This window comes from Cololabis saira, chromosome 23 (assembly GCF_033807715.1).
Source record: "Cololabis saira isolate AMF1-May2022 chromosome 23, fColSai1.1, whole genome shotgun sequence".
NCBI classification, from domain to species: domain Eukaryota; kingdom Metazoa; phylum Chordata; class Actinopteri; order Beloniformes; family Belonidae; genus Cololabis; species Cololabis saira.
In genome coordinates, this window is record NC_084609.1 from 2,560,683 (window position 1) to 2,612,940 (window position 52,258).

Consider the following 52,258-nt stretch of genomic DNA (forward strand, 5'->3'; position numbering starts at 1 on the left):
CTTCTACCTTCTACCGGTCCACCATAGAGAGCTGCTGACCTTCTACCTTCTACCTCCACCATGGAGAGCTGCTGACCTTCTACCTTCTACCTCCACCATAGAGAGCTGCTGACCTTTGTTGTGGAATTTATCAAAAACCAGTTCAGAAGTCCGCTCGTGGTATAGAGAGGTTTTAATCAGTTAAGCCGGCGTTCGACATGACCAACTCAGATCGAGTCTGTATTTGGTGTGTCGACCTCGAATGGTTTGTAACAAGCTTTTTTATACAAGAACAAACAACAGAATTAAACAAGTCAGTGTGACAGTCAGAGGCGTGGCCTTGCGGGGGGCTGGAAGTCTCTGCACTCCCCTGGGACTCGAGTGACGTTGTAACCAGATTCTATTACAAGGAGTTTAACAAATGCAGGAATACACGAATCAGGCAAGAGACAAAAAGTAATTTACAGTCGGATGTGAATCGGGCCAAATGTCATTATCAGACATTTGGCATGACTGACACAGACCTCCAAATCACCCCATGGGGTGCTCTCTTGATTCCTGTCTGTTTGAACCAACTTCCAGGTGTCGGGATCTGCCCGGGGGGTAGGAAGTTGGGTAGGAAGTTGGAGCTACCTCAAAAGGTCTTGAGTCCAGTTCAAAGCCCTGCAGGAGGTAGGACTGGGGCAACCTCCCCCTGCAGGGGGCCAAGCTGTCAAAATTCTTCATCACCTTCTACCTTCTACCTTCTAACAGTCCACCATGGAGAGCTGCTGACCTTCTACCTTCTACCAGTCCACCATAGAGAGCTGCTGACCTTCTACCTTCTACCTCCACCATAGAGAGCTGCTGACCTTCTACCTTCTACCTCCACCATAGAGAGCTGCTGACCTTCTACCTTCTACCTCCACCATAGAGAGCTGCTGACCTTCTACCTTCTACCGCTCCACCATAGAGAGCTGCTGACCTTCTACCTTCTACCTCCACCATCGAGAGCTGCTGACCTTCTACCTTCTACCGGTCCACCATAGAGAGCTGCTGACCTTCTACCTTCTACCTCCACCATGGAGAGCTGCTGACCTTCTACCTTCTACCTCCACCATAGAGAGCTGCTGACCTTCTACCTTCTACCGGTCCACCATGGAGAGCTGCTGACCTTCTACCTTCTACCTCCACCATAGAGAGCTGCTGACCTTCTACCTTCTACCTCCACCATAGAGAGCTGCTGACCTTCTACCTTCTACCTCCACCATAGAGAGCTGCTGACCTTCTACCTTCTACCTCCACCATAGAGAGCTGCTGACCTTCTACCTTCTACCGGTCCACCATAGAGAGCTGCTGACCTTCTACCTTCTACCTCCACCATAGAGAGCTGCTGACCTTCTACCTTCTACCTCCACCATAGAGAGCTGCTGACCTTTGTTGTGGAATTTATCAAAAACCAGTTCAGAAGTCCGCTCGTGGTATAGAGAGGTTTTAATCAGTTAAGCCGGCGTTCGACATGACCAACTCAGATCGAGTCTGTATTTGGTGTGTCGACCTCGAATGGTTTGTAACAAGCTTTTTTATACAAGAACAAACAACAGAATTAAACAAGTCAGTGTGACAGTCAGAGGCGTGGCCTTGCGGGGGGCTGGAATGACAATGCCTAGGGACATTGAATGAGACAATGCGTTGCCGGCAAGGTGTCGTGCCGGCAAGGTGTCGTACCGGCAGGGGTCCTTAGCAACTGGAATTGCATGTCAATGAGCTGAGGGGGATATGAGTTCAGGAGCCGTCCGCAGGGCGGCGTCGTGTCCCCGCAGGGGGTCTGCAGGGGGCCTCATCACCTTCTACCTTCTACCGGTCCACCATCCAGAGCCTGCTGACCTTCTACCTTCTACCAGTCCACCATAGAGAGCTGCTGACCTTCTACCTTCTACCTCCACCATAGAGAGCTGCTGACCTTCTACCTTCTACCTCCACCATAGAGAGCTGCTGACCTTCTACCTTCTACCAGTCCACCATGGAGAGCTGCTGACCTTCTACCTTCTACCTCCACCATAGAGAGCTGCTGACCTTCTACCTTCTACCTCCACCATAGAGAGCTGCTGACCTTCTACCTTCTACCTCCACCATAGAGAGCTGCTGACCTTCTACCTTCTACCGGTCCACCATAGAGAGCTGCTGACCTTCTACCTTCTACCTCCACCATAGAGAGCTGCTGACCTTCTACCTTCTACCTCCACCATAGAGAGCTGCTGACCTTCTACCTTCTACCTCCACCATAGAGAGCTGCTGACCTTCTACCTTCTACCTCCACCATAGAGAGCTGCTGACCTTCTACCTTCTACCTCCACCATAGAGAGCTGCTGACCTTCTACCTTCTACCGGTCCACCATAGAGAGCTGCTGACCTTCTACCTTCTACCAGTCCACCATAGAGAGCTGCTGACCTTCTACCTTCTACCTCCACCATAGAGAGCTGCTGACCTTCTACCTTCTACCGGTCCACCATAGAGAGCTGCTGACCTTCTACCTTCTACCGGTCCACCATAGAGAGCTGCTGACCTTCTACCTTCTACCAGTCCACCATGGAGAGCTGCTGACCTTCTACCTTCTACCTCCACCATAGAGAGCTGCTGACCTTCTACCTTCTACCTCCACCATAGAGAGCTGCTGACCTTCTACCTTCTACCTCCACCATAGAGAGCTGCTGACCTTCTACCTTCTACCTCCACCATAGAGAACTGCTGACCTTCTACCTTCTACCTCCACCATAGAGAGCTGCTGACCTTCTACCTTCTACCTCCACCATAGAGAGCTGCTGACCTTCTACCTTCTACCTCCACCATAGAGAGCTGCTGACCTTCTACCTTCTACCTCCACCATAGAGAGCTGCTGACCTTCTACCTTCTACCTCCACCATAGAGAGCTGCTGACCTTCTACCTTCTACCTCCACCATAGAGAGCTGCTGACCTTCTACCTTCTACCTCCACCATAGAGAGCTGCTGACCTTCTACCTTCTACCGGTCCACCATAGAGAGCTGCTGACCTTCTACCTTCTACCTCCACCATAGAGAGCTGCTGACCTTCTACCTTCTACCTCCACCATGGAGAGCTGCTGACCTTCTACCTTCTACCTCCACCATAGAGAGCTGCTGACCTTCTACCTTCTACCTCCACCATAGAGAGCTGCTGACCTTCTACCTTCTACCGGTCCACCATAGAGAGCTGCTGACCTTCTACCTTCTACCAGTCCACCATGGAGAGCTGCTGACCTTCTACCTTCTACCTCCACCATAGAGAGCTGCTGACCTTCTACCTTCTACCTCCACCATAGAGAGCTGCTGACCTTCTACCTTCTACCTCCACCATAGAGAGCTGCTGACCTTCTACCTTCTACCTCCACCATAGAGAGCTGCTGACCTTCTACCTTCTACCTCCACCATGGAGAGCTGCTGACCTTTGTTGTGGAATTTATCAAAAACCAGTTCAGAAGTCCGCTCGTGGTATAGAGAGGTTTTAATCAGTTAAGCCGGCGTTCGACATGACCAACTCAGATCGAGTCTGTATTTGGTGTGTCGACCTCGAATGGTTTGTAACAAGCTTTTTTATACAAGAACAAACAACAGAATTAAACAAGTCAGTGTGACAATCAGAGGCGTGGCCTTGCGGGGGGCTGGAATGACAATGCCTAGGGACATTGAATGAGACAATGCGTTGCCGGCAAGGTGTCGTACCGGCAGGGGTCCTTAGCAACTGGAATTGCATGTCAATGAGCTGAGGGGGATATGAGTTCAGGAGCCGTCCGCAGGGCGGCGTCGTGTCCCCGCAGGGGGTCTGCAGGGGGCCTCATCACCTTCTACCTTGTACCGGTCCACCATAGAGAGCTGCTGACCTTCTACCTTCTACCTCCACCATAGAGAGCTGCTGACCTTCTACCTTCTACCTCCACCATAGAGAGCTGCTGACCTTCTACCTTCTACCTCCACCATGGAGAGCTGCTGACCTTCTACCTTCTACCTCCACCATAGAGAGCTGCTGACCTTCTACCTTCTACCTCCACCATAGAGAGCTGCTGACCTTCTACCTCCACCATAGAGAGCTGCTGACCTTCTACCTTCTACCTCCACCATAGAGAGCTGCTGACCTTCTACCTTCTACCTCCACCATGGAGAGCTGCTGACCTTCTACCTTCTACCTCCACCATAGAGAGCTGCTGACCTTCTACCTTCTACCTCCACCATAGAGAGCTGCTGACCTTCTACCTTCTACCTCCACCATAGAGAGCTGCTGACCTTCTACCTTCTACCGGTCCACCATAGAGAGCTGCTGACCTTCTACCTTCTACCGGTCCACCATAGAGAGCTGCTGACCTTCTACCTTCTACCTCCACCATAGAGAGCTGCTGACCTTCTACCTTCTACCGCTCCACCATAGAGAGCTGCTGACCTTCTACCTTCTACCTCCACCATAGAGAGCTGCTGACCTTCTACCTTCTACCTCCACCATAGAGAGCTGCTGACCTTCTACCTTCTACCTCCACCATGGAGAGCTGCTGACCTTCTACCTTCTACCGGTCCACCATAGAGAGCTGCTGACCTTCTACCTTCTACCTCCACCATAGAGAGCTGCTGACCTTCTACCTTCTACCTCCACCATAGAGAGCTGCTGACCTTCTACCTTCTACCTCCACCATAGAGAGCTGCTGACCTTCTACCTTCTACCTCCACCATAGAGAGCTGCTGACCTTCTACCTTCTACCGTTCCACCATGGAGAGCTGCTGACCTTCTACCTTCTACCGTTCCACCATGGAGAGCTGCTGACCTTTTACCTTCTACCAGTCCACCATGGAGAGCCTGCTGACCCAGAGCCGTCTGGGAGATTTGCGAGGCCCTGTGCGAAATGGCTTGGGGGGGGCCCTCGCGAAATTTTTGGGTTTTTTGGGTCGGATCGGGTGTCTATATGCGCAATTTTAACTCTCCAATGATCAAAATACTGGACACCTTCCCCTGCCTCATCATCATTTGACTTGCCTCGACGGGGGGGCCCCACGGCTGCTTGAGACCCGGTTGGATCGGTGATTTTTGTAACAAATTTATCAAACGAGCCTTTCAGAGAGGCATTAAACTCTTCCATTTTCTTTAGTTTTTTTCTTTTTTCATCCCCTGATGGAAATTTCCTGAATCTGTCTTGTTCTCTCGACATTTTGTGACAGTTTGTTCCAACTCCACCCGTCTGGATCAGAGCAGCTTGTGTCTGCGCTTGGTCTGATCAGTTGTATTGAACAACATATATGTGCATCATTGCACATATATTTTATTGATATGCACAGACTAGTACACATTTAGGTCTGTAATGGAATGTGACTGTTGATATTTATAAGGGAGAAAACGAAAACAAAAAACGGAAAAAAAAAAAAAATAAAATTTTTTCAAAAATGGCCCATAGCGCGAGGCCCCTTGGGGCGCGAGGCCCCGTGCGGTCGCACGGTTCGCACACCCCTTGCGGCGGCTCTGTGCTGACCCATGCCGTGACAGTGTGGCACTCCAGCTGCACGGAGGCAGACAGGAAGAGGCTGCAGAGGGAGGCAAACACAGCACAGAAGATAATCGGCTGCCCTCTGCCCTCTCTGCCCTCCCTGTCTGACATCTACAGCTCCCGCTGCCTCAACAGGGCCAGGAACATTGTAAAGGACAACACCCACCCCGGTTTCCACCTTTTCCACCTGTTGCCCTCTGGGAGGCGCTTCAGGTCCTTACGAACCCGTACAAAAAGATTCAGGGACAGCTTCTTCCCCAAAGCTGTGAACTTTCTCAACCAATAAGCTACCTCATATTTTCTGTGCAATATTTTCTACCTTCTATCCACAATGTCCCAATATTTTACTATCTATGTGCAATACTCCCATCTTTTTATTGTACTATCTATGTGCAATACTCCCATCCTTTTATTCTACTATCTATGTGCAATACTCCCATCCTTTCAAGGGCAATATTATTCTTCCATCCATTTAAGTGCAATATCCCCCCACCCATCCATGTACATTTTTATCCTCCCATTCACTCTTGTTTATAGTGTGTGTGTATATATATATATATATATATATATATATATATATATATATATATATATATATATATATATATATATATATATATATATATATATATACATTTATGCTTCCTTGCTTACATAGGGTAAATCGACAAAAGGATTGCGCGGCTTTTGCGGCCGCTAAACCGGTGCAAATGAGACAAAAAGAGAGCGTCTAATTCACAAAGAACCCACAAAGGGAGAATTGCATCACAAACTGCGCTGCCAAGCAAATAGTGGCATTGTGCGCCTGTGCCATTTGCATGCATGTAAATTAGGTAATATTCATACATTCGGCGCAAAATTGCCCCCTTTCTATGCAAATAAGCCTCATTGCAAAAACCGTCTAATTCACAAAGGCCAGCGCTATTTGCCACACGCAAAAATAGTGGAGCAAATACCGTCTTTTGGAAGCGTGTATTAACTGCTGCAAACTCACTCCTCACTCCCCGTCTGTCTCTGTTTCTCTCTCTCTTCAATATCATTCAAGCCTGTGTGATACTGAATGATATTAAGGGTGAAATCTACAGTCAGACATGACTGTAAACAGTCAGATCAAGTGGGGTTGTGGACTTATCTCTGATTTAAAAATAAAAATAACAGGACGGAGCTCAGGATTCATCCATACATAAGGGGTTGCTTTATTACAAACAATTCCACCATATAAACATATAAATCTAGAATGTGTGTGTTTAACAGCTTAATAATGTCATCACACATCACAACATCTATCAGACTCATAATAAAATAGCGCTAATCGTGTCCCTGTGAAGCTCAGCGTCAGTCAGGACTCTCAGCTGCTGCTGGAGATGCAGCCGCGGGGAGTGGGCTGCCACCCGTCCCTTGAAATACGGAATTGTTACGTAATTGGGAATTAGAATTCATATAAAACAGTTATTTCCGTATTTCACAATCGTCCCATGCACGTCTGTCACATACGCACACACTAGTTAAGCCTAATTATGCCTAAATAATGGTCCGCGTTACATCGACGCAGAGCCTACACCGTAGGGTACGCGGCGACGCGCACTGTACGGTGCGCCAGCCGCGTAACCTTTAACCTTTGCGTCGATTTAACGCGGAACCATAAATCATCCTTGAGCAGCACTGAGGGAGGAGGGAGGAGGGGGAGCGGGTTCCCGTCCCGTCTTCGCACAGTGTCCTGATGATTTGTAATACAGGCTGAGCCTACCGTCAGTTCTTAAACTGTAAAAAAGCTTGGGGGGGGGGACTAAAGCATGAGTTTGAAAAGTGGGGGGACATGCCCCCCCTGTTCCCAGTGGAAATTGCGCCCTTGCGCCTCACAGAGTTTTATTTTCACTCGCTTTACTTTTTATTTCTGCAGTTTTCATTATGGACCAATGTGTGTGCAGAAATATGGAGAACACTGGAAACAGCTCCGCTCACTTACTGAGACAAGGGCAAATTGCATCAGCTCCAAAACTTTATGGGCGTGTTTGCTCCGGTATATCATTAGAGCAAAATCTTTTGTGAATAGGACCTTAAAGCGGGGCAAATTGCGGGCGCAAATGCGGCGCAATTCACAGCACTATTTGCGGACGCGATCTGTTCTTTGTGGATTTACCCCTTAGTCTTTGCATGTGTGCACTTTGACGGAGCTGCTCCTAATCCCACTGTACATGTACAATGATAATAAAGGCTTTCTATTTCTATTTCTATTCTATTCTTTCTATTCTCCTCCACGCTGGTGTCGTCAGATTTATGGTCAGCAGATCTTATTGATCAGGTTGGGCAGGAGCCCAGTTGGTGAACCGGGTCAGAGTCACCGAGACCTGCAGGAGTCAACACCCGGTTACTGAGTAACCTGGAAACCTGGAAACTCCTGGAAACTCCTGGAAACACGACAACCGACCTGGAAACACCGACACTCGGCTGGTGAACAGAGAACTGAGAAGTAGAAACGAACCAGACCTTCCTGGACTCTACTGGTTTCTGTTCCTGGTCCTGGTTTCTTGTTCCTGGCAGCATGTGGAGGTTTTTGCTCCTGTTAGTCTGGACCTGGACCTGGTCCTGGACCAGACCCGAGCTGGTCAGGTAAGAACTAAAACCTGGTCCTGGTTTCTGTTCCTGGTCCTGGTTTCTGATCCAGGATTCAACTTCAGGGTCCTGAGTGGAGTCAGAACTTTGGGATTCTTCTAGACCTGGGATCAGCAACCCGCGGCTCTAGAGCCGCATGCGGCTCTTTAGCGCCGCCCTAGTGGCTCCTGGAGCTTTTTCAAAAATGTTTCACCTTTTTTTTTTCCTTTTTTTCTTCATTTTTTCTTTTTTTTTCTTTTTTTCCTTTATTTCTCTTTTTTCTTTCTTCTTTTTAATCTCGACATTTCGACTTTTTAACTTTTTTCTCGAAATTTTGACTTTTTTCTTGACATTTCGACTTTTTTCTCAAGATTGTACTTCAAAATTAATCTTCACATTTCGCCTTTTTTCTCGACATTTCGACTTTTTTCTCGAAGTGCATAATGAAAAAAAAAATCTTCCCCAAGTTATAACTAGAAAAATGCAGCATGTGTTTCTTCATTCTAAGGCTGATACAAGACTTTTCATTTTTCATTCATTGCGGCTCCAGACATATTAGTTTTTTGTGTTTTTGGTCCAATATGGCTCTTTCAACATTTTGGGTTGCCGACCCCGGTTCTAGACCTGCTGGGACCCGGCGTGGTTGCCGTGGAGACGGCTGGGACCCGGCGTGGTTGCCATGGAGACGGCTGCTCCAGGAAACACCACCAGAGTCTTTCTGGGTGGAGAAACCAGAGAAAAAAGATTGGATGAAGTCGTCTAGTATTCTAGCCGGGGGGACGGCCAATGGGAATTAGCCAATAAGCTACATTTTGGTGCATCTGCTTTTATTTTGTAAAATGCATAATGATGTGCACTGCCCCTCCTTACCAAATAAAATAAATTGAAATTGAAATTGAAATTGAGGATTTTTAATTTCCAGTTTTTACAATTTGAGACTGAATCACCGTGAGAGCCGTCGCCACGGCAACCGAAGCTGCAAAACCTGAAACACAAACATTGGAATCTTATCAAGGTTTTTACCAGAAGCCTCGGTAGCTGCTGCTTCCTCCCCCGGTGTTTTTACCCATGATTCCTTCTGTTTTCCCAGGTGTTTTTCCCCATGATTCCTCTTGTTTTTACCCATGATTCCTCCTGTTTTTACCCATGATTCCTCCTGTTTTTACCCATGATTCCTCTTGTTTTTACCCATGATTCCTCCTGTTTTTACCCATGATTCCTCTTGTTTTTACCCATGATTCCTCCTGTTTTTACCCATGATTCCTCCTGTTTTTACCCATGATTCCTCTTGTTTTTACCCATGATTCCTCCTGTTTTACCCATGATTCCTCTTGTTTTTACCCATGATTCCTCCTGTTTTACCCATGATTCCTCTTGTTTTTACCCATGATTCCTCCTGTTTTACCCATGATTCCTCTTGTTTCCTCTCATGATTCCTCCTGTTTTACCCATGATTCCTCTTGTTTTTACCCATGATTCCTCTTGTTTTTACCCATGATTCCTCCTGTTTTACCCATGATTCCTCCTGTTTTTACCCATGATTCCTCTTGTTTTTACCCATGATTCCTCTTGTTTTTACGCATGATTCCTTTTGTTTTTACCCATGATTCATCTTGTTTTTACCCATGATTCCTCTTGTTTTTACCCATGATTCCTCTTGTTTTTACGCATGATTCCTTTTGTTTTTACCCATGATTCCTCCTGTTTTTACCCATGATTCCTCCTGTTTTTACCCATGATTCCTCCTGTTTTTACCCATGATTCCTCCTGTTTTTACCCATCATTCCTCCTGTTTTTACCCATGATTCCTCCTGTTTTTACCCATCATTCCTCCTGTTTTTACCCATGATTCCTCTTGTTTTTACCCATGATTCCTCCTGTTTTTACCCATCATTCCTCCTGTTTTTACCCATGATTCCTCTTGTTTTTACGCATGATTCCTTTTGTTTTTACCCATGATTCATCTTGTTTTTACCCATGATTCCTCTTGTTTTTACCCATGATTCCTTTTGTTTTTACCCATGATTCCTCTTGTTTTTACCCATGATTCCTCCTGTTTTTACCCATGATTCCTCCTGTTTTTACCCATGATTCCTCCAGTTTTACCCATGATTCCTCCAGTTTTACCCATGATTCCTCCTGTTTTCCCAGAATCCCCCTGCGGCGTTCCGCCTCCATCCGGTCCCAGCTCCGGGCCGACGGGCTCCTGGATCAGTTCCTGAAGGATCACCGACCCGACAACTTCAACCGCCGCTTCGCCCAGTGTTTCCCTCCGGGAACGCCGTCGCTGCGGCTCGGCCGCTCGGCGGAGCGGATCTACAACTACATGGATGTAAGTTTACTTCCTGTTTACTTCCTGGTTACTTCCTGTTACTTCCTGGTTACTTCCTGACTCCTCCTTCTTTCCACCCTGACTCCTCCCCCTATTTCCTCCCTCAAGTAGATCAGTTTGAATCTGATGATGAGAATAAATATCCATGAAAAACCCAAGGCTGTTAAAACAAGTGAAAACATTTTCAAAATAAAATTGACCTTAAACTGGAAACTTCCTGTCAGAATAAAAGAGTCAAAGAGAAATAATTCACTCGGCAGCATTTCCTCTGATTTAAGACGTAAAACAAAACGAAAGAGTAACTGCTGTGGTCGTGTTGACCGCCGTGCATTGTGGGATTCCAGTGGTGCATTGTGGGATTCCTGTGGTACATTGTGGGATTGCTGTGGTGCATTGTGGGATTGCTGTGGTGCATTGTGGGATTGCTGTTGTGCATTGTGGGATTGCTGTTGTGCATTGTGGGATTGCTGTGGTGCATTGTGGGATTGCTGTGGTGCATTGTGGGATTGCTGTTGTGCATTGTGGGATTCCAGTGGTGCATTGTGGGATTCCTGTGGTACATTGTGGGATTGCTGTGGTGCATTGTGGGATTGCTGTGGTGCATTGTGGGATTGCTGTGGTGCATTGTGGGATTGCTGTGGTGCATTGTGGCAGCAAACTCCAGTTTGGACAGGCTGGCTTTATGCCCCTGTTCAGCCAAAATGGGTCAACAGAGCCAGAGTAGCTTTAACGCATTCGTCTGGTGATAGTACGTGACTTCACGACAGACAAAATAAATAAAAATGATTGATATGTTTCACCCCTGTTTCACAATCAACACAATCATACACAGCTCATACTCGCAATGGCAAGAACCACATTTCCATACAATCCGGGTCAAATACAGTATTACAAAAGTAATTTGCAACCATTCGAATGGTGAATCAACCCAATTTGACAATTCTACGTCACCATGTCTCCATTCAGGGCTTAAAAAAAATCTCCCTCGTCAGACACAAACCACACCATCTAAAGAAGCCAGTTATTTGTATCATTTTAACAAAAATGTCAACAGAAAGGAAAATGAAATAACACCTCCCTCTCAGGATTCACCAAACCTCATCCACGCAGCTTCATCTGAACCAGACAGACAACATGGAGCACTCACACACACACACACACACACACACACACACACACACACACACACACACACGCACACGCACACGCACACGCACACGCACACGCACGCACACACACATGCACGCACGCACGCGCGCGCACACACGCGCATGTGTGTGTATTAATGTGTATTTTGTGTGTATTTCATGCCCAGTACTTCAGTATTGTGTATTTTGTGTGTATTTCAGGCCCAGTACTTCGGTGTGTGTGTATTAATGTGTATTTTGTGTGTATTTCAGGCCCAGTACTTCGGTGTGTGTGTATTAATGTGTATTTTGTGTGTATTTCAGGCCCAGTACTTCAGTATTGTGTATTTTGTGTGTATTTCAGCCCCAGTACTTCAGTATTGTGTATTTTGTGTGTATTCCAGGCCCAGTACTTCAGTATTGTGTATTTTGTGTGTATTAATGTGTATTTTGTGTGTATTTTGTGTGTACTTCAGGCCCAGTACTTCAGTATTGTGTATTTTGTGTGTATTTGGGGCGGCAGTAGCTCAGGTGGTAGAGCGGGTCGTCCAATGATCGGAAGGTCGGCGGTTCGAATCCCGCTCTATCCCAGTTTGCTGTCGTAGTGTCCTTGGGCAAGACACCTTACCCACCTTGCCTCGTGTGAATGTGTTTGAATGTGTATGAATGTTGGTGGTGGTCGGAGGGGCCGTTAGGCGCGATATGGCAGCCACGCTTCCGTCAGTCTGCCCCAGGGCAGCTGTGGCTACAATGTAGCTTACCACCACCAGAGAGAATGTGTATGAATGAATAATGATTTCTGTAAAGCGCTCTGGGTGCCTTGAAGGGCGCTATATAAATCCAATCATTATTATTATTATTATTATTATTATTTCAGCCCCAGTACTTCAGTATTGTGTATTTTGTGTGTATTCCAGGCCCAGTACTTCAGTATTGTGTATTTTGTGTGTATTAATGTGTATTTTGTGTGTATTTTGTGTGTACTTCAGGCCCAGTACTTCAGTATTGTGTATTTAGTGTGTATTTTCTGTGTATTTCCAGGCCCAGTACTTCAGTATTGTGTATTTTGTGTGTATTAATGTGTATTTTGTGTGTATTTCAGCCCCAGTACTTCACTAGTGTGTATTTTGTGTGTATTAATGTGTATTTTGTGTGTATTTCAGCCCCAGTACTTCACTAGTGTGTATTTTGTGTGTATTTTCAGGCCCAGTACTTCGGTGTGTGTGTATTAATGTGTATTAATGTGTATTTCCAGGCCCAGTACTTCAGTATTGTGTATTTTGTGTGTATTAATGTGTATTTTGTGTGTACTTCAGGCCCAGTACTTCGGGGACATCAGTCTGGGTTCTCCTCAACAGAACTTTACTGTCGTGTTTGATACGGGATCGTCGGACCTGTGGGTTCCATCGTCGTACTGCATCAGCCAGGCCTGTGGTACAAATACACACTAGTACACACATATATATACACAAATACACACACACCTGCATCAGCCAGGCCTGTGGTACAAATACACACTCTAATACACACTAGTACACACTCATATACACACATATACACACACACCGTCGTACTGCATCAGCCAGGCCTGTGGTGTGTACAAATACACACTAGTACACACTCATATACACACATATACACACACACCTGCATCAGCCAGGCCTGTGGTACAAATACACACTCTAATACACACTATAATACACACTACTACACACTAATACACACTAATACACACATATATACACACACCTGCATCAGCCAGGCCTGTGGTGTGTAAAAATACACACTACTACACACTAATACACACTCATATACACACACCATCGTCCTACTGCATCAGCCAGGCCTGCGGTACACACTCATATACACATATATACATGTACACACACTGATGATGATGATGATGGAGTGTGTGTGTATGTGTGTGTGTGTGTGTGTGTGTGTGTGTGTGTGTGTGTGTGTGTGTGTGTGTGTGTGTGTGCGTGCGTGCGTGCGTGCGTGCGTGCGTGCGTGCGTGCGTGCGTGCGTGCGTGCGTGCGTGCGTGCGTGCGTGCGTGCGTGCGTGCGTGTGTGTGTGTGTGTTTATGTCTGTGTTTATGCAGCGTTCCACCGCAGGTTCAAGGCGTTCCTCTCCTCCTCGTTCCAACACGACGGTCAGACGTTTGGGATCCACTACGGGTCAGGACACCTGCTGGGAGTGATGGGGAGAGACACGCTACAGGTAAACAACAACAACCACAACAATAACAACAACAACAACCACAACAACAACTGTAAACAACAACAACCACAACAACAACAATAATAACCCTAAACCTAACCCACACACTACACACTCTGATCCATTACGGGTCAGGACACCTGCTGGGAGTGATGGGGAGAGACACGCTACAGGTAAACAACAACAACCACAACAATAACAACAACAACAACCACAACAACAACTGTAAACAACAACAACCACAACAACAACAATAATAACCCTAAACCTAACCCACACACTACACACTCTGATCCATTACGGGTCAGGACACCTGCTGGGAGTGATGGGGAGAGACACGCTACAGGTAAACAACAACAACCACAACAACAATAATCACAACAACCACAACAATAATAACCCTAACCCACACACTACAAACTACACACTACACACAGGGATCCACAGATGTTCCTGAGAGGGGAGGGCTAGTGGGGGCAGAGCCACCTTGTTTAGCTCTGAAAGAGCCAGAACAGCTGTCGATGACTTACGCGTTTGTCGGTAGACCAGGAATCCCCCTCCTCCGATTAGGAGAAATCCTGCTATCATAAATCCAATTATGAAGCATCTTCAACATCCTCGACAGACAGAATCACCAAACACAACGGTTTCCAATGTTTCCAGGAATCCATTGTGTCCGTCCGTCCGTCCGTCCGTCCGTCCGTCCGTCCGTTCGTTCGTTCATTCAGGCATATAGCAGACATAGGCAGTGGGATGATCAGAGGGGAGGACTGCAGGTGGAAGCAGTTGGGAGTTCTGACGGCTCTGGTTTCTGTTCCAGTTCGGGGGTCTGACGGTTCTGAACCAGGAGTTCGGGGAGTCGGTGTACGAACCCGGGTCGGCGTTTGTGACGGCCCGGTTCGACGGGGTTCTGGGTCTGGCGTACCCGTCTCTGGCCGACATCCTGGGGAAACCCGTGTTTGACAACATCCTGGACCAGAAGACCCTGGACCAGCCCGTGTTCTCCTTCTACCTGAGCAGGTGATCTATGTGCTCCAGATCTATGTTCTACCTGAGCAGGTGATCTATGTGCTCCAGATCTATGTTCTACCTGAGCAGGTGATCTATGAGGTCCAGATCTATGTTCTACCTGAGCAGGTTTTGTCTGGATATATATTAATAATTAATACCAAGGTCTGTCCCAATCCTCCCACTACTCCTACTTTCAGCACCACCCCTACATTTTGCTGCTCCGTCACTGCGTGGTTTACGTTCGGGTACGTAAGCGACTGCGTAGTTACGTTTGCACAAACGTCACACCATATCAGGAAGCCCAGAGATAAAAGCTGTTTTAATTTCAGCTGTAGTGCTGTTAATATGCCACTTTATTAAGTTTTAATATGTTTTCAGGCGTAAAAGTAACCGTTAAGATCCCCAACCTGGACTCAGTTTATCCAAATAACGCCTGGTAACAAATTTGCTACAATGTTTTCGAGATGAGAACAGCCTGCCGGCTCGGGAGCTGATTTATGGTTCCGCGATAAATCGACGCAGAGCCTACGGCGTAGGGTACGGCGTACGGTGTGCGTCGCCGCGTAACCTACGCCGTAGGCTCTGCGTTGGTGTAACGCGGAACCATAAATCAGCCTTTATTCTGGCGTGATCTTTGCAACAACCAACAAACGAGTGATTATATACATTCACTGAGTGAATATTATGAAAGTAAAATATATATTTCTCGCTAGAAATGTAATCAAAACGCATTTTTATGCAGAAACCAACTCAAAATATTGATTTTATTCACTAAAAAATAAGAAATGTCCACCATGTTTTTTTTTTTGATTCAGTCTGCAAATGACGACGAAAAGCTGGGAAATTTTTCTAGCCCTCGGTCAGCTAGTCAGCATGTGAAATCCCTCGCTCTGAAGGGCCAGATTCATACCCCCTAACCATTGTTATGGCCACTAGCCCTAGGTGAAAAGAGGAATTGGGAACCACTACCCTCACGGGAACGTGCAACATTTACGGGTAGGGATGAGAAGTAGGACTAGGGGGGGATTGGGACTGGGCCGAAGACCCGGTTTTAGGCTCCCTGTGTGTTAGTAGACTTGCAAGGAGAGGTCTGGTTTTGGACTTCAGACATATCTGGCGCCATCTAGTGGTGAGATGGTTTAACGTCTAGACCCGAATGGAAGACGACCCCCACTTTTTTAGTCTGATTTCTGCAGAAACCCTGTCAGATATTCAGGCCGATACGGGATTCATAGTCCTGATCTCAAACTGACTCCAGTAAAATCCTCTCTGGTTCTCCAGTCGACAGACTCTTCTTTCAAACAATAAAAACACCAACGTCATCGTTCCTCAGAACACTCTGCAGAGAGAAGGAACTTCCAAACTGCAGACTGACTAGTCTTTGGTCTCAACAGAGACATCAACGCCAAAGAAAACCCTCTCAGACTGATTTAATCCCCTCTTTGCTTATTTCCTGCAGAGTTCAGATGTTAGCAGTCGTAGTTCCTGATGTTAGCAGTCGTAGTTCCTGATGTTAGCAGTCGTAGTTCCTGATGTTAGCAGTCGTAGTTCCTGATGTTAGCAGTCGTAGTTCCTGGTGTTAGCAGTTGTAGTTCCTGGTGTTAGCAGTCGTAGTTCCTGATGTTAGCAGTCGTAGTTCCTGATGTTAGCAGTCGTAGTTCCTGATGTTAGCAGTCGTAGTTCCTGATGTTAGCAGTCGTAGTTCCTGATGTTAGCAGTCGTAGTTCCTGATGTTAGCAGTCGTAGTTCCTGATGTTAGCAGTTGTAGTTCCTGATGTTAGCAGTCGTAGTTCCTGATGTTAGCAGTCGTAGTTCCTGATGTTAGCAGTCGTGGTTCCTGATGTTAGCAGTCGTAGTTCCTGATGTTAGCAGTCGTAGTTCCTGATGTTAGCAGTCGTAGTTCCTGATGTTAGCAGTCGTAGTTCCTGATGTTAGCAGTCGTGGTTCCTGATGTTAGCAGTCGTAGTTCCTGATGTTAGCAGTCGTGGTTCCTGATGTTAGCAGTTGTAGTTCCTGATGTTAGCAGTCGTAGTTCCTGATGTTAGCAGTCGTGGTTCCTGATGTTAGCAGTTGTAGTTCCTGATGTTAGCAGTCGTGGTTCCTGATGTTAGCAGTCGTAGTTCCTGATGTTAGCAGTCGTAGTTCCTGGTGTTAGCAGTCGTAGTTCCTGATGTTAGCAGTCGTAGTTCCTGATGTTAGCAGTCGTAGTTCCTGGTGTTAGCAGTCGTAGTTCCTGGTGTTAGCAGTCGTAGTTCCTGGTATTAGCAGTCGTAGTTCCTGGTGTTAGCAGTCGTAGTTCCTGGTGTTAGCAGTCGTAGTTCCTGATGTTAGCAGTCGTGGTTCCTGATGTTAGCAGTCGTAGTTCCTGATGTTAGCAGTCGTGGTTCCTGATGTTAGCAGTCGTAGTTCCTGATGTTAGCAGTCGTAGTTCCTGGTGTTAGCAGTCGTAGTTCCTGGTGTTAGCAGTCGTGGTTCCTGATGTTAGCAGTCGTAGTTCCTGATGTTAGCAGTCGTAGTTCCTGGTGTTAGCAGTCGTAGTTCCTGATGTTAGCAGTCGTGGTTCCTGATGTTAGCAGTCGTAGTTCCTGATGTTAGCAGTCGTAGTTCCTAATGTTAGCAGTCGTAGTTCCTGATGTTAGCAGTCGTAGTTCCTGGTGTTAGCAGTCGTAGTTCCTGATGTTAGCAGTTGTAGTTCCTGATGTTAGCAGTCGTGGTTCCTGATGTTAGCAGTTGTAGTTCCTGATGTTAGCAGTCGTAGTTCCTGATGTTAGCAGTCGTAGTTCCTGATGTTAGCAGTCGTAGTTCCTGGTGTTAGCAGTCGTAGTTCCTGATGTTAGCAGTCGTAGTTCCTGATGTTAGCAGTCGTAGTTCCTGGTGTTAGCAGTCGTAGTTCCTGATGTTAGCAGTCGTAGTTCCTGATGTTAGCAGTCGTAGTTCCTGGTGTTAGCAGTCGTAGTTCCTGATAGGTGAATCGTTATTCTTAGTTTAGTTAACGTGTAACTAAGTCCTGATCTATTTGGGATCGATGTTGGTCTTTCAATATCGAACGATCCAAAACTGCATAGCAGAAGAAACTGATGACCAAGTACACACCGTTAGTCTGATTAAAACTTAAATTCCCCAGGACCAAGCCCACCCCGGTCCCCAAGAAGAAAAATAGAAATAGCGGTAAGAAAGAAAAGAGAACAAAATAAGAGAAGAGCTAACATAAAATGTAGAAACATAGTTTCTCCAATCTGGAGAAAAGTGTGTGGAAGATCGGCAGGTGAACCGGCAGCTGAGGAGAAGTTATGATGCAAACTTCAACATAATGATTTAATGAGGCAAAATAACAGGCTTTTTCTCTCCAATATATTGTAATAATCATTTGTTTCAGATGTACTGTCATTATTTTCTGTATAAAAATTGAATTTGGTGTTCAAAAAGTCTTTTTTCAAACTTGAGTCTTTAAAAAGAGGGTCGTCTTATATTCAGGGTCGTCTTATATTCGGGCCGATACGGTAATGATAAATGCTAACCCTAACCTGATGATTAATGCTAACTATGCTAACCCTAACCTGCTGATTAATGCTAACCCTAACCTGACATGCTAATGCTAACCTGCTATCCCCCCCACCACCACCAGGGGCACCAACACCAGCAGCCCCGAGGGAGAACTGCTGCTGGGAGGAACCGACCCGGACCGGTACCAGGAACCGATCCACTGGCTACCGGTCACCGCTAAAGGCTACTGGCAGGTGAAGATGGACAGGTGAGCTGGAGGGTTAGCAGCTAAAGGCTACTGGCAGGTGAAGATGGACAGGTGAGCTGGAGGGTTAGCAGCTAAAGGCTACTGGCAGGTGAAGATGGACAGGTGAGCGTTAGCAGCTAAAGGCTACTAGCAGGTGAAGATGGACAGGTGAGCTGGAGGGTTAGCAGGTCTAAACTTTGAACGAGTAAGTGAAAGAATCTGTTAAACTTCAAGAGGAAACAGGTTAGATTTGAGATTTTAAATCTCAAACGGATGTGAATGAGTTAATAAATCTAGCCCACTAACAAACATTTAGTAGTAGCTAGCTGAACTAGCATGGCAGTGAACTAATGAGGATGTATGTTTATTAAACACTAACCAGGGGTTTACTAACACTAACTAGCCTGTGTGTTGCAGGGTGTTGGTTCAGGGCTCCAAACAGTTTTTTCCTAAGATGTCAACTTTTTCAAGATATGAGCACTCAAGCGAGGACTGGAAATCACTTTTTCGTCAAATCTAGAGTGCGGGTGTTGGTTGCTAGAGTGTGAGAAACAGTAAAAAAATAAACTGAATTTTTATTTGTAACTCGAGCTCACGGCCAAACCGTGAAAAGGAGAAAAATGATTTTTGGTCAGAATGTAGACATGGGTGTTGGGATTCATAAAATGTGACTTTGACAGATGGGGTATGCACAAATATGTGCAAATGGGGTATGCCGGGTTCTGTGTCTCTCACGATGTCTTTGTTTTTCTGCTACGAGCTACGGTTTTCTCACAAATCGGAGTTATTTGAGATCTTGTCAGAAGCCAAAATCTGGGTTTTTCTCACAGCCAAACCGGAAGGTTCTGAAGTGGAGGTTCTTGTTGCCGGGGCAACCAGAAGTCAGCTGCTGAATCATTCAGCCAGAACTGGTCACATGACTCAGTCAGTACAGACTTCATATACTTTAACCAGGAAAATGGAGAAAACTGACCCCTGACCTTTGACCTTAGCCGATCCCCAGTCCTGCAGCCTCAGCTGGGTTCATGGTATATATATATATACTATATATATATATATATATATATATATATATATAGAGAGAGAGAGAGAGATATTAAATACCCCCCTCACACATACACACACACACACACACACACACACACACACACACACACACACACACACACACACACACACACACACACACACACACTCTCACTCTCTTGGCGCCATGGCCAAAACCGAACAGGAAGTCGGCCATTTTCAATTAATCGTGTAATGTTTGCGCAATTTATGCCATTCTTTCGGCAGTTAATTCAGCCCGAACCGTATCGTGAACCCAGATGTGTTATACATCAAAATGTGCGTCTCCATCCTGCGACTACACGCATTACTTTTCTCTTTCAAAAGTGTTACCGTGGCGACGCTAGACGCCAACAAGCGCGCCCCCCCTTCATCTGATTGGTCCATATTTGATAGTCACCCAATTTTGCATGCAAGCCAGGCCTGGCGATAAATTTGATATTTCATGGTTTGCATTAATGGGCGTGGCCTAACGGCTCAACAGCGCCCCCTAGAATACTTTTCTCTGCCATAACTTTGGAATGGTTTGACATAAAGAGTCGTGGGTGGTGTCATGGGACTCAGTATTGAGTCCTTGACCATAATTGGTGAAAATTAGCCCCGCCCCTTCTTCTGATTGGTTGATATTTGATAGTTTCTATTTTCTGCTATAACTTTTGAATGGTTTGACATAGGAAGTCGTGGGTGGTGTCATTTCTGATATGCTTATGGGGGACGGTGGCCGTGAGTGCGAGGGCCCGTTCATCGCTGCTTGCAGCTTTAATTATTATTATTAATATTATGTTTGTTCCAGGGTACTGGTTCAAGGCTCCACCTCCTTCTGTCCCAACGGTTGCCCGGCGATCGTTGACACGGGAACTTCCCTCATCGCTGGACCTGCTGATGACATCATCAGATTACAACAGCTGATCGGAGCGCGACCCACGAACATCGGAGAGGTAAAATATTAAAATAAAGATGTAACTACGAACATCGGAGAGGTAAAATATTAAAATAAAGATGTAACTACGAACATCGGAGAGGTAAAATATTAAAATAAAGATGTAACTACGAACATCGGAGAGGTAGGAATATTAAAATAAAGATGTAACTACGAACATCGGAGAGGTAGGAATATTAAAATAAAGATATAAATCCAACATCAGAGAGGTTGAAATATTAAAATAAAGATATAAATCCAACATCGGAGAGGTAAAATATTAAAATAAAGATATAAATCCAACATCGGAGAGGTAAAATATTAAAATAAAGATGTAAAATGCAACATAGGACAGGTAAAAATGTTTAAATAAAGATGTAAAATCCAACATAGGAGAGGTAGAAATATTAAAATAAAGATGTAAAATCCAGCTGGATGGATGGAAAGATAATGTTGTGCTAACTGCTGGTTTTTACTGGTTTTCCTCCAGTTCCACCTGGACTGCTCCAGACTGTCCAGTTTACCTACGGTGACGTTTGTTCTGGGAGGAACCGAGTTCACGCTGCCGTCCCAGCGCTACGTCAGGAAGGTGAGCATTACTTGTGGCGTCCCCCAGGGCTCTGTTCTGGGACCAAAACTATTCTGGGACCAAAACTGTTCAATGTTTGTATTAATGACATATTCAATCTCAGTCGCTAAAACTAATACTGTTTGCAGACGACACCAACATATTCTTCAGGAGTAATAATTGTAATGAACTTGTAAATGAGGAATTAAATAAACTGAAGAAGTGAATGGACATTAATAAATTATCATTATATTTAAATAATTAAACCTCTCCCCCCAGGAAACCTACAACAACCGCCACCTCTGCATCAGCGGGTTCCAGGCCGTCGACATCCCGTCCCCCGACGGCCCGATCTGGATCCTGGGAGACGTGTTTCTGACCCAGTTCTACAGCGTCTTTGACCGGGGACAGGACCGGGTCGGCCTGGCCCGGTCCAGGGACTAGAGGACCGGGACCGGGTCGGCCTGGCCCGGTCCAGAGACTAGAGGACCGGGTCCGGGTCGGCCTGGCCCGGTCCAGATACTAGGACCAGGACCGGGTCGGCCTGGCCCGGTCCAGATACTAGGACCAGGACCGGGTCGGCCTGGCCCGGTCCAGAGACTAGAACCAGGACCGGGTCGGCCTGGCCCGGTCCAGAGACTAGAACCAGGACCGGGTCCGGGTCGGCCTGGCCCGGTCCAGGGGCTAGGAGGCTAGGAGGCTAGGAGGCTAGGAGGCTAGGAGGCTAGGAGGCTAGGAGGCTAGGACCAGGACCGGGTCAAAACCGGCATTGGACTGTGACTCGGTAAATCGGCTGATCAATCCAATCAATAAATGTTTTCCCCCACAAAGCGCCGTGTGATCCTTGTCCCCCAGGACCGTCTGAAGCTGAAGACGTAACGTATAAACGTATAAACCTGCTGGAACATTGCACGGGTAAAAAAGGCCGTACCATGAAGGGGAGTTTGTCAAAACATGCCTAATATAAATTAAATTTTAATATTTAAACATGCCTAATATGAATTAAATAAGATAAGATAAGATATTCCTTTATTAGTCCCACAGTGGGGAAATTTGCATAAAATATGAATATTTAAGCAATACATCCCGACAGTGCTTACCCATGTCTACACCGTGTGTGTGTGTGTGTATGTGTGTGTGTGTGTGTGTGTGTGTAACGTGGGTGAATTGTCGTGTGTATGTGTCTGCCTGTGTGTGTGCAGGGAGGGGGCAGGGCATTAATACGTTTTATGTTTGTATTTGTTTTATCTAAAGCACTTTGTGCTGCATTCTATGCATGAAAGCTGCTCTAGAAATAAAGTTTGATTTGATTGAAAGGCCATGGTATACGCTCATTATATCAGCTGAGCGGCGTCTCCAGCCCGACGCCAAGTGATGCTTTCATAAAACGGTTACCAATAATGTAAATATGATTCATTCTAGCGAATTGGAAACAAAAGTCCAGTTTATGTATCAACCACTTTAGGAATCTTTTATCAGATCATATTAGTAGTGAGATAATGTCTGCCTCCACTGAACAACATTCGGCTGAATTGCACTCTCTGTGGTCCCCGATTATTGGCTTCGTTACCTAGTGGGGGCGGGGGGGTGGTGATCTTGTAGCCCTTGGGGTTGGGGGTCGGCTTGGGGGGTCTGGGGCGCGGGCCTCTGGTGGCCCCTGGGGGGCGGTGGGGGGGGCCGTGGGGCCCTGTCCCTGGCCGGTGGGTGCCTTGGGGGCCTATGGGGGGGTTACCTCATGGCACGGGGGGGGTGGCTGGGGGGGGGCTCGGGCGGGGGGCTGTGGCTAGGGCGTCTCCGGTTTTCCTGCTGGACCATTTCCCCCTCTGTCTGGGGGCTCCGGCGGCGCCGGGGGCGCCCGTACGGTGGGGCCCTGGCCCGGCTCAGAGGGCCGGCCCCCGTCCACTGGATGGCCGGTGGGGGAGCGTGGGCGTCGTTCCAGGGCCGGCTCCGCTGGTCCTGCCTCCTGGCTTCGGCCTCCGCACACGCAACGACATGTATCCCCCTCACAAAAATAAGAAAAGTAGAGAAACATATTTTATCTTCAACAAAGCATATTTTACATAAACATATTTTAAAATTTTCAAGTAACAAAATAACATATTTGAAACTTTTTTCTGATTTTTTCAGTTATTTTATTAAAATATAAAATTTATAAAAATGGTTCAAATATGTTTTGTTATTTGAAAAATGTAAAATATGTTTTGTTGATGACAAAATATGTTTCTCTATTTTTCTTATTTTTGTGAGGGGGGATAAATATTGTTTTTCGGCACTACCTTGTTCTCTATAGCTGTAGATATAACATTAATTACTCCTATGTGGGATCAATAAAGTTCTTATTTTTGCCATCTGAGAAAGTTAAATATATTATATTTGGTGTCTAACTGTTTCCCAAGTATATTAGTGCGTGTGTGAATGAATAAATGAGACGTAAAACGTACATTTCTTTGTAGAAAGACGCTTTATGAAAATAAGTCCATTTACTTGTATCAGTTTACAGCGCAGTCTTGAACATCCAATATGGCGGCGACGTTGACGTACGGCTCAGCGCTGGATGGGGCGGATACGGATACATGTCTATGGTTTAGGAGGTCGGCGCGGAGATAAACAACAACAACAACAGTCTTTTTACTTCATGCCATATTTATTCAACATAAAGCCAAGAACAAATAACAGCAGCTTTGAGGTCGTAGCACCTTTAGCGTCTACAGGTTAATCAGTAAAAGCAGGTCTCTTTTTTGTCTTAACACAACGCCACGATGGAGCGACATCAGCTGAGGTCTTGGAGAATCCACATGTATCAGACTCTTCCTGTCGACCTGGACTTCAGGGTTTTGCAATCAGAGATTATTCTCTTTTTTTGTAATTAATGCAATAAAAACAGGGAGGGGGAGTTCAGGGTATCATGCTGACAATGATCCCCCCCCCTCCAGAACTGAGTATCCTTGTTAAATGTATTTATTAAGTGTTGAATGTGCAGTGTCTACTTTGCTGTTAAAACTGTGAGGCGGGGAGTGCCGGGCCACGCGGGACAATGCCCCCCAAGACCCGGACCCCCCGCCCCTTCAGAACCCCCCACGACCCGGACCCCCCGCCCCTTCAGAACCCCCCACGACCCGGACCCCCCGCCCCTTCGCCTATGTGCGTATGAATCGTGTAGGGGGGGAAGGAGGGGGAGCAGAGGCCGAAGCAAGGAGGCAGGACCAGCGGAGCCGGCCCTGGAAAGACGCCCACGCTCCCCCACCGGCCATCCAGTAGACGGGGGCCGGCCCTCCGAGCCGGGCCAGGACCCCACCGTACCTCCACGGGCGCCCCCGGCGCCGCCGGAGCCCCCAGACGGAGGGGGAAATGGTCCAACATCCCCCCATTCATACTGACAACATAAGACATAGACACCTGGGAATGGTGCCACCCCGCCGCCGCGCCCGCCCGTGCACCCCCCCGGCCAGGGGAACCGGAGGAGGTGGAGGGACGGACTTCCCCCCCTGTTGGAGGAAACACACTCATCAGCGCTGTGAAGCACGGTGGTGGAGGGTCTGGGACAGAAGTGCCGACATCCACTTGTAGGACTCAATAAACGTGTGCATTGGTCTTAATCCGTCAGTATATAATACGCGTGACAATAAAGCAGAACGAGGAGCCGTTTTTCATCCACCAACTTAAGTTCTAGTGTTGGTTCTTAAAATACAAACAAGAAAAGCAGAGTGTAATGATGCACTAACGCTGCCCATAAACATTCACAAACCCTTACAATCATAATTAAAACCAAAACTCTTCAGGGAACGCAACACCAAGCAAAGAACAGCATTACCCATAATGCAATGCAGCTTAAATCAGAAGAAATTCCCCCAAATAAATTATTTCTTCCATGCCTCAACTTCTGACAGAACTGTCTCCAGTTCACAGCCGATGTTTTTAGGGACCGAGCAGCAGCAAGGCTTGTGTGAAGCCCTATTGAAATCGGAAAGATTATTATTATTCTTTTATCCGAAAACAATTGCGTTTTTGAGGCGCATAACTTACTCGAAAAGTTATGAAACTTGGAACGCACGTCCCATGTGGCGAAAAATTACGTATTCTAATAGTGTCAAAAAAGGGCGTGGCCTAACGGCTCAACAGCGCCCCCTTGAAAACTTTGTTCCTCAAGCCCCATAATACGGTTTGACGTACATGCACGAAAATCGGTACACACCTGTATCATGTCACAACTAAAAGAAAAGTCTCTTGGAGCCATGGCCCAAACCCAACAGGAAGTCATGGCCCAAACCCAACAGGAAGTCAGCCATTTTCAATTAATCGTGTCATTTTGGTGCAATTTATGCTATTTTCACGTGTGGTACTTTAATGAACTCCTCCTAGCAGGATTGTCCGTTCCACAAAAGACGTTAACCGTGAAAAGTTATCAAAATCGTGAGTTTTCATGAAATGGCATGGCCGTGGCGCCGCGTCTAACTTCAACGCTAAAACAGGAATTGATACTAGTAGCTGATTGGTCAATATGTGATTCTGCCATAACTTTTGAATGGTTTGAAATAGAGAGTCGTGGGTGGTGTCATCGGACTCGGTATTGAGTCCTTGACCATAATTGGTGAGAATTGCATGCGCGAGGTCCCGTTCATCGCTGCTTGTTAGCTTTAATTTTAATTTGTTTTACTTGTTTTTGCAAGTTCCTTGTTAAGATGAGCAGTTTTTAATGGATAATTATCTTCATCATCATATTCAAATGTATGTATTTGAGGGAGGAGACAGGGCGGAGTGTTTTAAGTGCTCCTAGTGTGTCCTAGAGTGTCCTAGTGTGTCCTAGAGTGTCCTAGTGTGTCCTAGTGTGTCCTAGTGTGTCCTAGTGTTTGGGGCTTTGGGCTCATGATCCGAAGGTCGTGGGTTCGATTCCCGGCACTGGCGTCACTTTGTGCTTATCCTTGGGAAAGATGTTTTACTCTGGGCTTTCCTCACGTCACCCAGGTGCATGATGGGTAACCTAGCTTTGCTAGGGAAAGTATCCAGCGATAGACTAGCGTCCTATCCTGGGGGTGGTTACCACGGTTACCATGGTTACCACCTGTTACCGCTACAGAAACCGGAGGCGAACACCGACTCTATGGACCACAAGGCTCGAAAAGGACACACATACATTTAGGCTCAAATCCACGCTGATCGTGACGTGGATTTGGGCGAACGCAGTTTTGAACGTCTGAATTTCTTTTGTGTACGCAAAAATTACACACACGGATTCACGTGGAAATCCACGCACTCTTTTACACGAGGACCCAGACCCAGCAGGATTCCCCTGCAGGGATCCGGTCCAGACTGGTCCAGACTGGTCCAGACCGGTTCTGACCCCCGAACGCAGCCGTGGTGGACGCGGGTTCTGGTCTCTGGTCCAGTTATTTCTTCTCCGAACTTAAGGACCTAGCGTCATCGTCCTCGCTGAGGTCACGACCTTCGCTGAGGTCGCGACCTTCGCTGAGGTCACGACCTTCGCTGAGGTCACGACCTTCGCTGAGGTCACGACCTTCCCTCCGCTCGTCCTCGCTGCCCGCGGTTCCCTGGAAGTCCTGGTCGGAGTCCTGGTCCTGGTCCTGGGTGTAGTCCGGTTCCGGCAGGTTCAGGGTGTCGGGCGTGGGCCCGGGCGACCGCCGGGACCCGAGCCGGCCCAGAACTCGTCTCCGGCGGCCCAGAGCCTTCGGGCTCGGCAGGCTCCGTACCGACGCCTGGGAGTTCTGCCGGGAGAACTGCAGCGAGAACTGGCGGCCCCTGGGGCGGCCCGGTCTCAGGTCCGGTCTCAGGTCCGGCCTCAGGTCCGGTCTCAGGTCCGGGGGCAGCCAGCGGAACTGTTTAGGTCCCAGCTGGGTCGGAGAGCAGCAGCTGGAGCCGGAACCGGGCCTGAAACACAAACAACAACCAGATCAGGCCGTGGTATACGCTCATTATATCAGCTGAGGATCATTCTTCTTCCGGCTCTCGACGAAGGCGGACGCTTCTCTGCTCCTCTCCCTCCCTATCTGTCCTGCTACTGCTTTTGTTTGTCTCGTCTTCAGAGTCTCTTCTTTTCACTCCTCCCAAACTCTACAATCATGAATTGATTAACTGGTCTCTCAGCACAATCAGAAGTCAGGGGGTAAGGGAGCCCTCCTGCCCCCATGGGACATGTTTTGCTGGATACACAATGGATTCTTGGAAACATTGGAAACCGTTGTGTTTGGTGATTCTGTCTGTCGAGGACGTTGAAGATGCTTCATAATTGGATTTATGATAGCAGGATTTCTCTTGATCGGAGGGGGGGGATTCCTGGTCTACCGACAAACGCGTAAGTCGTCGACAGCTGTTCTGGCTCTTTCAGAGCTGCCGGACGTGGCTGAAGGATCAAGCAAGGTGATCAACACTCAGACTTTAACGCTGGGGGAGCAAAGCCGTAAGCTGGATGTGATTCTTGAACAGAATCTCAGGCTGGCGGCGTCTTTGAGCTCATTGGTAAGATGGATAAGACCTTGGAGAAGTTGGAAGCTCGGCTTGGCGGGAATTGATCACAAATTGGTCTGTTTGGAGTCGCCATTGATGAACCAGGGACTGAAGGCAGACGGAAAATTACTGAGTCTGTCTGTTTGCAATATAATTGTTGATTCTATAATCTGGCCTTGACAGGGCGGTTTGGCCGATCGCTCCAGTCACAATCTCCCTGGTGGAATGTAAACAAGGGACTCCCCTAAACCTTCCCATCTTTATACCACAGTTAACAACCAATCAGATCATTATACCACAGTTAACAACCAATCAGATCATTATACCACAGTTAACAACCAATCAGATCATTATACCACAGTTAACAACCAATCAGATCATTACACCACAGTTAACAACCAATCAGATTGCAGGATTTCACCTAAACTTGAAGCAGGAATGGAGCGTCACCTTGTTTCCAGGTGCGGAGCGTCGTGATTGGCCGCCGGATTCAGGCCGTTGTGGTGCATGCTGGGAGCGGCGTCGCCTAGCAACGGCGGGCTGACGACCAGCTGGGGGAAAACGATGGAGGAGCAGCTGTCGGGGGACGGTGGAGCGCTGCTGTCCTCCCTCAGGGTGGACAAGGTGTCCAGGGAGGGGGGCGGGGCCACGGCCACGTGGGTGGGCGGGGCCACGGTCACGTGGGTGGGCGTGGCCATCTCCGGGGGAACCGCTCTGACCCTGGGAGGAGGAGAGTGTTATTAAATAATTTATCTTCTTATTAAATTACCGTATTGTCCCGAATATAAGACGACCCCGATTATAAGACGACCCCCTCTTTTTCAAGACTCAAGTTTGAAGAAAGACTTTTTGAAGACCAAATTCAATTTTTAGACAGAAAATAATTACAATACATCTGAAACAAATGATTATAACAATATATTCAAGAGAAAAAGCCTGTTATTTTGCCTCATTAAACCATCATGTTGAAGTTTATATCATAACTTCTCCTCAGCTGCCGGTTCACCTGCCGAACTTCCACCCACTTTTCTCCAGATTGTCACTACGTTTCTCCACTTTCTGTTATCTCTTCTCTTATTTTCTTCTCTTTTCTTTCTTATACTATTTTTTATTTTTCTTCATCGTGACAGGGTTTCCTTTGGCCTGGGGAGTTTAGTTCAGCATTCGCTTTAAAGATAAAGGCGCCATCTAGCGTTGTAAATGGGTATAACGTCTATACCCCAAATGTAAGACGACCCGCACTTTTTCAGTCTGATTTCAATGTAAAAAACACCGTCTTATATTCAGGACAATACGGTATGTCTAATTCTCAAATTATGTGTAACTCTAAAACTATCTGTGAATGTTTATGTACCAAAACCTGATGTATTATTATTACAACAATATCTTTGTATCTAGGAAATCTGAGCATCTCAGGGTTTTTTTTAGGTAATAAGGTTATTATATGTATCTGTGTAATTTATAGTTGCATAAGCTACAGTAGCGTCCCGGACGAGCCCCCAATATGTTCTGGTCCAGCTCTGAGACGGAAGCACACGTAGAGGATTCAATAAAAACAAATTCATTTTTAACAAAGGTTAGATCCCTTTAACAAATGTTTGCAGATAATGAGTCGAACAAATGAAACTGGCAGAAAAACAAACTACCAGGACAATCCCAACCAAACTACACAGAAACTCAAAGAGAACTCCAAACAGAATGCTTTACAAACTCAATTGATTGTTATCTGTATTTGTGTTTTTAAATTATTTGTGAATAAACTCTGAGGCTGAGGTTGCTGGTTCAGGTCCAGCTGGTTCTGGTTCTGGTTCTGGTACCTGAAGTGCTGGTTCTGGTTCTGGTACCTGAAGTTCTGGTTCTGGTTCTGGTTCTGGTTCTGGTACCTGAAGTGCTAGTTCTGGTTCTGGTTCTGGTACCTGAAGTGCTAGTTCTGGTTCTGGTTCTGGTACCTGAAGTGCTGGTTCTGGTTCTGGTACCTGAAGTGCTGGTTCTGGTTCTGGTTCTGGTTCTGGTACCTGAAGTGCTGGTTCTGGTTCTGGTTCTGGTTCTGGTTCTGGTTCTGGTTCTGGTTCTGGTTCTGGTACCTGAAGTGCTGGTTCTGGTACCTGAAGTGCTGGTTCTGGTTCTGGTTCTGGTTCTGGTTCTGGTTCTGGTTCTGGTTCCTGAAGTGCTGGTTCTGGTTCTGGTTCTGGTTCAGGTTCTGGTACCTGAAGTTCTGGTTCTGGTTCTGGTTCTGGTACCTGAAGTGCTGGTTCTGGTTCTGGTTCTGGTTCTGGTACCTGAAGTGCTGGTTCTGGTTCTGGTTCTGGTTCTGGTTCTGGTACCTGAAGTTCTGGTTCTGGTTCTGGTTCTGGTACCTGAAGTTCTGGTTCTGGTTCTGGTTCTGGTACCTGAAGTTCTGGTTCTGGTACCTGAAGTGCTGGTTCTGGTTCTGGTTCTGGTACCTGAAGTTCTGGTTCTGGTACCTGAAGTGCTGGTTCTGGTTCTGGTTCTGGTACCTGAAGTGCTGGTTCTGGTTCTGGTTCCTGAAGTGCTGGTTCTGGTTCTGGTTCTGGTACCTGAAGTGCTGGTTCTGGTTCTGGTTCCTGAAGTCCGGGGCGAAGGTCCCGGTGGCGTCGCTGCTGTGGCGTTTGAACGCGGGTCGGGGATGACCCAGATCTGGAGGTTCCTGGACGCTGAGCAGCCGCCGGACCCGACCCAGAACCTGGAGAAACGGAAACCACGTCATTTCCTGGTACCATTTCCTGGTACCATTTCCTGGTACCTGCAAAACCTGCACTTTGAAAATATCTCCTTTTTACGCTTCCAGGAGGTTTTTCTTTATTATTTACTATATTTATTATCCCCCAGTTTAATAAAGCTTTGTAACAACCTGCTTTCCTGCCAACAACGACCAAAAACATGAGGATAAAGTTTAGCTTTACCGACGCTTGTCGTCGAGTTAAAACGTGGTCCGGTTGCCGTGGGTTACCGTCACCAACGTCAGCATCTCCGGGCTGGAGGATTTCAGAGAGTCTGGAAGAGAGGAGAGAGTTTAACTTTATCTTTAACTAAAATAACGTGAATAATAAAACACTATTGTCAAGGAAAAGAGTTTAACTTCTGATGGAAATACGAGGAATAATAAAACACTATCGTCAAGGAAGAGACAATAACACTGGAGCTGAGGTAGCCACGCCCACATATCTAACCACGCCCACTTGTCTAACCACGCCCATACGCCTCCACTGACATTTAGGCAGGTGGAAGCAGCAACGGGATGACCGGGTATGGGGGGGGGGGGCGGGACCGCAGGCCAGAACGCAGCTCCTGAGGCTCCGGCCTGCAAACATGCACAAAAGAGAGAAAAGGGGGGCCAGCACAAGAAACTACAGGAACGATGGACAAAAACGATAGCTATGAGATATTTATAATAAATAAAAATGGAAATGGAGAAGAGAGGCAGGGAAAAGGAGAGGAGAAGAAGGGTGAGAGGCACCGCCCAGCGGATCATGTCGGTCCCCCCTGCAGCATAGGCCTATAGCAGCATATCTACCACCAAGCTATATTTGAGACTAACTATTATAGTCTTGTTCTATAGCTGCAACTATGACTACTGACTCTAACACACTAGAGTTTACACTACCTAGAGATTTACCAACACCAGCTAGAGGTTTACTAAACACTAACTATAGGCTTTACTAAACAGAAAGGTTTTAAGTTTAGTTTTAAAGGTGGAGGTGGTGTCAGCCTCCTTAACCCAGATTGGAAGTTGGTTCCATAGTAATGGTGCCTGATAGTATGCGTTTTTTTGTACGTTTTTTTTCATATGTTTCTTTCGTACGTTTTTTCATACGTTTTTTTTCGTATGTTCTTTTTGTACGTTTTTTCGTACGTTTTTTCGTACGTTCTTTTTGTACGTTTTTTCGTACGTTTTTTTTTCCGTACGTTTTTTCGTACGTTTTTTTGTACGTTTTTTCCGTACTTTTTTTTCGTATTTTTTTCCGTAGGTTTTTTTATGCTTTTTTTTTCCGTACGTTTTTTCGTTCATTTTTTCGTACGTTTTTTCGTACGTTTTTTTTCGTACGTTTTTTCGTAAATTTTTTTTCGTATGTTCTTTTCGTACGTTTTTTCGTACGTTTTTTTTTACGTTTTTTCGTACGTTTTTTCGTACGTTTTTTTTGTACGTTTTTTCATACGTTTTTTTTCAGACGTTTTTTTGTACGTTTTTTTGTACGTTTTTTCGTATATTTTTTCGTACATTTTTCCGTACGTTTTTTCGTACGGTTTTTTTCGTACGTTTTTTTCAGACGTTTTTTCGTACGTTTTTTTCGTACGTTTTTTTTTCGTGCGTTTTTTCGTACGTTTTTTCGTACATTTTTTTTCGTACGTCTTTTCGTACGTTTTTTGTACGGTTTTTTTTGTACGTTTTTTCGTACGTTTTTTTTCGTACGTTTTTTCGTATATTTTTTCGTACGTTTTTTCGTACGTTTTTTCGTACGTTTTGGATCATGTCGGTCCCCCCTGCAGCATAAGCCTATAGCAGCATATCTACCACCAAGCTATATTAGAGACTAACTATTATAGTCTTGTTCTATAGCTGCAACTATGACTACTGACTCTAACACACTAGAGTTTACACTACCTAGAGATTTACCAACACCAGCTAGAGGTTTACTAAACACTAACTATAGGCTTTACTAAACAGAAAGGTTTTAAGTTTAGTTTTAAAGGTGGAGGTGGTGTCAGCCTCCTTAACCCAGATTGGAAGTTGGTTCCATAGTAATGGTGCCTGATAGCAGAACGCCCGCCCTCCAAATCTACATTTAGATACTCTAGGAACTACGAGTAAACCTGCACTCTGAGAGCGGAGAGCTCTGCCAGGAACATAAGGCACTATCAGGTCCTGCAAATAATGCAGAGCTAGTCTGAGGCCCCGCCCCCCCAGGTGTGTGGTTCAGGTGTAGCGGTTAGCTAACCCCATGTCCGTGGTGGAGCCCAGGAAGGAGGGGATGCAGTAATCAGCAGCTGCTAGCGTGTACGGCGGCCGCGCGTCCTGGTCGTTCCAGTAAATGTCCTTGGTGATGACGGGAAGACTCATGTGCATCTCGTCCACCGCTAGCAGGGACACCTGGACAGGAAGTGGACAGGAAGGGGACAGGAAGTGGACAGGAAGTTATAGGTCGACCCGTACTCTCACAATGACGTTTGGACGTTTTACTGACGGACCTGCAGATTCCTGTCGATGATCCAATTCGCCTCAAAGTCGTCATCGTCTTCTCCAAACGGGTTGATCAGCTGCTCCGCTACCTGTAACAATATTATTATTATTATATTATTATATTATTATTATTATTATTTTTTAATCTTTTTTTTATTTGAATTTTTGGCACAACAAACATTGACAGTATAAAGGCACAAATGAATTATAATGCTAAGTAAAGGACATTAACAAAAACAGTCCTAAAAAAAAACAAAACAAAGAAAACACACACACAAACAAAAAAAGAAACATCAACAATACGCCTTGACTAAAACACCTACAGTTCGACCAGATAATACAGTGGAGTCCTCCTAACCAGACTATTCGCCATATAGGCGCACACCATGATGCTTACTAGACTATCTAATCGTCACATCCATCCGGCAGAGTGAAAACAAGTAAAACATATACATATGTAAATAAAAAAAATAAGATACTAAATATAGAAAATAAAAATATCCGCACACAATTAGGAGAAATAACATTACTATGGAACCGCAGGGAAATCAAGCTTCTTAATATAAGAGAAAAAAGGGGCCCATGTAGCGTAGAATTTGTCTGTACATCCATTCAACGTGCATCTTATTTTTTCCAGTTTTATACAGTGTAAAACAGATCTGATCCAGGAGACGTGAGTAGGAGCTGCAGAAGATTTCCATCCATCCATCCATCCATCCATTGTCCACCGCATTATCCGAGTCCGGGTCGCGGGGGCAGCAGTCGGAGCAGGGATCCCCAGACTTCCCTCTCCCCGGACACTTCCTCCAGCTCTTCCGGGGGGACTCCAAGGCGTTCCCAGGCCAGCCGAGTGACATAGTCACTCCAGCGTGTCCTGGGTCTTCCTCGGGGCCTCCTCCCGGTGGGACATGCCTGGAACACCTCACGAGGGAGGCGTCCAGGGGGCATCCTATACAGGTGCCCGAGCCACCTCAGCTGGCTCCTCTCGATGTGGAGGAGCAGCGGCTCTACTCCGAGCTCCTCCCGGGTGACGGAGCTCCTCACCCTATCTCTAAGGGAGCGCCCCGCCACCCTGCGGAGGAAACTCATTTCGGCCGCTTGTATCCGGGATCCCGTTCTTTCGGTCATGACCCAGAGTTCATGACCATAGGTGAGGGTGGGAACGTAGATCGACCGGTAAACCGAGAGCTTTGCCTTTCGGCTCAGCTCCCTCTTCACCACGACGGACCGATACAATGGCCGCATTACTGCGGCCGCCGCACCGATCCGCCTGTCGATCTCGCGCTCCGTTCTCCCCTCACTCGTGAACAAGACCCCAAGATACTTAAACTCCTCCACCTGAGGCAGGAACTCTCCCCCGACCTGGAGGGTGCAAGCCACCTTTTTCCGGTCGAGAACCATGGCCTCAGACTTAGAGGTGCTGATTCTCATCCCAGCCGCTTCACACTCGGCTGCAAACCGCCCCAGTGCATGCTGAAGGTCCTGGCTCGAGGGAGCCAACAAGACCACATCATCTGCAAAAAGCAGAGATGAAATCAAGTGGCTCCCGAACCGTACCCCCTCCGGCCCCTGGCTGCGCCTAGAAATCCTGTCCATAAAAATAATGAACAGAACCGGTGACAAAGGGCAGCCCTGCCGGAGTCCAACACGCACCGGGAACAGGTCTGACTTACTGCCGGCAATGCGAACCAGACTCCTGCTCCGGTCATACAGGGACCGTACAGCCCTCAGCAGAGGGCCTCCGACCCCATACTCTCGGAGCACCCCCCACAGGATGCCACGTGGGACACGGTCGAAAGCCTTCTCCAAGTCCACAAAACACATGTGGACTGGTTGGGCAAACTCCCATGCGCCCTCGAGCACCCTGCGGAGGGTGTAGAGCTGGTCCAGCGTTCCACGGCCAGGGCGAAAACCGCATTGTTCCTCTTGAATCCGAGGTTCGACTATCGGCCGAATTCTCCTCTCCAGCACCCTGGAATAGACTTTCCCCGGGAGGCTGAGGAGTGTGATTCCCCGGTAGTTGGAACACACTCTCCGGTCCCCCTTTTTGAAGAGAGGGACCACCACCCCGGTCTGCCAGTCCAGAGGCACTGTCCCCGACTGCCACGCGATGCTGCAGAGGCGTGTCAGCCACGACAGCCCCGCAACATCCAGAGACTTGAGGTACTCAGGGCGGATCTCATCCACCCCCGGTGCCTTGCCACTGAGGAGCTTCCGAACTACCTCAGTGACTTCAGCTTGGGTGATGAATGAATCAACCTCTGAATCCTCAGTCTCTGCTTCCTCGACGGAAGGCGTGTCAGCGGGATTGAGGAGACCCTCGAAGTATTCCTTCCACCGCCCGACGATGTCCCCAGTCGAGGTCAACAGCTCCCCTCCTCCACTGTAAACAGTGTTGGCGGAGCACTGCTTCCCCCTCCTGAGGCGCCGGATGGTTTGCCAGAATTTCCTCGAGGCCGACCGGTAGTCCTCCTCCATGGCCTCCCCGAACTTTTCCCAGACCCGAGTTTTTGCTTCCGCGACCGCCCGGGCCGCAGCCCGCTTGGCCTGCCGGTACCCGTCAGCTGCCTCGGGAGTCCGCCGAGCTAGCCAGGCTCGGTAGGACTCCTTCTTCAGCTTGACAGCATCCCTTACTTCCGGTGTCCACCACCGGGTTCGGGGATTGCCGCCGCGACAGGCGCCGGAGACCTTACGGCCGCAGCTACGGACGGCCGCGTCAACAATGGAAGTGGAGAACATGGTCCATTCGGACTCAATGTCTCCGGCCTCCCTCGGAATCCGGTCAAAGCTCTCCCGGAGGTGGGAGTTGAAGACCCCCCTGACAGGGGAATCTGCCAGACGTTCCCAGCAGACCCTCACGATACGCTTGGGTCTTCCAGGTCTGACCAGCTTCCTCCCCTGCCAGCGGATCCAACTCACCACCAGGTGGTGATCAGTTGACAGCTCAGCCCCTCTCTTCACCCGAGTGTCCAAGACATACGGCCGAAGGTCAGATGAAACGACAACAAAGTCGATCATTGACCTCCGGCCTAGGGTGTCCTGGTGCCACGTGCACTGATGGACACCCTTATGCTCGAACATGGTGTTCGTTATGGACAGACTGTGGCTAGCACAGAAGTCCAATAACAGAACACCGCTCGGGTTCAGATCGGGGAGGCCGTTCCTCCCAATCACACCTCTCCAGGTAACACTGTCATTGCCCACGTGAGCGTTGAAGTCCCCCAACAGAACGATGGAGTCCCCAGTTGGGGCACTTTCCAGCACCCCTCCCAGGGCCTCCAGGAAGGCCGGGTACTCTGCACTGCCGTTCGGCCCGTAGGCCGAAACGACAGTGAGAGACCTATCCCCGACCCGAAGGCGCAGGGAAGCGACCGTCACGTTCAGCGGGGAGAACTCCAACACATGGCGGCTGAGCTGGGGAGCTATAACCAAGCCCACACCAGCTCGCCGCCTCTCACCATGGGCAACTCCAGAGTGGAAGAGAGTCCAACCTCTCTCAAGGAGTTGGGTTCCAGAGCCCAGGCTGTGCGTGGAGGTGAGCCCGACTATCTCTAGTCGATACCTCTCAGCCTCCCGCACAAGCTCAGGCTCCTTCCCCCCCAGCGAGGTGACATTCCATGTCCCTAAAGCCAGAGTCGTCGTCCAGGGATTGGGTCGCCGGGGCCCCCGCCCACGGCTGCCACCCAAATCACACGGCACCTTCCCCTTATGAACGTGCATCTTATTTTTTCCAGTTTTATACAGTGTAAAACAGATCTGATCCAGGAGACGTGAGTAGGAGCTGCAGAAGATTTCCACATTAGTAAATTTAGACGTCTTGCTAATAAAGAGAAAAAGGCAATTACGTCCTTACTTGCTCTGGAGAGTTGTGGTGTGGCTGAAACTGCCCCAAACAGTGCAATAATGGGGTCTAGTTCTATATGGATATTACATATTTCTGACAGCGCGTTAAAAATGTCTTTCCAGAAAACAGCTAAAGATGGGCAACTCCAAAACATATCTAGGTGATTAGCAGGGGACTGAGCACATCTTAGACATTTAGGGTCCACATCTTTATAAATCTTAGTCTCATCCTGGTCCAGTGGGCCCTATGAATAAGTTTACATTGGATGAGGCCATGCCTGGCGCAGATAGAGGAAGTGTGCACCTTTTTAAGTTCCTCCTCCCATATTTCATCAGATAGAACTTCACCCAGCTCCTCCTCCCATGAAGCTTTAATGCCGTTTAATGAGGTAGTTTGTAAGGAGCAAATCTGTCTATAAATTATTGTTAGGGTACCTTTAAGAGCAGGAAGTGGATTGAGAAAGGTGTCAAACTGTGTTTTTTCAGGCAGTGTGGGAAATCGGGGTCTAAACTGCGAACATAGCTGCGTAGCTGAAAGTACCTGAATCGATGGTGTCTGGGGAGACCAAATCTGTTTGATAATTGTTCAAATGAAGCAAATATGTTGTCCACATAAAGGTTTCTAAGCCTCTTAATGCCAAGGTTAGCCCATGTAGAAAAGGAGCTATCAGCTATGGATGGCAGAAAAGCCGGGTTGGATGCTACCGGAGCAGGGAAAGAAGTTGCCTGAAAACCAAAATGTTTCCTAAATTGATTCCATATCTTCAATGTTGATTTGACACACACATTTTTAGTGTAGGAGGAGAAAGGGCCTGTAATGTGGGAATGAGCAAGGGACGAAAGTGAGGGCGATGCAGCCTCCATCTGCAGCCAAATTGGGGATGAAGATAAGTCTTTGTGTCAGAATCAGAATCAGAATCAGAAAAGGGTTTATTGCCAAGTTTTCACACGAGGAATTTGTTATGGTGATTGGTGCAACACAATACAATTATAAAAGCAATATGTACGAGATAAAATTAAATGAAATGTATAAACAATAGAAAGTATAAACAATAAAAAGTATAAACAGTAAAATAAAACTTAGACCGGAAATGTACAAAATGAGGTTTAAAAGTGCCGGGTGAGTCTGTACAAATGTGACTTAGGAACTTAGGATAGGTAAAAAGTATAGACAGAAATGTACAATGAGGTTTGTAAAGTGCCGGATATGAGTCTGTGCAAAAGTTGTCGTATCCAGTACTGAATAATCCTAAGGTTAGCGGCCCATATTATTATATTATTATTACCATTTACCTGAAACCATATTCTTCTTATATTATTATATTATTATTACCATCAACCTGCAACCACATTATTATTATTATCAGTCTCACTAGCAACCATCGGGTCACATCAAATCAAAATACACAAACAGTATATTTTCTCTGAATACTGTACTGATATTTTAATATCACTACGTCACTAAAAGTTATGCGTGTGATTAGCGACCAGCAGGTTAAAATTATCTATATTTGAAATGCTCAACGGTGTCAAATGCTGAGGTCTAATAATACCAGCAGGTTCTTCCAGGTACTACTGATGTCCCTGGACGCCTCGTCAAGGACAGACTAACACCACCTGACACAGGGATCGGGAGGGGGGGAGTGGGGGGCAAACCCTGACACAAGGATCAGGTCTGAATGCTACCAGACATACAGGAACTGAGAGACATAGAGATAACCAACCCTAGAGAATCATTAAGTCAGACCCCGACCTGCCAGGGTGCAAAGGTCAAGAAGTGGGAGAACCACTTATCTGGGGAGAAAACCAGGACTCTGGCCGCCCTGACCCTTCCAGGGAAAGGTCAGGAAGAAGAAGATGATGACAACGAGACCTCTATCCCTGTTGACCTCCAACTCAACTTCTAGTTGAAACAAACCAGTACTTCCAAAAAACCTGTTCCCCCTGGTGGCTAAATTGAGCCATGGGAAGTCTCATGTCTCAACAGGAGGGAGGCAGGGTATAGTACACAAAATATAAGTATTCCAATACCTACTTTAACATTTTTGTCACACCCTTTGGGGTAGTGCATTCCAGCTCCCTTTATGGGAAGGAGAACCGTGGCAAGAGAAAGCCGAAGAGGCAGATCCACTCTCGATGTGGATGAGTGAATTGTTTGCTGAAAAAGATGTTCAAAGTTCTTGTGAGCTGCTGCTTTCTCCTCTCTCTCCTAAGCAGGAATTGCTGAAACCAGGTGACCAGATCCTGATTTGAGTGGTGAAATGAAAGACATGGTCATCACCCCGTTGGGACGGCCCCTTTGTGGTCCAGATTGCGACACCGACAGCAGTAAAGGCGGCTGAACGATCTCCAGTCACAGTGCAAGCTAGTAGGAAACTTTCCAGACCTTGAGTAGGCCGGAAGTCGGGCGGTATCAAAACCTTTGTTCGCTGAAGAACAGAGTAGAAGAAGAACCTCGTACCTTCAACCAGCCGGAGTAGAAGAAGAACTCGTACCTTCAACCAGCCGGAGTAGAAGAAGAACTCGTACCTTCAACCAGCCGGAGTAGAAGAAGAACTGCAGCAGCGTGAAGACCGGGACGTACAGGTCCAGGTCGTGGCCCGGGTGGCCCTGGGCCGGGTCCAGGAACTGACGACCAATCAGACACGCAAAGAAGAAGGTGTAGACGGCCAGAGTCACGACCTTGGGAGAGAGGGGGGTTAGAGACCTGGTCCTGGACCTCGACCAGGACCAGGACCAGGTCCAGTTCCAGGTCCAGGTCCAGACCAGTTCAGGTCCAGGTCCATGTCTTACCTGGGTGTAGACCAGCGGGATGCCGACCCAGTCGTAGCCGAAGAGCGTAGCGCACCAGGTCCTGAACAGGTTCATCTCCTGAGGAGAGACAGGAAACAGGAAGTTGGTACCAACTAGGGATTCCCCAAAACCAGAATCAGCCCCGATACCGATACTGGTATCGGTATCGGGGCTGATTCTGCTTTCATATACCTAAAGATTTATTAACGTGAGTGAAGCGGATCCTAACCCTTCTACACCACGGCTTTTAAAAAGAAAAGTTTGTTTTGTTGAGATTCCGTCTCAGACCACGTGTTTGTTTCTGCTTTGACGTTAAAGACTTTAAAGCTCTTATGCTATATTTACATGATATCATGCTACACCACTCTATATGATAATTATTTATTTGTTCACTCTCGAATTAATATTCTCAATTTAATCTATTTTCATCATCTTATTTACACTCAAACACGACACGACACGCACGCACGCACGCACGCACGCACGCACGCACGCACGCACGCACGCACGCACGCACGCACGCACGCACGCACGCACGCACGCACGCACGCACGCACGCACGCACGCACGCACGCACGCACGCACGCACGCACGCACGCACGCACGCACGCACGCACGCACGCACGCACGCACGCACGCACACACACACACACACACACACACACACACACACACACACACACACATACTGATGCTGTCTTTTGTCATAAAAAAAAAAAAAAAAGACTTTAAAGCTCCGGATGTTCCCAGGAATCCTTACGGTGATGGTTCTGCAGGTGGATGCTTTGAGAAATTTTGAGATATTTTGAGAAAAAGACGAAATGTCGAGAAAAAAGTCAAAATTTTGAGAAAAAAGTTGAGAAAAAGTCGTAATTTTGAGAAAAAAGTTGAGAAAAAGTCGTAATTTTGATAAAAAAGTCAAAATTTAGAGAAAAAAGTCGAAATTTTGAGAAATAAAGCCAAACTTTGATAAAAAAGTCAAGAAAAAAGTCGAAATTCTGAGAAAAAAGTCGAAATTTTGAGAAAAAAGTCAAAATATTGAGAAAAAGTCGAAATATTGAGAAATAAAGCCAAACTTTGAGAAAAAAGTCAAGAAAAAAGTCGAAATTCTGAGAAAAAAGTCGAAATTTTGAGAAAAAAGTCAAAATATTGAGAAAAAGTCGAAATTTTGAGAAAAAAGTCAAGAAAAAGTCGAAATTTTGAGAAATAAAGCCAAACTTTGAGAAAAAAGTCAAGAAAAAAGTCGAAATTTTGAGAAAAAAGTCAAAATATTGAGAAAAAGTCGAAATATTGAGAAAAAGTCGAAATTTTGAGAAAAAAGTCGAGAAAAAGTTGTAATTTTGATAAAAAAGTTAAAATTTAGAGAAAAAAGTCGAAATTTTGAGAAAAAAGTCAAAATATTGAGAAAAAGTCGAAATATTGAGAAAAAGTCGAAATTTTGAGAAAAAAGTCAAGAAAAAGTCGTAATTTTGATAAAAAAGTCGAAACTTTGAGAAAAGTCGAAATTTTGATAAAAAAGTCAAAATTTAGAGAAAAAAGTCGAAATCTTGAGAAATAAAGCGAAACTTTAGGAAAGAAGTCAAAATTTTGAGAAAAAAGTCTAGAAAAAAGTTGAAATTTTGATAAAAAATTCGAGAAAAAGTCCTAATTTTGAGAAAAAAAGTCGAAATTTTAGAAAAATCGAAATTTTGATAAAAAAGTCAAACTTTTGAGAAATAAAGCGACGTTTTGAGAAAGAAAAGTCGACATTTTTATACTAACTTTGATGGTTCTGCAGGTGGATGCTGTCCCGGATACTTACGTTGTTCTGCAGGACGATGCTGTCACTTACGTTGAGCATGTTCTGCAGGTCGATGCTGTCCCGGATACTAACGGTTATGGTTCTGGTTCTGATGCTGTCACTTACGTTGAGCATGTTCTGCAGGACGATGCTGTCACTTACGTTGAGCATGTTCTGCAGGACGATGCTGTCACTTACGTTGAGCATGTTCTGCAGGTCGATGCTGTCCCGGATCCGTCCCTCCTGCCGGGCTTTGGACGCCAGGTTGCAGAACCAAACCACGGGGATCCAGTACTTCAGGTGAGGAGAGCGGATGTTCTCAAACACTTTCCTCTCCTCCGGAGTCATGAAGCCTGGAGGAGGAGACACCGTTCACTCCCTGGAGATCGATATTACCTCTAAAATAAAGTCTTACACCGTTCACACCCTGGAGACTCAGGCCTGGATGAACATTTACCTCTAAAATAAAGTCTTAATTCATGCCCAGGTCAGGGTTAGGGTCGGGCAGGACCCGGACGATGGAGGCAGGAGGTCCAGAAAAACATGATTTATTGACAAAACAAACAGAAACAAACTGCTGAGCAGGATTTTATAAGACACAAGAGCTTAAATATGAAGAATCCAGAACATGGAGGGTGGAAACAACGGAAGAAAATCAGGGCCATGCAGGAGAAAAAATATCTGAGAAGGGAAGATTTGTTTTTATTGTGCACTTCGAGAAAAAAGTCAAAATGTTGAGAAAAAAGTCGAAACATCGAGATTAATGTTGAAATACAATTTCAAAGTCGAAATTTCGTAAATAAAGTCAAAATTTCGTCTTTTCTCTCAACACACAAGTGCATAATAAAAAAAAAAATCATCCTCCTCTAAAATATTATTTTTATTTTTCTCCTGCCCTGATTCTCTTCCGTTAGTTCTGCATTTCTTCTTTTGCTCGTCTTTTTCTCCGGAGACAGGAATCATCGTATCTGCAGCAGGTTCTGCTCTAACAGACATTTCTGCTGTAGGAACCAAAACCACACACAGATATTTGTCCTGCTGCTCCCAGTCGTCCTCTAATTAGCTGCTAATGAGCCACATCCTAATGTTGCTAATGTTGCTAATGCATAAACCAGTTAGAGGAGGAAGCAGAGCTGGAACTCCACCTCATACATGGATCTGTATCCGTCTCTCAAGGATCTTATTAGTCAAAACAGAACAAAAACATGATGACGTGATTTCAGCTGGTGACGCCAAAACCAAACAGCTTCAGAAACCTCCTGGGAAGGAGATTCAAAAGAAACTCCTCCAGTAAACATCGTTTTTGTTCTGTTTGTGGAAACTAATGTCGGACCATGATTGTTCTGAGCTCCTGCAGTATCTACTAGTCAGTGGTAATCCTAACCACTGGTTAGCAGCGACTGGTTGCTAACCGCTAGCTCACCTGCCTCCACCACGTGGTCGATGGTTGGGAACCGTTTGCAGACGGCGGTGCTAACGGAGCGGAAGATGAGCAGCGACGTCAGGTTCACGTAGCGCATCAGCGTCCGCCGCAGGAGGCGGCCATGTTCGTCTTTCCCCTGGACACAGCTGGGGACAGGAAGTGGACTGTTAGGGACAGGAAGTGGATTGTTAGGGACAGGAAGTGGATTGTTATTGGTCTTTCCCCTGGACACAGCTGGGGACAGGAAGTGGACTGTTAGGGACAGGAAGTGGATTGTTATTGGTCTTTCCCCTGGACACAGCTGGGGACAGGAAGTGGAATGTTAGGGACAGGAAGTGGACGGTTAATGGTCAACATCAACACCAACCGTTCATGGGTCACCCAGATAAGACTCATGGACCAGTGGCGGCTTGTTAATAGGGGGCGCTAGGGCGCCGCCCCCATTAAAATTACAGGGGGGGAAAAAAAATATATATAGACACAGTACACATAAATTACGTAATAAAAAGTAATTATCACATCTGTGCACTCATAAAATGTGTCTGACTTAATTTTTCAAGCCTTCCCATCCCATACTGGGTTGATTCAGAGTTGTTTTTTGTGCAGACTGAAATACATAGGTTTCAATGGCCAAATGAGTGTGTATTGTATGTTCTTAAACTTTTCTTCCATGTGACTTCATGCTGGTCTCTAATTGGTTACTCAAAGATTCTCCTCTGTGGCCAATCAGTGTGTTTTCTGTCATTCTTCATCAATCTGATTGATTCATGAGCTGTCAATCAAAGTCACAAAATCACAAAATAACATATTTGAACCATTTTTCAGACAATATCTGTCAATATTTTTATATAATGACTTAGAAAATCTGAAAAATTGTTCATTTTGTTACTTGAAAAATTTAAAATATGTTTATGTAAAATATGCTACATGTATATGTAGAATATGTAGTGATATGTAATAAAAAATAACCAAAAAATGTATGTTCAAGTAGAGTTTATAGTTGTTTTGTAATCCCCACTCGCCAATGCGGCCCCCCAAAAATTTTTATCACCAGCCGCCAGACTTGGCTTGACTGACTTTGACTGTGGTGGAGAACTGAATTAAAAGTGCACTACTTATTTGACAACTCTAAATACTAGTATTTGAAATGTTGTGTCCTTTTTGTAATGTTTGTTTAATTATTTTAACAATATACTGCAGTTAAATTCTAACCTTGGTCTCAGTGTTTCATTGTCCTTCAATCAGTTCCTTGAGTCGAGACTTTACTAGCCGAACACTTGATGGTAGCCTGGTTATATTGGTTATTTGTGCTACATAAAATTGGCGAGCCAGCCAGGAGCTGTGTGAAGGTTATTGATCATTGTTATTGATATACTGTTAAGGGATTGAAAACATGGAAATTGTGATGCAAGAGTCCATCAAAGTCCCAGATGCAGTGGTGATATCTGGGTTGACTTGCACTAAAATTGACTAAGAATTAGAGGAACATCTAGCTTTTTTTGGGTCTATACACCGTACATTCACTATTGACACCCCTGAATCCCCTCACCATGCCATTGTTGACTTTAGTCATGGTACTGCCATGCAGGCCCTTGCACCTTTACTTCCATTGACCTATAAAAGTCTGACTAAGCCAGAACTAATTTACCATGTAAACATCAGAAATAGACATTTGTCTTGCTTTCCCTGCTGACTGAAAAACCTCTAAACCTCTGACCAGAGATGAGGTCTGGTGGAGGAAAGGTTAGCAAGGCAAGGCAAGGCAAGGCAAGGCAAGGCAAGGCAAGGCAAGGCAAGGCAAGGCAAGGCAAGGCAAGTTTATTTGTAGAGCACAATTCAACACAATGTAATTCAAAGTGTTTTACATCAACATTAAAAGCGGCAAGACACAATTAAAACATAAATAACAAATAAAATGAAATAAAATGAGCGACTGAGAGGGCGGTGTTTGTACCTGGAGAGGAAGGGTTAGCGGTTAGAGGTTAGTGGTTAGTGGTTAGCGGTTAGAGGTGATTGTACCTGGAGATGTGGAACATGAGTCTGTCGGTCCAGGGAAGGTTCACAAACTGGTTCCACCAGCGATTCACCACCAGAGTCACGTAGAAACCTGGAACAATAGGAAACAGAAGCAGACATGACTGCAGTTCCCCAGGAACCAATGACTGCAGTTCCCCAGGAACCAATGACTGCAGTTCCTCAGGAATCAGACATCCAGACATCTGGACTTCCTGTTCCTGAAGACAGTTGATCTTCCTTCACATATGAGACAGTTAGGGTCAGGGGTCAAATGTCAGGGTCAGAGGTCAGGGGCCAGGGGTCAGGGTTAGGGTTAGGGGTAAGAGGTCTGGATGGAAGAACCAACAACAGGAAACCAGTGAAGATTAATTTCCTGGTTCAGGTTCAGCTCCAGAACCTAAAGGGATTCTGAAACGCTTCAAAGCTCGTTAGCAGCTTCAGGTTCTGCTGAATAACATCCAGATCTTTGAATCTCCATCTCAGGTGTTTTCACCACCGTTCGTACCTGGAGCTAAGTGAACAAATCCAGGTAAATAAAGGTTCTTTGAACTGAACAGGTGATTGAATAGATGAAGTGATTTAGTTTTTGAAGTCCAGTTGAGAAGAACCGATGAGAAACCCCGGATGTCCAGTGAGGTTAGGCTACACAGCTAGTCATGACAGTTGTGTTCTGGTCTCTGGAAACATCCTAGAAACTAGAAACTTCTGTTGACATAGACGCTATATAGAAAAAAATTTGTTGAATTGAATTGAATAGAATCAATGATGATGATCAGAGATGCTGATCAATCAATCGGTGCTACTTAGGATTACTCATATGTTTATTCTTATTATTTTATTTTATTTTGTTAGATAGATGACAAACATATCTGTAGTTGATCTGAGGTTTTTCATTGATGCTGAACACGATTCTACTGGTTTTAGATGTTTTTTCACTGCTGTTCCAGGATGAAACTGGTGACTGAGTGAATGTGGATGAAACTGGGTGAAACTGGGTGAATCTGTTGAATCTGGGTGAAGATCAGCAGCTCGTCCTGCTTTTAGTGTTTCTGCTCGTTATTGATCCAACTCCCATTAGCAGCTGCTAATGAGGCAACAGAAAACCCATCTGCCCTCCATCCCTCCATCCCTCCATCCCTCCATCCCTCCATCCCTCCATCCCTCCATCCCTCCATCCCTCCATCCCTCCATCCATTCTGTTCAGTAAAGCCTATAGTTAGTGTTTAGTATCTCATAATCTCTCATATCTATCATTTTTGTCCATCGTTCCTGTAGTTTCTTGTTCCGGCCACCCTTTTTTTCTCATTTGTGCATGTTTGCAGGCCGGAGCCTCGGGAGCTGCGTTCTGGCCTGCGGTCCCGGTCCCCCCCCCCCCATCCCCTGATCATCCTGTTGCTGCTTTCGCCTTCCTCCTAAAGGGGAGTTTTTCTTGCCACTGTTTGGCTTAAGGTTTTTCTCCCACTATGGGAGTTTTTACCTGCCATTGTTTATGTAATAACTGCTCGGGGGTTTATGTTCATGTTTATGTTCTGGATCTCTGTAAAGCGTCTAGAGACATCTGTTGTATTAGTCGCTATATAAATAAAATTGAATTGAATTGAATCCATCCCTCCATCCATCCATCCTGCCGTTTATTTCTCTGTAACCTCCAGAAAGGAAACAGTAGCACCATACTTTCATTTTTATGAACGTCTCCAACACAAAAGCACAAGAGTTGGGTTGCAGACGGTTCTCTAAACTCCAATCCCGGATCAGCCCATGAATACATGTCCGTATGGCATACGCCAATAGACTATATACAATGATAATAATAATAATAATGAATTTAACTTGTAATGTAATGGTGGTAGCTACGTTTGTAGCCACAGCTGCTACATTAGTAGCCACAGCTGCTACGTTTGTAGCCACAGCTGACAGACTGACAGAAGCGTGGCTGCCACATCGCGCCAAACGGCTCCTCCGACCACCACCAACATTCATACACATTCACACGGGGCAAGGTGGGTAAGGTGTCTTGCCCAAGGACACTACGACAGCAAACTGGGACAGAGCGGGATTCGAACCACCGACCTTCTGATCATTGGACGACCCGCTCTACCACCTGAGCTACTGCCTCCCCAACACAATCATGGACGCAGCATTATGTCATGTGATCCATGGATTTTGATTTTGGTTTTGAAGCATCTTTTCATCGTACAGCCATGCTGCTTTAGAGACACGACTGCCGCACGTCAAAGTTAGCTTTGTCTATTAGACCCCCACTGACACATCTACAGAACTGAGGAAATGATAACGGCCAGCCATTGGCTGAGCCGGCTGTCAATCAATCATATTGATTACATCAATCATACAAGCAATCATAGATGTAATGCTTTATATAGAGAGCCAGAGGACAGCAACTAATCAAAATCTGCATTGACACACGCACCTCCATTGCAAATTGGATTGCATGCAAAAAGAGACTTGGACATAAAAATAACTGAACAGTGGACACAGTAGTAAATCACAGGAACGGTGATCAGGATGAGTGGACTGGACACGTGTACAAACATACATGCTATCTGGACTGTGAAGGATGAAATTAGACAAATTGCTATGTGGTAAACTATGTATCTTACTGAATTCTGTTGTTGATGTGATCATGAATCTTACATAGAACGGGGCGGGACTTTGATAAGCGTCAGCTTCTCCCGTACCCTTTTCGTCATGTGCTGAGTATGCAATGTATAATGTTCTGGAGATGAAATGTGTCTATATAAACATGCCGAAATAAACGAAATAAGAATATGAACTCTCCAGATGTGGAGAGTTAACCCCAACCTTTAACCCTAACCTCTAACCTCTAACTACAAACCCTAACCATAACCCCTAACCTCTAACCCTGACCCTAACCCTTGCCATAACCCTAGCCCTAACCTTAACCTTAAATCTAATCTCTAACCCCAACCCTTAACCCCTAACCCTATTCTCTAACCCCAAACCCCAAACCACCAACCCCAACACTTAGCCATAGCCGTACCCCTAACATCTAACCCCAACCCTAATGCCTAACCTCTAACCCTAACCCTAACCTTAGACCTAACCCCAAACCACCAACCCCAACCCCCATCAGAGTTCAACATGCAACATGCATGCCAGTCCATGAACTGCAACTAATAATAATCCACATGAGCTTCAGTCTGGAGGTTAGATGTTCAGCACTTGGATACGCCCAGAGATGACACGCCCCCTGTGACATCACTAAAGGTTTTTTTTCATTTCGATATCACTGGATTGGCAGTGGAGATTGTGATCCATGTAAAACGACTCTATTGGAGTGTTATGTGGAGGGTTATTAATAAAACCAGGGATCATAATTGAGTTTGGACCAATTAATGTGAACAAAAGCGTGAAACCTGCAGAAATAAAAGTAGTAAAAAGCAGACGGTTGAGCTGAACGTACCGAGCACGAAGGTGACGGGGATCTGCTCGGCGTATCGGTCGCAGTAGATGGACAGTTTCTCAAACAGCCTCTTCTGGTCTTCAGAGAGAACCAGCCTGGAGACGGAGGACGAGTCGTCATGGAAACAGACAGCAGGTGTAGCACCAGTCCATCCATCCATCTGTCCAACCTAACCTTAACCTAACCTTAACCCTGAACCCTAACCCTAACCCGAACCCCCAAACCAAACCTTAACCCTTAACCCTAACCCTAGCACTTAACCTAACCCTTAGCCCAAATCCTAAACATAAAACTAAACCATAAACCCAACCTTAAGCTATACCATAAATTCTAACCCTAACCCAGACCAAAAAAGCCTAAACCTCTCCAAAAAAAACCCCCCTCACCTCAATCTCTCCTCCCCAAACTATCAACACCCCCCCCCCTTCTGCAGGGGGCCGTGACCACAAACCCTAACCCTAACCCTAACCCTAACCCTAAACTCACAACTATCCTCTCAAAGTGCACCCACTAGCCACATACGAAGAGACCGGATCCTCCATAATCCGACTGCACTCATAAAGGGCTACCCAGTTACGTTGATACACCATACAGCACATCTCACAACAAAACTCTGAGACTAACGCAGAGGTATCACACCATACGCCACTGACAAAGTACTTTAGTGCATACGGAACTCAAACCCTAACCCTAATCTAACCCTAACCCCCCAACCTTAAACCTAACCCTTAACCCTAACCCTTACACTAACCCAAAAACTCTGAAACTCTCAGAGGTTTCGCACCATACGCTACTGACAAAGTACTTTAGTGCATACGGATCTCTACTGGATGTACGAGCGAGAGTGCAACACTACCTTCAGGAATCTCTGGAACCGCTAACGAGCGTAGGAGGCAGAAGCGTATTGGTTCCCCTCAGGGGGCCGTAATCACAAACCGAACCCTAACCCTAACCCTAGACTTAACCCTAACCCTAACCCTGACCCTAACCGTACCTGTAGACGACGCTGAGCAGGCAGTACAGCAGGAACTCGCGGTACAGCAGCTTGTAGATGCTGCTAACCTAGCCTAGCCTAGCCTAGCATAACCCTAACCTACCTGTAGACGACGCTGAGCAGGCAGTACAGCAGCGCGAACAGCAGGAACTCGCGGTACAGCAGCTTGTAGATGCTACTAACCTAGCCTAGCCTAGCCTAGCCTAGCCTAGCCTAACCCTAACCTACCTGTAGACGACGCTGAGCAGGCAGTACAGCAGCGCGAACAGCAGGAACTCGCGGTACAGCAGCTTGTAGATGCTTCCTCTCCAGCGCAGCAGCAGCCGGTGGAAGCTGAGGAAGGTAGCGTTAGCGACTTTACTGGAGTAGGTTACTGTCATGTTCACGCAGGACCGGGACCCAGACCTACGGGAGAACCTGGATCCTGACCTATGGGTCCAGAGAGGCTGGAGAATCGGCTAGTCCCGGTAAAGGTTTCTGCTAACAGCTAGTCCTGGTCCAGGTTCTGGCCACCTTGCTGGAGTACGTCACCCTCATCCCCACACCGTCCCTAGATCCAGACCCTAGATCCCCCTGCAGACGGGTCCACAGAGTCCATGGATCCAGACCCACAGGTCCTGCAGACGGGTCCCCAGAGGCTGGATGCTAGTCCTGGTCCAGTTTTCTCGTCCTGGTCCAGTCCTGGTCCTGGTCCAGGTTCAGGCCACAGCGCTAGTCCCTGTTAACGACTAGCGAAGTGTTTATTTCATTCTTATTCCGTTTCGAGCAGGTTGGTGGATCCATGAGGTCTGACAGAGAGCTGTACACATATATATATAAATATATTTGTATTCTCTTTCAAAATAAAATCTTCAGATCAAATCAAATCAAATCAAATCAAATCAAAGGCTAGTCCTGGTCCTGGTTTCCAGCCAGCGGTGGATCCAACATGAGTCCAACCTGACGTCCTTCAGTAAATCCTCACTTCTTTTCTGTCCTGGGTTGTTGGTTCCCCGACCAGCAGCAGCTTCTCCTGCTCCCTCAGTCCTTTTCCCTCAGTCCAGCTGCCGGTAATGATTCCAGCTCCTAATTCCAGCAGAACTAATTCCAGCAACTCTATCCCAGCAGAACCATGTGCTCTGAGTTTTATCGACTCGTGTTTCAGCTGTGTGAGGATTCCATACGCAGCCGCCGACGTAAACCAGTAAAAACAGCAGTGATGACGTCACAGATGGAACAACAACCAGAGAGGAAACAGACAGGACTGGAACAGAAAATTAGAATATTGTGATAAAGTTCTTTATTTTCTGTAATGCAATTAAAAAAACAGAAATGTCATCCATTCTGGATTCATTACAAATCAACTGAAATATTGCAAGCCTTTTATTATTTTAATATTGCTGATTATGGTTTACAGCTTAAGAAAACTCAAATATCCTATCTCAAAAAATTACAATATCCTGGGAATCTTAATCTTTTTTGTTTTTGTAATTGCATTACAGAAAATAAAGAACTTTATCACAATATTCTAATTTTCTGAGATAGTCCTGTTTATGTTACCATTTCTAATTCTAATAATTATTCTTGGCATTATCATAATATATTGTTTTATAGTGTATTCATATATTATGTTATAAGATCTCATGGGATGTTAAATTATAGTATTATTATATTGTTATATATTATAGTGTGGTGATATCATTTTGTTATATGTTATAATATGATAAAAATTATTATGTTTATTAGGATATTATTATATTATTATATGCTATTATAGTATTATACATTACTTTATATTATATCACTCTATATGATAATTATCTATTTATTTATTTTTCAAATTAATATTCTTAATTTATTTATTTACTTTCATTATGTTATTTAGACACGCACGCACGCACACACACACACACACACACAAAGATACATATCATTGTAACTTGATGTCTTTTGTTGTTGTTCGTACTGTATGTTAATAAAAAAATGTTTCACCATTTCCTCTTTTCTTACATAAATAAACGTAAATAAAAAGACAAAAACTTTTAAAAAAAAAACCCAACCAGAGAGTCTTTATTTAGTTTCTTTTCTAGGAAAACATGTTGGTAGAAACCTGATCCAGACCTGGATCTCCGGGGGGAAATATAGTTTAATTTAGCAGCATCTATTCCGTTCCAGCAGCAGCAGCTTCCTCCAAACTCAGCGGAAACATTTCATTTAATTCTTGACAAATATAAAAATAAGGACCTGCATGCCGCCCTTATATAAACTATAAGCATGCTGCCCCGCAGAGCTGCTTTTCTCCTGGAAGTGGAAACAATGACATTTCTGCTGCTTGTAGCTCGTTAGCTCCCCCTACAGGTGCTGGACGGTAACAACACTGGCAGCCCAGCCTTAATACTCTATTACTACTTTCAATTCAATTCAATTCAATTTTATTTATATAGCGTCTAATACAACAAAAGTTGTCTCTAGACGCTCCCCTAGTGGGAGAAAAACCTTAAGCCAAACAGTGGCAAGAAAAAACTCCCCTTTAGGAGGGAAGAAACCTGGACCAGGACCAGGATCATAAGGGGGGACCCTCCTGCCGAGGGCCAGACTGGTGGGTCAGGGACGTCAACAGCACAGCAGGCAGGTGGAAGCAGCAGCTCCCGAAGCTCCGGCCCAATCAGCAAGTCCCAGGTTGGGGTGCAGGGTCAGGGAAAGGTTGAGAAGGGGCAGGGCCAGGGAGAGGAGTCTTGACGGACAAACCTCTCCCCCGCCTGACCGGGCCGTTACCCTGCCCCCCTCACTCCCACGCTGCAGGATCCGGTGTTGTGCATTCAGAGATGCTCTTCTCCACCGGCAGAGGATGCTGCACCATGAACAACAGAGAAGAAAGAGAAGGGGGGCCAGCACAAGAAACTACAGGAGCGACTCTAACACACTAGAGTTTACACTACCTAGAGATTTACCAATACCAGCTAGAGGTTTACTAAACACTAACTATAGGCTTTACTAAACAGAAAGGTTTTAAGTTTAGTTTTAAAGGTGGAGGTGGTGTCAGCCTCCTTAACCCAGATTGGAAGTTGATTCCATAGTAATGGTGCCTGATAGCATGCGTTTTTTCTCGTAGTTTTTTCTAACGTTTTTTTCGTACGTTTTTTTTCGTACGTTTTTTTCGTACGTTTTTTTCGTATGTTTTTTCGTACGTTTTTTTTCGTACGTTTTGTCGTACGTTTTGTCGTACGTTTTTTTCGTACGATTTTTCCTACGTTTTTTCGTACG

At 46.0% G+C, this 52,258-nt stretch overlaps 2 protein-coding genes across 2 annotated transcripts; one reads left to right on the forward strand and one right to left on the reverse strand.

Annotated features, from left to right (window-relative positions):
- Nucleotides 1–7,963: 7,963 nt before the first annotated feature.
- On the forward strand, nucleotides 7,964–22,064 carry nots (nothepsin). Its single transcript, XM_061714103.1, has 9 exons — nucleotides 7,964–8,110; nucleotides 10,244–10,424; nucleotides 12,868–12,985; nucleotides 13,654–13,772; nucleotides 14,593–14,792; nucleotides 18,409–18,534; nucleotides 20,372–20,516; nucleotides 20,988–21,086; nucleotides 21,345–22,064. Exons 1-9 carry the CDS (start codon nucleotides 8,043–8,045, stop codon nucleotides 21,507–21,509), a joined length of 1,221 nt encoding a protein of 406 aa, XP_061570087.1. The 5' UTR covers nucleotides 7,964–8,042; the 3' UTR covers nucleotides 21,510–22,064.
- A 2,143-nt stretch (nucleotides 22,065–24,207) lies between these two features.
- LOC133423985 (bestrophin-3-like) lies at nucleotides 24,208–50,032 on the reverse strand. Its single transcript, XM_061714337.1, has 13 exons — nucleotides 49,244–50,032; nucleotides 48,022–48,116; nucleotides 44,583–44,670; nucleotides 42,564–42,709; nucleotides 41,339–41,493; nucleotides 39,361–39,438; nucleotides 39,097–39,249; nucleotides 32,733–32,813; nucleotides 32,483–32,634; nucleotides 30,449–30,539; nucleotides 30,023–30,228; nucleotides 27,975–28,244; nucleotides 24,208–26,948 (listed from the first exon to the last, which is right to left on the reverse strand). Exons 1-13 carry the CDS (start codon nucleotides 49,393–49,395, stop codon nucleotides 26,450–26,452), a joined length of 2,166 nt encoding a protein of 721 aa, XP_061570321.1. The 5' UTR covers nucleotides 49,396–50,032; the 3' UTR covers nucleotides 24,208–26,449.
- Nucleotides 50,033–52,258: the final 2,226 nt, after the last annotated feature.

Bases quoted from the DNA above. Each gene is read 5' to 3' on its own strand.
- nots (XM_061714103.1), top strand. From the start codon at position 8,043: ATGTGGAGGTTTTTGCTCCTGTTAGTCTGGACCTGGACCTGGTCCTGG. The intron at 14,793-18,408 runs GTGATCTATGTG...CACCACCACCAG, and splicing joins TTCTCCTTCTACCTGAGCAG to GGGCACCAACACCAGCAGCC. The intron at 20,517-20,987 runs GTAAAATATTAA...GTTTTCCTCCAG, and splicing joins GACCCACGAACATCGGAGAG to TTCCACCTGGACTGCTCCAG.
- LOC133423985 (XM_061714337.1), bottom strand. From the start codon at position 49,395: ATGACAGTAACCTACTCCAGTAAAGTCGCTAACGCTACCTTCCTCAGC. The intron at 39,439-41,338 runs GTAAGTGACAGC...GTCTCTCCTCAG, and splicing joins ACCTGCAGAACATGCTCAAC to GAGATGAACCTGTTCAGGAC. The intron at 32,814-39,096 runs GTACGAGTTCTT...ATATTGTTACAG, and splicing joins TCTACTCCGGCTGGTTGAAG to GTAGCGGAGCAGCTGATCAA.